General features: G+C 39.5%; 3 protein-coding genes and 1 long non-coding RNA gene across 8 annotated transcripts; 3 read left to right on the top strand and 1 right to left on the bottom strand.

Moving 5' to 3' along the window:
* The first annotated feature begins 8,408 nt into the window (after positions 1–8,408).
* Positions 8,409–9,653, top strand: LOC120106072 (SRSF protein kinase 2-like). Its single transcript, XM_039118929.1, has 2 exons — positions 8,409–8,842; positions 8,924–9,653. The coding sequence occupies exons 1-2, from the start codon at positions 8,810–8,812 to the stop codon at positions 9,290–9,292; spliced, it is 402 nt and encodes a 133-aa protein (XP_038974857.1). The 5' UTR covers positions 8,409–8,809; the 3' UTR covers positions 9,293–9,653.
* Positions 9,654–17,738: 8,085 nt separating this feature from the next.
* Positions 17,739–26,146, bottom strand: LOC103718449 (probable NAD(P)H dehydrogenase (quinone) FQR1-like 2). Of its 2 annotated transcripts, none has more exons than XM_008807279.4 (3): positions 26,006–26,146; positions 24,985–25,853; positions 17,739–18,235 (listed from the first exon to the last, which is right to left on the bottom strand). In XM_008807279.4, exons 2-3 carry the CDS (start codon positions 25,515–25,517, stop codon positions 18,007–18,009), a joined length of 762 nt encoding a protein of 253 aa, XP_008805501.2. In that variant the 5' UTR covers positions 25,518–25,853; positions 26,006–26,146; the 3' UTR covers positions 17,739–18,006. The 2 variants fall into 2 exon arrangements, with proteins under 2 accessions (XP_008805501.2, XP_038974856.1); XM_039118928.1 differs by having other exon boundaries at positions 25,972–26,115.
* Positions 26,147–38,702: 12,556 nt separating this feature from the next.
* Positions 38,703–47,321, top strand: LOC103718447 (protein EMSY-LIKE 3-like). 4 transcript variants are annotated; one of them, XM_008807277.3, is made up of 9 exons: positions 38,703–38,809; positions 38,931–39,074; positions 42,650–42,852; positions 43,067–43,176; positions 43,298–43,478; positions 45,658–45,894; positions 46,282–46,350; positions 46,473–46,527; positions 46,613–47,321. In XM_008807277.3, the coding sequence occupies exons 2-6, from the start codon at positions 39,047–39,049 to the stop codon at positions 45,778–45,780; spliced, it is 645 nt and encodes a 214-aa protein (XP_008805499.1). In that variant the 5' UTR covers positions 38,703–38,809; positions 38,931–39,046; the 3' UTR covers positions 45,781–45,894; positions 46,282–46,350; positions 46,473–46,527; positions 46,613–47,321. The 4 variants fall into 4 exon arrangements, with proteins under 4 accessions (XP_008805499.1, XP_026664820.1, XP_026664821.1 ...); XM_026809019.2 differs by lacking the exon at positions 38,703–38,809 and having other exon boundaries at positions 38,829–39,074; positions 45,753–45,894; XM_026809020.2 differs by lacking the exon at positions 38,703–38,809 and having other exon boundaries at positions 38,829–39,074; positions 45,753–45,894; positions 46,470–46,527.
* Positions 47,322–49,007: 1,686 nt separating this feature from the next.
* Positions 49,008–54,652, top strand: LOC120106071. The gene is made up of 3 exons (XR_005508300.1): positions 49,008–49,233; positions 49,875–49,926; positions 54,460–54,652. It is a non-coding gene; the product is annotated as an uncharacterized LOC120106071 (long non-coding RNA).
* Positions 54,653–55,044: the final 392 nt, after the last annotated feature.

Below are 55,044 nucleotides of genomic sequence, written 5' to 3'. Positions count from 1 at the left end.
TTTTTTTTTTAATGAACCACAGCACGAGGCGCTGTGGTTTTTGAAACCACTGCGCCGCGCTGTGGTTTCCCAAACGGGCCACTTCTTTTTAAAAAAAAGCTGTGGTCTGTCGCCACAGCTTTTTTTGATGGGAAAGAAAGAAGTGGTCGAGGCAAGAAAAAGGTGGCCTCTCGGCCACTTCTTTTTTTTAGTTTTTTTTTTAAAAAAGAAGTGGCCGAGAGGCCACTTCTTTCTTTTCACAACACAAAAGAAGTGGCCTCTCGGCCACTTCTGTTTCAGCCTTTTCAAAATAAATCTTGATGGCCGAGCCCGAGAAAGATTGGCCTGTTTGCACCTCGCCTTCCTCCTCACTCGTTCGGTTATAAGAACCGAACGAGAGGCTCTGTCCAGAGTAACTCAAATCGAGAGCATTCAGAGAGATTGACTTGTCCAGAGTAACTCAAATTCAGTGAGCCTCTGAAGAGTAATCAGAGACGGAAATATTTGAGAGAGTAGCCACAAATTGAGGAGGAGGTCCTACCCAAAAAATCTAGCAAGACTATTTAAGGTGCGATTTTTTTGTCCTATGTTATTTCATTAATTTTGTTAATAAGTAACTTAAAAAAATAGTTTATAAATTACTTAAAAAATAAGATAATGCGAAAATTTACTTTATTTGCTTAATTTTTTGATAAGTTGTACATTTATGATAGAAATGGAGCCATCAAGATAAACGAACCCTACAAAGCGTGATATTGGCTGGTCTTATGGGCGAAAACTTGGAAGAGAGGGGCAACGACACCATTTCAATGCAACTTTTGCGACAAGATTTTTAAGGGAGGAGGGGTAACCAGGTTGAAGCAACACTTAGCCAGAAATTCCGGTGAGGTTGCTACGTGCCCGAATTTTCTAGCGAGATTCGTGTGCTGATGAGGCAGAATCTTGCTAAGGTCAAAGAAGCAAAGGAGATGGCTTCCAAGAAGAGGCGAGGTCGATCGCCGAGCGGCAGAGCATCTTCCTATCACTCTAGGGAGCCAGAGGAGGTTGAGGATCTAGATGAGGAGGAGGCAGATATTCAGGCGGCCATGCATGCAAGCCTGGATGATAGTGGCAGCAGGAGGAGGTGGCCAGCATAGGGCTTGATTTGGGCCCTCTGCATACGAGTCGGGCGGCGGTTCTGGAGCACTAGACAAGATCCAGAGTTCTTGAGGACAACTTCAGTCAGGGAGGGCGTCGGCAAAGAACGTGGCCGGTTGCATCTATGCTGGGTAGTTTTGGTAGCCGAAAGAAGTCATCTAGAGAAATTCCATAAGGAGCGACAATTCATGATGTAGATCCGCATGCTCTCCTCAGCAGAGATTCAAGGCAGCAGAGGGTAGACACAATGTGGATGAAGGATAAGAAAAAAACTATATGGCGAGCTATTGGATTCCTGGTTTCACTTCAGCTACATCCCAGCGAATGTGGCAGACAATACATACTACAGGTCTGCCATTGCCGCCATACAAGCTGCCGGTCCCGGTGTAGTTCCTTCAGGCCCGAAGGACATATACGGTGAGCTTCTTGACAACAATAAGGAGGAGCTGGAGAATTGGATTGACTCCTACAAGAGCAAGTGATCCATATATGGACTAACCATCATGTGCGATGGTTGGACCGGTCCGATCAGGTGGAGCATCATCAACTTTCTGACATACTGTGATGCGAAGACCTTCTTCCACAAGTCGGTTGATGCTTCGGCTTATGTGCACAACACCACGTACATGCTGAAACTTATGGAGGATGTGATTGATCTGGTAGGAGAGGAGAATGTCGTGCTGGTCGTCACTGATAATGGGCCGCAATATAAGGTTGCCGGGCAGGTCTTGATGGAGCGGCGACCACATATTTTCTGGACCATGTGCTGCGCATTGTATCGATCTCATGTTGATGGACATTGGAAAGATCCGTAGGTGCAACAAACGATGGAGACAGCCCAATGCATTACCAGGTATTTTATAGCCATAACTGGATCCTTTCACTGATGAGAAAGTATGCAGGAGGAGAGATTCTGAGACCAGAAGTCGCACGGTTTGCTACCAACTTCATCGCACTTGATAGCATACTTGAGAAGAGAGGAGTCCTACATCAGATGTTTGCCAGTCGAATGGTATGATAGTAGATATTCTTATGCCGGCACTGAAGGGAGCAAGATAAAGACTTGGTGACGAGACAGCCATTCTGGCAGCGGGCTACAATAGTCAAGGCTATCAAACCATTATATGAAGTGCTGCGGGCCGTAGATAGCGAGATCTATCCCCAGATGGGTTTTTATATCACATGATGGTCAAGACAAAGGATCAGATTATGGAGGCAGATCCAGCACATGGCCGGTCGTACATCAACATCATTGAGCAATGGTGGGGAGCGCAAATGGGTAAGAAATTGCATCTAGCGGGTAAGCTAAGATATAATTATAGTGACAATTATAGTGATGGATATAATTATATAATTATGCTAAGATAGTCTCGTATATGTGCAGCATACTACCTAAACCCCCGGTTTCAGTACAACATAGATGGAATTGGTATGGATGAAACACTTCTGGATGCTTTGCGTAATGTGATTTACAAGATGGAGCATGATCAGAAAAAGCGGCCTATGTCTTGAAGAGGTAATTATGATTTAGTAATTACCAGCATCTGTAAGTATATCGGCATCTTTCAATTATTAACATGCTTTCTTATGCTTATTTTTCACAGAGCAAATTATTTAGAGAGGGCAGCTACAAGTTTGGCCAACGAGCGGCTGTCGTCAACAAACATAATATGAATCCAGGTATGTGACACATCAGGAAAACATTCACCTGGTGTTACTTAGTTACTATTATGAACTATCATATATGTAATTTTCATAAACATTTTTGCAGCTGAATGGTGGGTGCATTTTGGCGGATCCGCGAGAAATCTAAGCGGATAGCTATCCGGATCCTCTCCAAACAGTCTCCTCTAGTGGCTGTGAGCGCAATTGTCCACCTTCGCCCTTATCCATAGCAAACAAAGAAACCGTTTGACGCAAAAACGCCTCAACGACCTTGTTTATGTGCATTACAATTTGCGGTTGAGGCTAAAGTGCATCCAGGAGGAAGCGGAGCTCAAGTATACATATCCGATTTACAGACCTTCACCGCTGATGACGATGATCCACTACTCGGCTGGCTTGTAGGCCAGCAGCAGGAGCCCGAGCTTGACGAGCCAGGATCGCCTCCACGATCAGCTAGCTTCATAGCCACCGAAGCTACGGTCGATCCAGAGCAATGGGCTGAGCGCAATATTCCACGCACTCCTAGAGTTGATCAGCCGCAGGACAGGGAGCCAGTCACCACATGATTGGTACGAGACACCCTCGAGAGACTGATCGAGAGATGCTTGGCAGACAAGGGCGACATAGCCAGACAAGAGGGCCAGGAAAGGCAAACAAAGGGTCCCAATGGAGAGTTCGAGGAAGAGACTTGGACTAGCAGCGATGAAGGTTCTGGTGGTGATGGATCTTCTAGCCATGGAGGGAGCGGAGGACAATATGGTACTCATGAGACATAGCCGGAGGGTGGTCTTTATTTCACCGGTGAGTCCAATTTACGGATGCTACACAGGATACGGACACGGTCGACCACCTGATAGATTTCGTGAGGATATCATTGGATATAGAAGACGGGCTCGAGGTGTTCAGGAAGACAGGATACGACTGTAAATCCGACAGCATACGGATACGGATTCTATTATCCACAGCTTTCAGCTTGACGAATATGATATGGTGCATTGGATTTTACTTCCGCATATTTGGATGGGCCCTACACAATCAGAGGACACCTCTCAAGCCAGAGCGTGAGCGAGAGATCTGACAGTTCTTATAACCTGGCGCGCGTTCCTTCTGATTGGGTTGATTTGCCTCCTCCTGATTATACTTATGATCCGGATATCTACGAGAGCATCGCACTCGTCCGATTTTAGATATCCAAGAGTGCTTTAAATGTATGTAAATGATTCTATTTTAATTTGAAGATATTTTTGTATTATTTTATCATTTGGAACGGAGAAAACATAACATGCATCATCTATGTTTCAAATTTCAACCCTAAATTTAAACATAAAAACATCAAAAATCATGAAAAAAGCAATAAAAAAACATCAATCTTCACTTAATTTAAGATCCAACAGAGCAACATTTTTTTTAAAAAAAATTCAAATTTCTGGCTCGCGGTACTGGCCCGGCCGGCCACCGGTACGCCGACCGGCACCGATACGGCGGACCTTGCTTAATACAATATCAAGATAGTTCGATTTATATCTATTAGAATTAGACCTATTCTATTGAAACCAAGGTTTCAGATAGCGTTGAAACGGGCCAATATGAATGTACCTGTACCTCTGGCTGGTTTCCAGCACCAGTACAAAGTGTGTTGGTAAGATGTAATCATACTATGCCATTACCTGGTACCATGCCATTCTGGCAAAAAAATGAGGTCTAGTACTGGTATTTGAAACCTTGGTTAAGACCAAATAAGTTTAAAACAAATGATTTCACATGTTGTGTTACCTTAAGCTGCATAAGTGAAAGAGTGCTTCTTTCTAAAGCACTTCAATTAAAGCTTCATAAAAGAGTACACGCAAACGGTAATGCAAAATAACATCATCATTTGCAAATTATTAAATTTAATATCATATAACAACAATTGCAGTATTAAAAATTAACAAGCATGATAAAAAGGTGAGAAGAGCACAAATAGATGAGGTTATGTATGCAGGATCTGAGATAAACAACACTAAATTTATACATATTCGTCAAACAGGAAATGTTAGCAGCATGGAAAGTTCAACATAAAAATCCACATGCCATATTATTCACAAAGTGCTATCCATCCTCTTTACCACCATTTTAGTTAACTTGATGGAGTTAGAAAGTTACAACTTACAAGTATATGGACTGGGGAAGAATCTATTTACAATTTCTATTAATGCTTCTATTCTAGCACTCTTGAAGAAGGTTACAAATACATCGGCAGCATTCAATTTCTATGAATGATTCTACTGTACTCTTTAATTGCTCATATTAAAGCATATGAAGTGAAGGCTATTTGTTAGTAAGATGTACTTTGATAGATATAGGTTTTACTTAAGATAAAATGGTGAAAAAAGAAAAAAACTGAAAGAAACTTCAACATATGAACTTATTAGTGACTTCATATCACGCTTAGAGTGAAGTATTCAAGCTAGTGTAAAATATGTTATCACTGTCAATTGTCAAGGGCCTGGTATGAATGGAACTTGCAGCTTGGACAATCATGGTGCGATCCATTTGTCGCTTTACTTGATGTCCATGCTTTAAGTGACTTCTTAGTGACTAGTAGAAGTCTCCTTTTTTCTTATTATAGGATCCTTTGTAAGTCTTGGAAACCAAACAACGTGTGTTTTAAGATTTCTATCACTTTTATTCCGCTCGAAGATTCTCTGTTCCCAATCCAGAAGGGATATGCCTTAACAGTTTTCATTTTTTGCTTCTCTGAAATAACTGACAATGAGTTCTGCTGCCTTTAGGGCATGACTAGAACGACAAATATATGTAAACCATAAAACAAAACAACTGGGTAGGAATTTTTCCAAGTTTCCATAGCATTGAAGGTTTAGAATGCATATCATCTTTGGAAATAAGCATGCACGTCACAAGTTACTCAAGAGTGCGTACAGGTTTCTGTTCTATTATTAGGCAGACATAATGATCAGAATGATTTTCAAGCTATTTAAAGCTTTTGTTGTGTTGAATATATATGCCACATGCAAATCTAGGATTTACGTTGAAACTGTTTAGATTGAATAAGTGTTTGTTCTCTCCGAGTCCGACTCACATAGGATTAACAAGGGTCAGAATTTGAACCGGCAGAATGCATCTGTTTGTAGATTTATTGTTCAAAAGAAATGATTTAAAATCCTATTTATTGGCATTTATGATATAAAATACAATAAATGAGAAAAAATCCTAACATTTCCATGTTGTCCTAAAATCTACCTCTGCACATGTATTTCAATAATGACGTTGCATATGCAGTCCCAATCCCAAGAAATCATAAGAGGATCTGAGCAGGTTTTTGTAGTGGAGAGTTCTAGGGTTGAGATTGTTGGAGGGAGGAGATGGAGTCAGAAAGAGGTATGAGAACTGGTTTTTTATAAAGGAAAAAAAGGATGACCTGCCACTTTTTTTTCATTTACCCTTTCAAAAGGAGTCATTCAATCTGTACCAAAAAAAAGGAGGTCATTTAAAGAAGACATGAAAGATGAAAACAAATTTATTTAGCTGGCTACTTCATGCTAGTTTCTTTCGTTGCAGCTCGGTGGTAAGGATGAAAGAAATATCTGAGGATATTTCTATTACTCATATAGTCTATTACTCTTTTGTGTTTGTGTTTAATTTTTTATTTTTTATTTTGGAGGTATGATATTTTATGAGTATTGAGTGTCTGGTGATATCTGAAAGCATAGATCCCTTTTTCTCTTATTAATCATATAGTTTATTTTTCGTGAAATGCTGGTAAAAGGGCATCCAGATGGTACAAGGCTCCCGCCAGTTTGGAGTCTGGGGAGGGTTAGATGTATGCAGCCTTTCCCTATGGACGGAAAGACTGTATTGTGGTTTGATGTTTCAAACCCATGGCACGCATGTTATAATGAAGCAACTTTACTATTGCACCAAGCTCTGCTCTCCATGAAATGCTAGTATAAATCAAAATTAATACTTAACTCTTACCAACATATGTTTACATATAGATCTGTAAAGTTATTTTCTATAATTACCGGTTTTCATATATTTAGCCGACAAAAACAGCCCCTTAGAGTTTCTAAGGTATTCAAGTGTAAGTGAGCGTCATACATGACATATTTATATGGTGAAAAAAATACACTTGATTATGTATTGGTGCAAAATGCTCTTAATAGCCAATTTTTAAAGCAGAGCCTGTGTTGCATATTGCAACATGGCATCAAGGCCTTAGTCAATCATGTGGACGTTGAGTGAAATTTCAGAAGATTTATTTTCCTAGTAAGAAAATTATGTAAGGCTGGGGGTTTTGATTATGCCATTACATGAATTAAATGCAAGAAAAACTCTTATTGTTTGTTACATCAATCTCTTGCTGAAGCCTGGGTAGGGTTGACCATATTAAATTGGTTGGTCATATTCGTGTCTGGGTCGGGAAACCCAAAATTTTCGTAATATATCCATTTTTAGCTAGGTAGCCTGTAAAGATACAAAGGAGGGAAAAAATCACTGTAGAAGCGACCGAGCTCTAGGATGATTGTTACAATCTCTATTGTTCCCTATCTTGCCTATGCTTCTGCCATTGTTTTTACAGCTGAGCTGAATTCTTGCTTTATGTTAATGCCACATTTGTCAGGCCATCTGCTTGACTTTTTATGTAAGAATCAATTGCCACATTTATCTCATTCTTATGTCATCTTTCTCTTTGGTGTCTGAGGGTCACTGCTCTCATGTCGCCGCTACTTTTCTGTCAGAGTTCAAACCACATGTTGTCACCCAGTTGCTCATTAGGGACTGCATCTAAGAAAAATGCTCCCCAAAGATGCCCTAGCTGGATTAATTAGTTCTCTTGAGTGATTTTAAAACCATGTTAAACATTTTTTTTTTGAACTAACAGGGGTTATTGATTGTTCACTTAGACACTTGCTATGGCCAGTAATTTATATTGTTCACTTGATGCGTAGGTAAAAAACATTCATTTTTGATTTTTTTCTTCTTTTTGACCAGTCTAGAGTGTCTGCATATTTTCCACATACCAACAGATAAACTAGTGGCTGCTAATGTTGTGTTATCAATTTTTTGACATTCCATACAATTTATCATTATCAATCCTAGATGTTACAGTGAAGTGAAAATGGTGAAAGGCGAAAGTTAATAGTGATAGTTGCACATTTCCTGCAATAGCTGGTGTTCATTGTTTTGTGATGCTGAAATATTTTATTAGAATTCTCGAGATGAATATTTCCTTTTTTCTTTTATCGATCAAGATTTGCTTTCTCCAAAAATAAGAAGAAACATAATGCTAGGTGTGCTTGAATATCTGATGTTGCATTGTGCTGTTTATATTTCCCATAGATATTATCATGTCCGGAACGCCAAACCTGATATTTTTTCCAGGTTTCATTAACTTTGACGCGTGTCTCCAAACTTCAAACCTGATATCATCAAGAAACATACTTTTTGGGTACTTATAATGATTCAGGCTTGCAAACTAAATTTGCAGCCCATCCAGATCAGAATAAAATCCATGCCTCACATTCCTAGTTAAATGCGGAGCATACAAAGCCCTCAAGAGAGGAGCAGATAAGCTGGTTCTCTGAGCATACGTAACAAGCAAATTTTGCAAATTGTTCTATCTTCTATTGCCAGCATAAAAATTTCTATGCTGGTTTCGTGGCATTATAGAAATTTCTGTGCAGACAAGCATTCTACTGTCCTGCATCAATGTTGCCTGCAAACACTATCCCTAGTGCATACAATTCTTTGTTGGATGACTGCATGCTCTTATGCATGTCTAATAGAGATAGCTTTCTCCTAAATTAAGAGGTATGAATTTGCTGCTTGGTACACTGCGCAAACCATCTTCTACTAATGCATGGATATGGTATCTCGATTCTTCCAGGCTTTCTGGAGCAGCTATGATTAGGATGATCTAGATTGACTGTGATGATGTTGTAATAGGGGAGAATCTATACTGGTAATACTTGAGCTATAATTGTTTATCCATTATTCTACTTATGATGTGCAGGACCACTTAGCACTGATGATGGAGCTACTGGGTATGATGCCACGCAAGGTAAAGCCATCTTTACTCCCCACTTAAGTTCATCTATAGAAAGCTTTTTTGTTTACAACTTCACTCAATGCTTGTTGCCAGATCGCCTTGGGCGGCCGGTACTCCCGTGCATTCTTTAACAGGTATGGGGACTTGAGGCACATCCGCCGCTTGAAGTTTTGGCCACTCCACAAAGTGCTCATTGAGAAGTACAACTTCAACGAACGAGATGCAAAAGACATTGCCGACTTCCTTGTCCCTGTATTAGACTTCGTTCCAGAAAAGCGTCCCACAGCTTCTCAGTTGCTTCAGCACCCATGGATTGATGCAGGACCTTTACTACGTGAGCCATGCGTGCCACCCACTGATCAAAGACAGCCATCTGTTTCCGAGAAGCAGAGGAAGGAGAGAGATGAAAAGGAGGAAATGGCAGTGGGATTGGGGAATATGGCTATTGATGGAGCTGCATAGCCAACCAAAGATCCTCAAAGTAGTAGTAGACCAAGCAAGGTAAATCTTACAGCATCTAGGTAGTTAGTCGTTATGATATACGAGCATTCCACCTTCAAAATGAGCTAGTTTTTTTGCCACAGTGCATGTATTCTGGCTGGGAGAATGATAAACCCTCCCAGCTTGAAATGCCTCAAGGATGGGTGTAAAATGGGAAGGCTTAGGTGTTCAATTAGGGTGGGAACAGTGATTGAGGTATATTTATGTGGCGGGATTATAGAGATCGATCCCTGTATGATGAGCTCCCATTTATTCAAATTTCTTCTTGGAATGAACTTGTGCAACACTAATCATCTTTATTTATCTGGAAATTTTCGAATAATAGCTGGTTTATAAAGTCTAATTTGATCATCTGAATAGTTATGTGGTCACCAAGGTGAATGCATACACAGGGAGGCCAATAGTGCTACCGATTATGTGGCTTCTTATGCGGCCCAATATTCCGGAGACATCAACATGATTCTGTATCATCTTCTTTGCATTTTTTGCTTCTTTCTGACTTTATAGGCTATAACTCACACCGGTTATATGTGAGTGGTCGCTGTACCAAAAAAAAAAAAGTTATGTCATTTTATACTCTTGCACATGATTGATGGCTCAGTTTCTTGTATGTTGCCACTAACTTTGAAGTGCACCCCTATTATATTGGGGCACTCCCCATTTGGCAAGGTGTTTGGAGCATCAGAAATTGTCCAAAAAAAAAGTACTTTGAATGATACAGTGATGTTTGGTAAATAATTGGAAACTATTTTAACTTTGCTAAAAAGCTGAAAAAGATTTACTTACGGAAGAATCTCTCCTGAGCTATTTTATAGCAAATGCCAGAAAGTTGATGTGGCTTTAATGAAATTTTTATAGTGACCAAAACTTCCATAAAGAAGTGCCATAAAAATATTATACTATGAAATAATATAGTAATATGTAGTAATAGTAGTAATAATAATAATAATAATAATAATAATAATAATAATAATAATAATAATTGCAATAGTTTATATCAAAATATTTTATTATAATTATTAACTGACATTAGCTATGATATTATGTTATATTATATTATGTTATTACATTATATCATTATAATAACATGTTAATATATTACTATATTATATCGTATCATATTATATTATAATAATATTATACTATGTAATAATATATAATATTATATTTTATTATATTTTATAATACTATTTAGTACCCTTTATTATTATTTTATTATATTAAAAGTATTTTCTCAGTTAGGTTACGTAGTTAGCATTTCTTTTTATTTTTATTTTTTGAAAGCTCCATTTTTTTTTTGCTACAAGTAAAAGCTTTACTTTCAAAAACCCTAAAAGTTGTACTACCAACAACAAACAGAGAAGGGTTTTTAGAAATTTCTTATTTGAGTTCTGATTAAAATATATGCAATGAGTATCTGTCGTTCATGATCTACACTTTGAATGTGTTCCCAGAATTAGATAACAGGAATGAAGTTACAGGTACGAATCATGATGGCAGATCTTGTGGAATCCTTGCTGGGATTGGCCATGCTGGAAAGTTCAGCCCGTTTCTTTTTTTTGGGAGGGTGAGAAATTTTTTTTTTTGGCCAACTAGAAGAAGTTATTAAATGGCATAAGAGCCACCCCAGTTACCCCACTTCCAGCTACTACAACCTCTTTACACTCACCAACAAGAAGGCAAATCAAATGATTGAAGCACAGTCCAAAAGATTAGACATTGCTGTGACAAATGCTGGTGAATGGATCTCACTTCCAAGAAACTTCCTTCCAAGCAATCCGTTTCCATTACTGATCCTAGTTTTGCGGAGACGAATATATACAACGATGGTGAGTTGATTGAGTTGATAAAGGATACACCTTTAATCAGGTTTGATCTTCCAAGCCTGGGACTGGATATTGGAAACTCCATCAGAAGCATCATTTTGTAAGCTTTATCAAAGAAATGAGCTTACGTCGACCGAGTTGGCCAAAGGTGGCATCAATGAGTTAATGCAATTAAAAGCAAATAGTTCTTTGATAATTAAACTGATCGATTCTTGCCAAGACAGAGTTGAGGTCAAGTAGGAATACAATATAAAGTAGCAGGTATGCATTGGCTTCTAAATGATTTGATATCTGAGACCAGGTTTCCAGATACACAAATAAGGTTCAGGTCCAAATGATTTAAGACCAAGAGAGTTCAGATAACAGTTGAGAAGTTTTCAATGAAACCAATTCAAGCTATATAAAACAGTAGAAGAATAACCAAAAGAAAAGGCAATGAAAAGCTATCAAGTTTGAACCAAAAATATCAATAACTAAAACCCAGTGCCACTGCAACATCCACATTAGATGTAGTTCTTTAGATTTTTCTCAAGAACAGCACACATGCGACTTCCCTGAAACAAATGAATCAATGGATACAACGTTAGAATCTTGCCCGACGACGTAAGACATGATAAGACATGGCAGTGCAAGGATGCTAGAGGAAGATGCAGGTGATTTCGAGGAACAGGTTTGTGAGCTTTATTTAGAGGGAGGTACATAAAATGGATCATCCTTGTCCATCTCCATTGCGAGGCCATGGAAGTCACAACTAACTCTGTGCTGGTTCCGAGTTTGGAAGTACATATTGAAGGCATTATGAAGCTTTCGCATTTGAATTGAAGCTACTGCAAGATCTGTTAGAAGTTGCCGTGCGATCGGAATGATCGTAAGCATACTTCGCGCTCGCTGCGAAGGATGCACCGCTGTAGTTTGTAGAGCTTGACAATCTGAGCTATTAGATTATTAACATCATCTTAGAATTGCCCCGGTTATGTGAGAACCCATGCGGGCATGTATTTAATCCCATATCAGTTATTTACTGGGTAGATCTTTGGTATTTATACAGAATCAAAGAACTCAAATAATACCTTCCAATTATCCTTTTTGGGTGAGATACTGGGTTGTGACAAATAGTATTAGAGCGGACTGACCCGAAACCTATGTAGACTAGAAGACACTATAGTACGGATTCATTAGGTTGACCACAAGTCGTGGTGCTTGTGATTAGATTTGAACTCTTAGTCTGTGTGCGGACCTGCGTTTAGTCCCATATCGGTTATTTTCTGGATAGATCTTGGCTACTTGTACAGGATCAAGAAATTCAAATAATACCTTCCGGCTAGCCATTTTGGGTGAGGTCTATTTTTAAGATCTTAAGATCATTTATGTCAATAGAAGCTTAAACTCGCTAACTATTTTACTTGCTAGCCCCAATGAATCTACCTCTCATCTTCTTGTGAAATATACTTTTGCTAAAAGTTTATGGTTCCCTTTGAAATTACATCTTAAACATTTCAGGCTGGTCGAAGGACATTCGGGATCTTCGGTCTGACTTGGCGGCGGAAGAAAATCAAGTGAGAATCGCGAAAAGATTGGGACCAGCTCATTGTGTCGATACATTGGCAGATTTGGTTGGAACGAAACGCAGGGATTTTTCTTCAGAAGATTGGCTCGATCCGTTCGTCACTTCATATGGCTCTGAATTTCTTTGTGCTTTGGGGGGATCTCTGCAGCGGGAAAGCTAGAGAGTCAATTCTCAGAAGCCATAAACGCTCTCGTTTTATTCTAGTCTATCATAATTTGTCATGCTATGTGGCAAATTCATAATTTCTAAGCAATAAATCTGGGGGAAGTGCTCTGCTTCCCCCATTTTCAATCAAAAAATTAAAAAGATGAGTGCGAGAAACTGGATATTTAGTCCTTTTAATTGCTGAAGTTGAAGCAATGAAAGCACCTATTACCGAAAATCGAGAGGAAAATTAATGAAATACGCATGGGAAAAGAACAAGATAATCCAAGTTAATCATAACCAGAGTTGGCATTATCATACACTTAATTATTTTTATTTTTTAAGTTTTAAAAAATAAATATATTTTGTACGGTCAAATTATTTTTTAAAAATAAATATGATGGTGATGGTATAGGCGGCGGCAGTTGCACTGGAGGCAATGGAAGCGATGGTGGTATAGTGAGGAGACGATACTAGTGGTAATGGTGTGATAGAGGGAATGATGGTAATGGTGATAATAACAACAAAGATAGTGGTGACAAATGGACCGATGATGTGGCAAAAGTAATAATGATTATTCAGAGCGAAGGTAACAATGATCGTGATAGCAATGGTAAGGGTGGTGATGGAGGAGCCATCAATGTGGTAGAGGTGACAATAATGGGATGAAAGCTATGATGGTAGCTGTGGAGGCGGTGTTTGAAATGATAGTAATAAACATGAATTTTTTTGTTTTTGAAAATACCAAATGTAGGTATTTCTTCCTTTCATTTTTCTAAAAATAATAAAAGTTTCATTAAAAAGAATAAAAAATAAAAACAATAATATCAAATATTTTCTTATCTCAATTTTTATAACTATATTTTTAAATATAGAAAATAAGAAATAAAAACGGTGCTAAAAAAACCCTGAATCAGAAATTTGCAAGCATAGCTAAAAACTCTTCATGGATTGAATACCAGAAGGATGAGGTGACAGAGCTGATCCAGAACACCCAAGAACTTCTTCCTACAGAAAGGTTTATCAGGATAAACATACGCCAGCAAAAGAAACCACTTATTTTTCCTACAAAACCAAATTATTCGCCATTCAAGTACAGGACGAGACAAAGATTTGAGTTGCTTACTTGATGTTTACTTTGTCGGAAGTATTAGCAGTCACATCTTTCATCATGAATTTAAGAGTATTGTTCTGGATCAACAGCTGCACTTTTAGGTTCTCTGAGGCCTTCAACTCTTAGTGTTGAGGAATAATAATCCTACACAGGATAGGTTAAAAATGCTTTTGGTATTTATATGTTCTTAGGCCCATCCATCTAAATATCCATATTTTTAGATAGATAGCCTGCAGTTGCTTCTTGCCTGTTGAAACTCCGGTGTGTCATCCTTTGTTTTGGATTTCATGCTCTATATCCGTTAAGAATTCTTATGGTGCTTATTTACTTTTGGCCCATCCATTTAAATGCTTGGATTTTTAGATAGAATTTTAATACATGGAATGAGAGATTCCTCTTGGAGTTTTAATTTTAAAAAAATAATTTTTTTATTTCCAAATTTTTAGTTATTTTAAATGTTTAAAAATATTTTTTTGTGAGACGTCTTTTATAGAAGAGTTGGTACTCTTTCAAAAAAAACGTTGGTTTCCAAAAAAATACGGTATTTTTGAAATATTATGTATCTTTCAAACCATCACGTCTCTTTGGTCTTCGGATAGAATCTATAAATAGATTCCTTCGGGATTAATCAAAATCTAATCAAATCCATCTCTTACTCCCGGGAGTTTCTTCCAGAAAAAAGTTGGTAATTAAAGACCAAACTCTTTCTAACAAAATGAAATCAAGAACATATAAAGATCTCACCTTCAGAACACATCACCTTCCAAATGATATGAAAATAACTGAAGATAGAAACTTAGAAAATTATAGTTTGGATAGGCTTAAAACGGAGTGAAACCAAAAGGTCTCCTCCCCAATAGAGAGAAGCATGGAAACTCGAAAGAGACTTTAAAGACTTGTTTGGATCGTGGGAAGAATTTTTTCTCACCGAAATAATTTTTTGAAAAGTTAATTTCTGAAAATATAATATTTGATAAAAAGTTTTAGCATGATTGGTTAACCATAGAAAAGTGGTACATTCCAAAATGGCTTATGTTTAGTTAAGCATCTACTTTTCTAGAAAAGTTGTATGGAATAGCTATTATATTCTTAATAAAGAAAAAGATCTTATCCATAGATTTTGATGGTTTAAGGATAACTTTAGAAAAAAATTCTAATTTATAACAGGTGGGATGGTAGCTTTTCCATATTTCTCATAAGTTTTTATTTCTCACAAAATATGAGAATCTTATTCTCATAGGAATGCTTCTTCTTTTTTTTTTTTTGAAAACTCCAACCAAATAAGAAGTCTTTTTTAATTTTCTTGTTGACTACTTTTTTTTTTCTTTTTTTTCTTTCTTTCTTTTTTCGTGAATCAAACACGTCCTAAAAGGGACTCAAAAAAATATTTATAATTTGCCCATAAATTTAGAAAAAGGTTCCATTACTTACCTTGCAAATGCAATCCAACTAATAGATCCATTAATCTTGAAAATTTTTTCTCAGAGCCTAATATTTCAAAATTATACTTTTCTTTAGAATTTCATCATAACATTATAAAAATAAAAATTCTAAATTTCAATAACCTCATAGGGTTGACCAAGCGAGAATGCCCGACACCCCGGTCGGTCCGATCAAAGTGAAATTCATCGAATCATGCTTGAACTAGGACACAATAGTTCAATAAAGATCGGAGCAATCAAATCTATCAGTATTTGGCAAGGGCCGGGGCGGGGTTGACACGCCGCCCGACGGCCCTAGATTAGGACCTTACCAAGGTCAATTCAAAATTACTATGAAGAGTCCCTACTGGATCCAACTACCCTAGAGAGAGAGTATAGAGAGAGTTCGATAGAGAGAGAGAAAGAAAGTTCAGTAGAGAGAGAAAATTCAACAAGAGAGAGAATCTTAGTTTAAGTTCAATCGGGGGTTGGGTTTGGTTGTCAATGGCACAGTTAACTTAGATCAATTAGCATATCTGGCCCTAAATCAAGAGAGAGAAAGCATGGAGAAGAGAGAAAAGAGAGAGAAAGGAAGCTTCTCTCTCTAACCAAGGAAGAGAAAGAAAGAGCCCCCCCCCCTCAAAAAAAAACCCATGAAACCAAGATATCCCGATGATGGGAGCCCTGCCATGGATGCAAACTATTGTGAGGAACCGGCAGAGACCTCGGTGATAAGATCTGGCGGCGTTGCTAGTTGAAAAGAACGAACAAAATCAAAAAATCCGGCTACTAGCAATCGAAGAGGGATTTGAAGAAATCTGGCTACGAGCTTCGATCAGAGGCTTAGATTTTCTGGTGGGATCGAAGAGAACCTCAGAGGAGCTCTAAATAGAGGTGGAGGAAGGCTGGAATATATATAGTCACTTTTTTGTTGTTTAATAAAACTCGACTAGAGGGGTATTTTACAAAAATCCTCTTGGAGTCATGTTGTTATTTCAAAGTTCAATAAATGTACTTATATTAGAACTAAATAGACATATTTGATGAATGAGGATCTAGATCTCAAATAGTTACCAAAGTTTAGATGATTATGGTTATTTATAAAAAAATTATTATTTAAAAATATTAGAGAATATCATTGCAAAAGAGTATCCTTATCGGAGTAAAGCTACAGGGCTCCCATTATGTACATACCAACGTTCTCTTGCCACAACCACATGGCATTAAGGGATTCAAGCAATTTATGAGATTTTTTGTAAGAGGTTCCATGATTATTAAATTGCTAAATCATCATTTTTGAATCTGATGAAATTTTCATGTCTGCAGGAACCTTGATAGCATTTTCGTTTTCATCATTTTACAAGATAAACATCTAATTTGGGCACCACCCAGCTGGATTTAATTGCAAGAACAACTCTAAAAATAGGTATGTGTGCGTATATATGTAAATTTTTTTAATAAATCATATTAATTAAGTACAGTAGAATAAATCCACCTTGAACCTAGGGCACAGTGACTTTCAGCCAGAATAATGATCCACTGGACACCGACTGAACTAGTTTGGACCAGACAACCACTTGCTACTTGCTAGCCTGATTCACAGAAAATATAGAAGAAATAGAACCAATCTAATGTTTGGTGGAACTTAATTTTTTGCCCTTGCAAGGGGCACAATTTGTACCACTGTCCTTGATTATGATGCATATATGTAATCAATATTCATGAACACTGGCATCTCTTCTGTTCAAAAACATCAAAAAGAAGCGTTAAAATCTATTTGGTTGCTTGCAGAAGGTTCAGGAACACTAAATTTTCTGGAGTAAAAAGATTTTTTCAACTTTTTGGATGACGGTAAACTACAAAAAATAAGAAACGAATTTTCTCAAATTTAGCTAAATAAAAAAACTAGAAGTAAGAGATTCTATTTTTGAGCTTTTTTTTTCCTTTTTTATATCCTTTTCCTTTTCTATAAGTCTTTGCACAATCAAGCTAACCTAAATTGAATTGATTGGTGATTGAAAATTCATAAAACCTACACCAAAAAGTTGGGACAAAATTGAATGGCTGTCACCATGGTTTATTTGCAATAGCAACCATTGTGTAGTGCCAATTAATGCACAGGTATCGAACTGGTTTTAGTTCAAGCAGAATCAAGTGGCAATAGATACATCAGAAAGAGCAGAGAATGTCACAACAGCAGCTGATTCAGTACCAGCATTGAGGCTTCTACACAATATCCCTTTTCTTGATCATTGCCACTTAGAAAAACTGCTTGCAGTGAAACACTGTTAACCAAATTTATATACTAGATTAATATAGAAATATACAATATAACTGAGAACGCAAAGGAATAACATATCACAATCTTTTTATTCTCGTGATATGATGCCATTGTTGTGAATCATGTAGTGTCTTGCAGTACTTTGGCAAATGATAAACACAAATAACCAGCATAAGGCGCAAAACTAGGACATGTACCAGGCACAGTAAAAAGGGGAGGAAGAATCATAAAACAACATTTTCAAAATACGGGGGAGAGAATAGAATAATCACGAAGATTTAAACTGTGCAAGATATCTGGTTGCTTTGGTTGATTGGATAACTTAAAGATGCACCAGCCTCTTGACTATTGAAGCCATATATTTTCCCTGGTGCTCAGCAAGAGCAAGCTCCATTTCAGTAGGTTCCCTTGAGCCATCACCGGCGAAAACACCAGCACCATATGGAGAACCCCCTCTGATGTCATCCATCTTGAACATACCTGCTCCAAAAGTGTAACCAATGGGAACATATAGCATCCCATGGTGGGCTAACTGGGTAATTGCAGTCCATCTGTAAAATGGAAGCAAATTAATTATATTTAAGCTGCTGACAATATCAATTTCTTTTAATTTTCAAAAAAAAAAAAAACTAATAGAGCATGTAATGGAGCACCTTCAGATGTTCCAGGTACTAAAGTTTAACCCAATTTTGAGAAAGGTTTTAATTTTTGTTTTTAAGCTCTTACGAAAGCCGATGAAACCAAAATGAGTGTTAAAAGTGTTCCTGGAGGATAAGCAACATTTTGGGGGAACATGCAATATATTTAGCACTAAAATGTCAGAAAGTTGTTAACCCCTTCCACCATTAAGCAACTTAGCATTAATAATTAATCAATCATGAAGTACTGTTACCTAGCAATTATCTCATCCACTTTATCTTGAAAGTTAGAAATTAACACATCTGCTCCCAATAACCAAGCAACATTCACAACAGCTACCAATACAATGGCCTTAGAAAGCTATAAGACATACTTTTATGGTTAACGTTCCACAATATTATCTCTTGGATTTTCTGAAAACCAACAAGCAGTTCGCAGTTAAAGGACTTCACTAGACTAATCATTATTTTTTTAAAAAAATAGATACTGAGAAAAAGAAGCTTGCTGCAACCACTTCACTAAGTGTACCGGCACAAATGCGTCAAATCTCAATAGACTCAACTTACCTCTTAAAAAGTTGAAAACAGAAAATTCAAATGTATTCTTATAGTTTGATGAATTTTTTTTTTATGAACAAATCGTAAATTATTGTCATCGTGGAGTCAACAGTTCTTTGACTAATATCTTCCAATAATATGCAATAACCACATGATTCCACTAAACAGAACCTCTTTCTTTTTTCTCAGAAAAAGGACACACTGAGAAAGAAAATCCTATGGAAACCACTCACTGAATGTTTCGCAGAGATGAGTCAGACTCAATAGACTCAATTTACGTCTTAGAAAAGTAAGAAGAAAAAAAATTAAGGGCCTGTTTGGATGATTGCGCTGAAAATCCTAAGGGATTCATGGGTTGGGCAAGTACAACCAACAACCAGCAAAATCATAATATTTTAAGGGTCTGTTATAACTTTGCTGGTTGTACTGGCCTAACCAACGAATCCCATAAGATTTTCAGCCCAATCATCCAAACAGGCCTTAAAAAATATTTTTATAGTAGGATGGATGCTTCTTTATAAGCAAATGCTAAGTTATTACCATCAACAATTCTCTGCCTGATATGATGTCACCAAGCTAGTTAGTCGTATGATTTCACCATTAATCAAGACATTTCAACCCCAAGTCCATAAAAAGTGATTTCATAGAAATCTTTATGCCAAGAACTGAGCGATCCTACAAAAAAATAAGCAATGGAGGAATCATGTGCTGTTGCCAAGAAATCAGATAAGATCCCTTAGTTGCCTCTCAGACATCTATAAGTGAGTCAAGATAGTGTCTCCCTGACCTTGATCATCCCAACTTGCGTAAGTCCACTTTACAAAAGTTAGGCACCTAAGACAGGTTGTATGGTCAAGGCCATCAAGAGCTAAATACGATCCCAGATGCCAGGGTTTAAGGTGGATACTTTTTATGCACTGGGAATCTGGCATGGAGCTCAGATAGCCACAAGCTAGTTACTACCAACCACATGCCAAGAACAAACTGAAGGCCTTCAAGTCATCTAAAAAAGATATTTTGTTCGGCATCGAAGTCATCATTAAGCACAAAGATTTTAAATAATTATCTTACAGATCCAAAATAAATAATAAATAAATTACCATTTTGAACTAATATATATATACATACATACATACATACATATATATATATATATATATATAGAGAGAGAGAGAGAGAGAGAGAGAGAGAGAGAGAGAGAGAGAGAGAGAGAGAGAGAGAGAGATGTAATAATTAGTATAAGTGTTTGCATCTCTACAAGTTTCTTGTTTGACAATATTGGAGTCAGGGCTACCAATCTATCAATGCCTGTGTAACACCTCGTCATCTTTGAACATGAAGCCTCCCCCAAACAGAGTGCAGAATCTGGGCTACAGCCCACTTTGCAACTTTCGTACGATTGTGAGCATCAAATGTAACACTAATAGGCATGTGCTAGCAATAGTAAGTGCTTTTCCAATCTTATCTCAGTTCTGCATTTGTTCATGTAGGTCAAGTAATCTTGGCATCACTGTTATCAGAAGCAATGTTTCAAATTCCAGACTGTCCATCAAACTGGAAAAGGGACCAGGTTAAGTGTCACCGATTCAATTTCATTCATTCAAAAAAAAAGTATCACCAATTCAGCGACCACATCAACCCAAAATAAACTGTGATATCATCACGATATAATAAATGTATTAGTTATTGATTAAATATTAATATAAATAGAATAAAATCACAAATTCATATGAAAATAGAGAATCTTTTTTTAAGTACGTCTCTAACAATTTCAACACTTTTTACGTTCAAAAAGAATTACAAATATATGGAAAATATTTGAAACTTTCTAGTTCAATTCTAGCACATGCCTACTAATTTTAAACACTTTTTATGTTCACATAACATGACAATAATGCATAATCATGGTATATTCTCATACAATTAAAAATTTTCAAAATGAAAAAATCATAAATATATAAAACATCATAGATGCTCTGACTCATGTTTACCCATTTTCTCATTCAATGGACAGCCCAGTTTTTTTTTAAAACTCCATCTATCCATCTCCAATCTTACATCTTTAAAAATTTAACCCAAATCTCTCCTCCACCCTCATCCCAAAGAAGAAGATGAATAGAATCTCTTCTTCTTTTTCCAAAACGATTTTATCTCATCTTTGCCAAATAAATGTTATTCCCACTTATAAGATCCCTGGTACCCCAAATGCAAAAACTTTTCCAGACACCCCAATTTAACCACCAAAACACCCTCATCACTTTCCTCTTCAAGCCCTATTCTCCTGTTTCCAGGTTGCATTATGCTCACCAGCCATAACAATCTCATGGGAAATAGAAGGAAAAAATGTGGAGGAATGAGAAGAGAACTCCCAAGGCTCTCTAATGCCTACTCACCATTCCACCATCCCACCTGACCACCACCAACAGTTTTGGCCGGGAAAGAGAGGCGCAAGCAGGCCTCAAGATTTGAGATTAAGGGAGAATGACTAATCATGAGGTCTTGATGTGTCATGGATAAGAAGGTGGCTGGTCTAGATAAATCTTGCAGACCCCTATCTTCATGGGAAAATGTGGGTTTATAATACATAAAAAACCAACTAGTTCATTGAGAAATGGTTCATTTGGATCGCCGGTCAAACCACCTGTTCAAGAGATTCTCACAAAATAAAATAGTTTTTCCATCTAGATGGGTTTGGGGTTAAACAAGATAGGTTCAACCGATTAAACTACCTGGCCCGGTCTGGTTTTAAAAACATTAATTAGAAGTACCAGTATCCGTGTCTATGCTTTTAGCTATAACAGTTTCAAAAAAATTAAACAAGGGTAAGATTTAGTACTAGTATCAGTAAGTTCATTATCAAGACTAAAATCCATAAGTAACAGAAGATTTTCCAAATCCTTTCACACAACTACCATCGATATTATTTTAGGCCTTTCCTTCCCTCCTGACCCTTCAACACATATTTTAATCTCTCACAATGGCATAATTGTCTTTCTTAGATATGTCCAAAGCATCTCAACCAAATCTTTATTTGTTAAATGATACTAAACGCTCAACTCTATTTCTAACCACTTAGGGAATATTCAAGCTCAAGAGCAATCCAAATTTTGCCGCATTGTTTCAGTAGAAATCTTCTGTGTATGACAGACCAAAATCTGTTTGATTACACATTAAGTCTTTCCTCTTAATTTCATTTCATTGTGAGAAAAGATCAAATAAATCATTGTGAGTTACTAATGCCCTTTTCTAGTAAATGAAAAATTAGTGCTCTCTTACTATGACTAGCAAGAACAAGGAGGGCCTGAACTGAACTCTGCCATACTTTACAAAAAAGCAAGCTGGCATGTATCTAAATCATAGTAAAATTGAAGCTGTTCAGAATTCAGCATAAGTCTTGGCGCATGAGGCTCCCACCACTAAAGGGTCTGGGGAGGGTCCGTAAGCAGAGAGGCCGTTTTCGTGTTTCCCACCGATGACATTCAAGTCACAATAGAGCACCCTTACGATTGCACCAAGGACAGAATTTAGCAAAAGTAAAGACTATACATAAAAGGGAATATTACTCCAGTAAAAAAGAAATGGTATTGTTAAACAATATCCATACTAGATATCTGATGTTCTCGAACATGGCTTATTCATGCATTATCCAAATTTCATGATAGCTCTAATACTGGGTTTCATGTTTATCGATCTATATATCACTACATCAGGAGAGCCACATGAAACTTCTGAGATGCAAATAATATATCGTTTTAATCTTCTGAAGAAAATAATGCAACAAAGTATGACATCCTGATTCCTCTATGCATCGATCAGAATTCATTAAACATTAATTTCTGAAATACTTGTAAATAAGAGCATGCAGCACCATGCACATATATACATATGATGATCTGTGACACATCAGCTGTAAACACTCAGCCAGAAAACAGAGATTAAGTAAGAAAATACAAAAACTTAAGAACAAATCAACCAATATTAATGCTAAAAGAAAAAGTGGGGATCTTTTAGATGGCTACAGTTCAACTATCGAAAAATAAAATTTAGAAATACGTTCATTGCCTGGAAATTCCCTAATTCATGAGAAAATTTTCTATGTTCTTGATCTTTTTCCCCCTCCACCCCACTCCTTTACCAATGGGAATTGGGACTCAAAACCTAACTTGGCTGGGACTGAGCATACATAAATCCCATTTTTCTTTTCATTAGATGACAAGTATAACTGATATTCGGACTGGTGGGTGGTTTAGGAGACCCTATGCAGCAGAGTGTGCTCTTATTGGTGCTATAACAAAAATGTAGAAGTGATTTCCTTGAACACTATCACATATAGAAGGAGAATCAGGGTTACAAATTTCGAGTTAGCACAAATCAAGGAGTACATCCAGATAACAACTGAGAGCTAATATTTCAGCAGTGCTGAGATGAGATGAGAATGATAGGTGTCGTAACTGAGTTCTGTATTTATATCTGATTCCATGGTTATGACTAAAGCTTGATGAAGCATCAGACCAAGATGGCTAAGGATAGTAAAAAGTGCTGGATAGATTCAATATGATTTTTGGGTGTTAGAAAGCTCAAAATAAGACCAAAGCTAAGCTGCTTAAGTGCTAATCCATGTATTTAATGACCTTGATCATTTGCTCTCTTCCAACTTATTGTTTATCCATAAATGCCTGACCCACAAGTGACTAGAACTAGAGGCGTTTACTCCAGAATTTCTTGGTTGCTTTTTTTGCTTAGTTGGTGTTTCTTTTTTCACATCTTCTTTTTCCTCTTGCTTATCTATTTGCTGCCCTCTTTCTATATTATCCCATTGAGTTGAGGATGAAAGTACCTCTAGCTACAGGGGCAAAAAAGTGTCATCACTCTTCGCCACAGAAAAATTTGATAAAAGCCTATGAAACTATGCAAACTTTCTACAAAAAATCGATATATATTTCATGATTTATCTTCCAAGAATATAGACACAAGAGGATTACCATCAATATTAAGCAGGTCGAACCCTCTATGGATCTCTTCTCTCATTCTGTATGTTCCTTCATTCATTTTTCTCCCCTTCATTCTCTTCCTGTTCTTCCCGATCATTCATTATCTTTTCTTCATAGTTGTTAAGTCTAACAATTTGAAGGTCAGAGGTCGAGTTTTGTAGACTCTAAGGAATCTAAGTTTTAATCTACAAACTGGTTGAGCAGATATTGAGTCAAAACATGATCAGGATATACATAAAAACAGGCAAAATCCCAGGCAAGTTCCTAAATGCAGTCAAACTGCATAATAAGATGACCTAGACATGCCTATTCAAAACAGTTCACTAAGCACTTCATATATAGTAAAGCAGTGAGTATAAAGGAATGACTGAACAAAGATGCTTATGATTCTTTCAACTTCAAGTAAATTCTATCCACAACAAACAATCAACATAGCATGCCTAGGGGCATGCACCTTTAAGATTTTATCTGAAAACTCATTAATAATATTACTTGCATCAGTAGCACTGGTTTATGGCTCCACCAAGGACATAAAATAGCAGGAACACAAAGTAAATTAGCCATGTGCCCAACTGGAAAGGAACATTTTAAAGTCATGTCAAAAACTCTCGTATAGTACAAAATTAATCACCAGATGGAACAATAGCAACTCCATAATTAAAATGAAAAATAAGTATGAGAGAATGATGATGCTTAAAGGACAATAATTCTAAATACAACTATATAAAGGTACTTTGTATCACCTTAGCTGTAAAGCTTTGTGCTAATTCAACATTAAGTCTCCAGACAAACAATTAAAATTGACACTTGCTTGTGAAGGATCAAACCATTTCTTAGGCATCACATGAACTTCTTAATATATGCATCAAGCAAAACATGCATTAGCAATAAAAAGAGCAGTATAAAATTGCAGTCATATAGTAAGAACTATAAGAAAATTTAGCTGATCCCTTCATTGTTTCCTGTTATCGAGCACTAACAAATGCCAAGATATTCAATGAAATAACACAAATTAGTACAGATCTACCCCATAAAAAAATCTGATTGGAACAAATAAAAAAGATCCAAATTTTATATACTACGCGAATATATAAATAATAGATGGGTTCTTACGCAGTGGTTTCCTGCCCTCCTCCCTGGGTCCCAGTGCTCACAAAGAATCCGGCGGGCTTGCCAACGAGCTTCTGCTCCCTCCACAGGTTCCCAGTGGCATCAAAGAAGGCCTTCATCTGCGCCGCCATGCACCCAAACCTCGTCGGGAATCCAAACAGTATGCCGTCCGCCTCCACCAGTTCCGCCGCCGATATGACTGGGATCTCCAGGTCCTTGGGCGGCGCCTTCATCTGCTCCAAGACCTCCGGCGGGAGCGTCTCCGGGACGCGGTACAAAACACCCTCGACACCGTCGATGCCGTCCACCCCTTTCTTCATCTGCTTCGCCAGGCCCTCCACGTGGCCATACATGGAATAGAACACGATGAAGAGCTTCAGCTTTAGCTCCGCCGGCGGCGGCGCTGCCGCGGCATCGGAGTCCTCGTGGCTCTTGTCCTCGGGGGGGACAGGGGCGTTCCTCGCGCCGACCGCCTTCTCCGACGCGACCGCAGGCTGCCGCTTCTTGCTCGGCACGCAACCTCCTCCTTTCCCCATCTCTCTCTCAAGTCTTTCTTTCCCTCCTCTCTACTCTCTCATCAAAGATCGCTCCAAATATCCGAATTTTACTCCCTTCCAAAACCCTAGCTTTCTGGTTTCTTCCCACAAATTCGACTCCTCGCTAATTCCGCCCCAATTCACAAGAAAACTTAGCTTCTTCCCTTATTTAAACAATATTTTATAGATGTCTGGAATCAGTCGATAACAGCTGGAACAAGAAGAAGAAGCAATCCAATCTCTAGCGAAATCCCTTCAATTCTTTCCAAAAAGAAAACCTGTTCGATGTCGCCAGCTTCCACAGGACGAATCAAATCGAATCGAGTCGATCCCGATCTGGACGAAAATAAAAGTAAAAAAAAAAAAGGAATGGGTGATTATGCGTTCTATAATGGAAATCAAATCTTTCCGAATTTGAGCGATACGAATCGAAGAGTAGAGATCAAGGCTTTTCCTCAGCAGGTTTGGATTTCGATCTCCATTCTTACCCTAAAATTATTTCACCAGGGATGCTTTCGAGATCCGAATCGCGTCCAAATTCCGCTTTGTTCTTTGGAGTACTGATTTAATAAGCGCGTCGGAGACTGGGTCGGACTTCCAGAAGGTTTAACTGTCACCCACACGGTGACTGAATCAGCTGTTTCTTTATCTGCAGCCAAGTTGGATAAATTACCTATCACGTGGCGACGCGTGGCCTGTGGAGGAGCCAGAAAAGGCTGCTATAATGTCAATAGGGGTAGGTAGGGATGGCAATTATTAACTTATTAGATCGCTGAACTTATTTCAATTAGTTACAGATAAGATTAGATTATCTATTTAATAAAATAATTAAATTTAATTTAGAATTTTTAATTTATTTTTTAAATCAGGTTGAGATAGATAGATTTTTGATTTGCCATATATTTGATCCGATCTAGATACCAACGTAATTGACACCCCTAGAACTTTAGCTCTTTAGGTTGGCATGGTATCTTCCATCTTTGTGGTTATTAGATTCGGATTTATAAAAAAAATAAAAGTAGTTAGGAATGCAGTTGAGCTGATCTAAGTTAAATATCCAAAGATTTGAGCTCGACTCGATTTAAAATATTCAGGCTCACAACTCGACTCGAGATCGTTCGAATTATAATATTTAGATTCAAACTTGACTCGATAAAAAAGAAGAAATATTCGAGATCGACTCAACTCAACTCAAACATCAACTGAGCCAAACTCGAGCTTGAATTTGAGCTCAAATTTGAGTCTTGGTCATATTTAAATAATATGATTAAAAGCTAGAAGTTAGGTCGGATTAAAAAAATATATACATGTTATATTTTAAAATATTAAATCAATACTATATATTATAAATAAAAAATAATATTTTTGTAAAAATACAAACTCGACTAGGCTGGTAAGACTGCACGCCAAGTATTTTGCTACTTAAGCTCGACTTAAAAAATCCATTCGAACTGCTCGAGCTCGATAGGTCGAGCTTGGACTCGAGTCAAGCTCATGAGAATATTGATGTGGGGTCGGAGCCCCGACACCAGCCCACACACCGGCCGAGCAGGGAAAGCATCTGCGTCCCTCGCGAGGTATTGTCCGCTCTGGGATTGCCGCTTTCGGGTCTGCGGGAGGTCGCCCAGGGCCGGAGCCCAATGACAGTCCCGAGCCCTGACGGCGCGGGGGTCCGCGGAGGTTGCCCCCTACCGGCAGAGCGATATGGTATTGTCCGCTTTGGGAACCGTGGGCACTTTGGCTCGCACGGTGGCGGACCCACCTGCAGGCGCGTGGCTGCTGGACAGGTGTCCCTCACGGTTTTGTCCCCCGTAGGGGCGCCTCGTGAGGAAAGGTTTTAGGCCTCCTCATTATAAGGCACAGACCTTTCCGCTGATTAGCCGATGTGGGACTAAACTGGGAACCCCATCCCACAACACAGCCCCCCCAGTGGGAAGGTCTGTGCGTGGCCGGGTCCCTTCCTCTAGCGCCATCTGATGTGGGGTCGGAGCCCCGACACCAGCCCACACACCGGCCGAGCAGGGAAAGCATCTGCGTCCCTCGCGAGGTATTGTCCGCTCTGGGATTGTCGCTTTCGGATCTGCGGGAGGTCGCCCAGGGCCGGAGCCCAATGACAGTCCCGAGCCCTGACGGCGCGGGGGTCCGCGGAGGTTGCCCCCTACCCTCACGGTTTTGTCCTATAAAAGGTGCCTCGTCTGAACGAGAGAGTGCTGGAGCAGCTCAGCTCGGCAGAGCGATATGGTATTGTCCGCTTTGGGAACCGTGGGCGCTTTGGCTCGCACGGTGGCGGACCCACCTGCAGGCGCGTGGCTGCTGGACAGGTGTCCCTCACGGTTTTGTCCCCCGTAGGGGCGCCTCGTGAGGAAAGGTTTTAGGCCTCCTCATTATAAGGCACAGACCTTTCCGCTGATTAGCCGATGTGGGACTAAACTGGGAACCCCATCCCACAACAAATATTATTGTTATTTTGCTTGTGAGCTGCTCGACCATTTGCATCTCTATAGATGGGAAACATTACCCTAAAAATTTAAAAATTCTTAATTAACCAAGAAAACTTATTGTTTTAAAAAATATTTTCTTTAATCAATATAGTCTGGCCGTTAGGAACAATCATTATGTGATAATTTAATAACCTTGGTAATTCATGAAATGTCCCAGGCTTTTATTCTTTGAGTGAAGAAAGTAAAAGTTATGAAATTTAATAACTACCGTACCTCCTTTTTACCACCACCTGCACGTATGGCAGCCGGGCAATGTCATGAGACTCTGGTACTTCACCTGGCAATCCATTCATTTCCTCAAGCCCTTTCTAGGCTCCTGCCGGTTTGCTAGGGTTCGTCAGCAGCTTTGGCATGTTAGATTGATAATAGTGTTGCATGTTAGATTGAGGACCATTCCAAAGGTGATTCGATCAATGACTATCAGCCTTCCAATTTAACTTCGAACATGCGTGACGAGCAAGGCCGTGAACTTTTTGCTGCCGAAGGCCTTGATTGGATTCACCTATCCAAATATAAATAGAAATTTGAGTATCCGACTAATATCTGTATTTATATCCATAAAAAATAAATAAATATGGATATAGATAGACAACTATCCAATCTGTATTCGAATATTCGATTCTATTTATAACTCTATTTAATTTTATATAGTACTCATGAACTTTTAAGAAAAAAAATGAATATATTAGCATACTATTAATTTGATTTATCACTCATTTAGTAATATATTTGATTCCATGGTCATAAAATTTAAGTATCTGACTTATATATCCATCTTTATATCCATATTTTCGGTATCCAATTTGTATCCATTTCCATTTAAAACAAATATAGATATAAATTTTTATATCCAATTAACATCCGTATTTGTATCTGTATTCGTCAAACAAAATAAATATAGATATAGTTATACTAGTATCCGATCCGATTTTAGCCAAAGGTCTAAGTATGCAATTTTTTTCTATTTTTATTTAAAAACATTATTAAGCTGATCTTGATCATTTGATTCAATTTGCTAGTAATGTCACAGGCCAGATGAATGGCTGGACCAAGCTGAATATATATTTTCAAAGGGTTAATTGAAATTTAAATTTAAATTTTTCGACTGATAGTGCTTCTCATCCAAAGTTGTAAGGGGTTGCTGTAATTTTGTCTTTAAAAAAAAGTTCTAAGCTGGTTTATTAGCTTGAATAATAATAATAATGATAATTGTTTCTCTAGTAATAATGATAATATCTTCTCAAAAAAGAATAACAGTAGTTATACTAATAACAATATCATTGCTGATTACTAGAATATTTAATTATTATAGTATAATTCTACTTATAATAATGATATCATTGTATTATGTAATATGAGTAATATTAAGGGTGGCAAAATATGACCCGACTCGCCAACTCGATCCGTGTTCGACCCGCCATAAATAGGTTCGGGTCATAAACAGGTTGACCCGTTTAACCTATTTATTAATTGGGTCGGATACAAGTTTAAGATATCTGATCCGTTTAACCTGTATAACCCGTTTAATAACCTGTTTAATATATGGGTTGGGTTGGAAAAGGGCCACAGCCCACAATCCACAAGGACTGTCACTCGTTTAAAATAATCTCCCTACGGGTCATTAGGGCACCGGTGTCCTCTTTTTTTTTTTTGGAACGACGCTTCGGCTCTCCCTCTAGTCCACCTCCTCCCCCATCCTCGAGCCCGCCGCCTCCGACCCCTCCGATGGCGCCGACGACCCCTCCTGCCTCCCCGACCGCCTCTTTCGCCCCCGCAAGCCGACCCCCTCCCTTCCTTCCCGCCAATTCATCGCCGAGCCGGTCACCGCCCGGTCTTGCTCCTTCGTCGGCACCCATGAGGTCGCCGCCGGCCGCTACCACTGTTCCATGGCAGCGCCGCATCCTCCTCTACAAGCTTCTCTATGGCCGGATTTGAAGACTGAGGGGTATGAAACCCTAACTCTAGATCTCCTCCAAGGATCTGGATTATCCCTTGGTTTGTGATCTTTACGAAGCTATTGCTTCTAGGTTCCGGGGGCGCGATCTCCACGGGGGCTTCGGGTTCGGAGTTGGATCCGCGATCTAGATGTCGCCGTTGTCGAATCGATCGGAGCCCGCCGGCGGCGAAGAAGGAGCCGTGGTGGCCGAAGGTCTACTGAAGCTGTCGCTCAATGAGATGGAGAGGCAGCATTGGTTGTAGCTTCAACATGATCTTTTTCTCTGATCGGTGAAGCAGAGGACCCATCTCGCCTCTCCCATCTCCTCCAATGACAGGCGGTACATGAGGTAGACTGCAAGTCTGCAACTGAATGAAGAGAGAGAGAGAGACAGAAATGTAGGGGAGGCCATAAATAAGGAAAATAAATTGGCTTTTATTTTGACGGACTCATCTTTCTGCGGGTCAATTTTTCAAGCTGCCGAGGGAGGACAATTGTTAAATGGGTCGGGTCAGGTTGGGCAGTTTATTAAACAGGTTAAACGGGTTGGGTCGGATTACCTATTTAATAAATAGGTCGGGTTCAGGTTATAATTTTTGACCTGTTTAATAAACAGGTCAGGTTCGGGTTTATAATTTTCTGACCCGACCTACATCTGACCTGACCTATTTATGTCTGACCCGACCCGTTTGCCACCCCTAAGTAATATTCATGGTACGATAATTTTATCATGATAATAATATTTATTTCAAATTTTTAGAATAATTTTATTTTACAAATATTATTTACTATATAATATTACAATATCATATTGAACTATTTCTTATTCATATCATCAACTTAACTATTGTAACTCAACATATGGTCATTTTGGCAATCTTTAACTTGAGAAAAATATTTTGTTGAAATTATATGCTAAATAAATTATATTAAACCATAATATTATATGTCAAATGAATCATATTAAATACTATATCAGATTCTATCTAGTTTAGTTTAATCTTGCCTTCATTCTGGTTTAGAGTTTTTATGGGCATTTGTAAGAACAAACCTCTATTAGGTACCACATAATAGAGCTAGCCTTCCTTCAAATCCCCCGAACCTTCTAAACTTTGGTAAAGATGAGATTATGGATATAATCAACTTGATAAATCGGCACCTTTATTAGCTCATTTCTTGCAATTTTATTCTTACCATTCAGAAAAAAAAAGAAAAGGGGGGGGGGGGGGATTCAATTATGCGGCAAAAAATGCCAATTAGCTAGGGATTAGATATTCAATAAATTTAATCAAAACTTCCACAATGAAAATATTTGTTGAGCTTAGCTCAAGTTGCTTCACATAAAATATTCAAGCTTAAAGCCAACCTAACCTAAGAAAAAGAGAGAAGAAGATCATACAATGCAGTGGGGACCGACATATGGTCTACCCAAAAGAAGCTACTTGCGTAGTGTGCCGCATAGGAGGCTATCCAATTAACCGTGTTGTTTGCCTCCTTATAGACGTGTGTTGTTCTTTGGGTAGCATCCTCCGTTAAAAGCCTGCAAATATTGTAGAGAAGTGGATTGGAGCGAAGTAGACTAGAGCTGGCCCCCCATCGCTGGCCCCGAATCCAGTCGATGACTGTTGCCGAATCACCCTTAAGGAGAATGCGGTCTGCTCCCACCATATGCCTCGCACAGATGAGCCCCTCCCATGCAGCCCGAAGTTCAGCACATATCACAAATATGTCGGAGATCCGCCGACCCCCAGCTGCTATAAGTCTGGCTGTGTGGTCTTGGATGACGAATCCAGTGCCTTCAGTGCTCCACCCTCGCCGATACTCTCGTCAAAGTTCACCTTGAGAAGACCAAGGGGTGGGGGCTCCCATGAGACCAGTACGGTCCTAGGCGTTGCACGAGCAAAAAGGGGGCCCCGAATTTTTCCGGCCATCCCAAGGGACGATAATGTGGTAGAGTGGATGACCTTCGTCGCATGGAGAAGTGCCCTCTTCGCCATCTGACTCGGAAGCGCTATGCTATCCTCAAAGACTCGGACGCTTCTATCCAACTAGCAGTGATAAGCTAGATAGGCCACCCTGATGCCTGGTGCTCCTCGACCAGGGCTCCGCGAGGAGGTGGCCAAGAAATGCAGAAAGTCCTCAGTCGACACCCATCTCTACCGAGGGCCATGTGGGCTCGAGATGCATTCCTAGATCCACGTGGCTCTCAGGCATCCGATGAGGACATGAAAGATAGATTCCTCCATCTCGTGGCACTCCATGCAGCTTGAAGAGATGCTCATCCCATGCCGAGCTAGCACACCTCTTCAATTTATTCATACTGATTTATATAAAATGAATTGTTATTCTAGCATATATTTATTATACACATTGATGATTATGGTAGAAAATTATGGATGTATTTTTTGAAAAAAGAAACCAAAGCTTTTATTGTTTTCTACTAATTTAAAACTTTTGTTGAAAACTAGAGTGGCTTTTATGAGATAGTATTAGGATCTTATGATGGCAGAGAGCATTTTTCTCACAAATTTGATAAATTTTGCTAATAGATTGGCATTCTGTATTAAAGCATCTTCAGTTATACTCCACAACAAAATAGTGTGGCAGAAGAAGAATTTACCTAGAAACTTGTGAGTCGAAACCGTTTCTTGTGCAGTTTAATTATGTTTCGAATAGGTCCCTTATAAGAAGTGTACCCTAAGAGGCACTAGAAGATGCAGGGACTGGGAGAAAGCTCTCCCTTAGACACCTTCAAGTTTGTGGATCTGTTACATCAAGCTAGAAAAAAGCTAGATGACAAATTCATGCAACACATACTTTTGGATTATCATCGGAATTTGAAAACATATAAATTTTATAACTAATTAATATAAGTAGAGAATGAAACTAGATGAAACAAAAGCATGGGATTGGAAGTAACGGGACAAAAACACAGGTCTCCATCACCTTCCTCTTCTAAATAATCTCCCTCTCCAGTGTCATCACCTTCCTCTTCTTAATAATCTCCATCTTCCTCCTCTAAGAAACGCTGGAAGGGCTCCTGCAATGCCCTTAAGATTTGATGATAAAGAAATCACTGATGATTCTAACTTTCTTGGGGATGGTCATTACGGGGCTGAAGTCGGCAGCCCCAGCCGACTTCAGCCCCGATCCTGATATGGGAGGAACCGGAGAGGATCGCCATCCTCTCCGGCTCCTCTGGGGGACCAAAAGGGGCAAGGACGCCGCGGGTATTCCGCGATGCCCCCCCAGCCAATCTGCGGCCAATTCACGGCCGCAGATCTCGCCCGGCCGCAGCGATTTTCGCGGCGGAGGGCCGTTATGGTGGGGACGATAAAAACCCCACCCTTTCTTCCCTAGGGCACCACCGAACCCCCCTCCTCTCCTCCTCCTCCCTCTTCTTCCTCTGCTCTTGCCTCCCAAGTGGCTGGCGGGCCGCCGGATCCACCACCATCACCACCCGTGCCCTCCCCTGTTTTGGGATCCACTTCCCTTTCGGAAAGTGTCGCCGTCGCCATCGCCGCCGCTTGACATCGGACCGAGCCTCCCCCGGCCGAGATCCGCCACCTCCGTCGACCGTCGGTAAGCATCCCTCCTCCTTGCTTTCATGGATTTTATTCTCCCTGTTTCAGCCCCAAGCAACCGAGTCGGTTGCTTCTCCTTTCCGTCGGCCACAGCAACAGTCGCCGGCCGCCATGGCGGCCGGCTGGCCGTCGACCGAGAGGTGCCCTCCGGCCACCTAGGCCGGCCACCCAGCCAGCCCTTTCCCCTCTCCCCTCTTCCTTCTCTTGCTATCCAACTCCCCTGTCCATGGGGAGTTTGGGGAAGATGAAGGCCCATCGTGGGCCGAACTGGGCCAACTTGGGCCTGGTTCACTAGGGGCCCAACTTGGGCCCAGATGGGCCATAATCTTTTGTGGGCCCAATTTGGGCCCAGTTCAGCCTAGTTTGGGCCCTATTTGGGTCGTACCCTTTTGTGGGCCCAATCCAAATCCGAAACCCAGTCCAAACCCGAAACCCGTTTCGAACCCGAACTCGAACCCGAAACCCAATAGTATTATTTTTGATTTTTGCTTAGCTCTGAAATTAACAAAAAAATTAATTAAATGTTAACAGGTGAACCTGATCCGCCTACCTGAAGTAGGAATTAAGCGAGAAGAGGTAAGTAACTTAATACTTCAAGTGTGATTTTCAAATAAATAGATTAAATTCTGAAATATGTTTTGTATTTAGTAAAATGGGTCTGGCATGTTAAATTTAATTTGAAAATTATGCTCTGAAATCCGTAAACTATGACTAAAAAATTTATGAAATCTGTTTTTATATATATATATATTCTCAGCATGGCTATGATCTGTTCTGTTCTGTTCTGGCCCCGCCAATGGGGATTATACATTGGACCTGTCGATTTGTAATCCGTGAGGAACCGGTTTCGACACCGCGCCACCGGTGATTAGAATAGTGGTTTCTGGACACCGTTTCCACCGGTGACTAACAATAGTGGTTTCTGGCACTCTGTGCAACCCATGCCACTGGGTTACGTGGCCGTAGCCTATCATGTTGAGATTATGATATCAGAGTTTTATAAAAACAAAAATGATATTATTTGTGATTTGTTTCAAACATTGTCCTCTATTTTGATCTGATATGCTCTGACCCCACTCTGGGGTATTTTGTTGCTTACTGGGCTAGTGTAGCTCATTATTCTGTTTTCTCTATTTTTCAGATCCAGAGGCTTGATCGCACGGGATTGGGGAGTGCGTTAGAATTTCCGATAATTCTTCAGTTATTAGCATTTTAGTTAGTTTAGTTTGGACATTTGAATTATGTTGGCATATGTTATTTTGGAATTTTGTAAGACCGCTTTTGAACAATTTAAATAATTATGTTATCTTTGAAAAGCTGTATTCTGCTTTGATATGATCTGCTGCCTTGCGCGCCCGTGCGGCCCGCCGTGCGGGCGTGCGGCGTCTGCCGCGCCTCGGGCTCGGGGCGTGACAGATTTGGTGGTATCAGAGCCAGGTTTAAGATCACTAGGGATTGTAACTGAAACAATTATATTGAGCCTAAGTTTTAGGATTTGTAGGATCCGTCAGAAAGGTTGAGAGATGGGTAGGAACCAGATAAGGGGATAATGTCCATTTATTTTATTAACTATTTCGTATTATTCTGTTTGGATGATTTATAACATCTATATATTTTTACTGAATCAGAATTCCGCCTCGTCGTGTCCGAAACCTGAATCGGATGGTCAGGGGCTCTCGGGGAAGAGCCCCTACCAACCAAGCTGGCGAGGCATCGCATAGCTCAGGACCCCAGGGTCAATCAACTCCAGAAACTGCCGCCAGAAATTAAACTCGGGTGCTCGAACTGATCGAGGAGGTCGTCGGGTTAGTACGCCAACAGAGGCAACAACCTCAGCAACCAGTCCAGGAGGATGTTGCTCCTCCTGAGCAAAGAAGGAGTATTGCAGAATTCAAGGGAATGGCACCTTCGGCTTTTAAAGGCACTACTAGTCCTCAAGAGGCCGAAACTTGGATAGATGAAATGGAGAAAGCCTTCAGGGCAATGGAGTGCACCGATGAAGAAAAGGTCAGATTTGCCACCTATATGCTTCAGGACCGAGCTCATCATTGGTGGATGTCTGTGGAGCGCACATTGGCACCCGAGCAGGAGGCACTTACCTGGCAAAGATTCTGCACCGCATTCTACTTCAAGTATTTTCCCTCCAGTCGCCTGAGGGAGCTAGAGAGGGAATTTCTCAATCTGAATCAAGGAACTATGACTGTGGATGAGTATGAGGCAGAGTTTGACAGGCTATCTCGGTTTGCTCCCACCCTCGTCATGGATGCAGAGTCCCGGATGAGAAGATTTGAAGAAGGATTGAAGCCTCACTTACGTCGGAGTTTGGCCGCAATACACTCGACGAATTATGATGATCTGGTAGACAGGGCTAAGAATCTGGAAATTGTCTGGAAAGAAACATATGATGCCAAAGATAGGAAACAAAAGAAGAGAAGCAGAGATTATGATGCTCGCAGTGGACAGAATTCTAGCAAGACTGCAAAATCTCATAATCAATCTTGGCAATCAGGGAAGCAAGGATCTTATGGAAAAACTATTCAGCAAGAGAAGCATAAGTGTGATGCATGTGGTGGTACGAGTGGTTGATAGAAAAGAGCAAGTGTTGAGGAGGCGCACGATTCCTTATGTTAAGATCCAGTGGAGCAATCATTCAGAACGAGAGGCCACGTGGGAGCTGGAGGACGAGATGAAGGAAAAATATCCGGACCTTTTTGCAAGCTAAGGTATGTTAAATTTGGAAGACCTAGAGTTTTTTTTTTAAAAAATTTCGAGGACGAAATTTTCTTAAGGGGGAGAGAATGTGAGATACGGGGCTGAAGTCGGCAGCCCCAGCCGACTTCAGCCCCGATCCTGATATGGGAGGAACCGGAGAGGATCGCCATCCTCTCCGACTCCTCCGGGGGACCAAAAGGGGCAAGGACGCCGCGGGTATTCCGCGGCGCCCCCCCTAGCCAATCCGCGGCCAATTCACGGCCGCAGATCTCGCCCGGCCGCCGCGATTTTCGCGGCGGAGGGCCGTTATGGTGGGGACGATAAAAACCCCACCCTTTCTTCCCTAGGGCACCACCGAACCCCCCTCCTCTCCTCCTCCTCCCTCTTCTTCCTCTGCTCTTGCCTCCCAAGTGGCTGGTGGGCCGCCGGATCCACCACCATCACCACCCGTGCCCTCCCCCGTTTTGGGATCCACTTCCCTTTCGAAAAGTGTCGCCGTCGCCATCGCCGCCGCTTGACATCGGACCGAGCCTCCCCCGACCGAGATCCGCCACCTCCGTCGACCGTCGGTAAGCATCCCTCCTCCTTGCTTTCATGGATTTTGTTCTCCCTGTTTCAGCCCCAAGCAACCGAGTCGGTTGCTTCTCCTTCCCGTCGGCCACAGCAACAGTCGCCGGCCGCCATGGCGGCCGGCTGGCCGTCGACCGAGAGGTGCCCTCCGGCCACCTAGGCCGGCCACCCAGCCAGCCCTTTCCCCTCTCTCTTCTTCCTTCTCTTGCTATCCAACTCCCCTGTCCATGGGGAGTTTGGGGAAGATGAAGGCCCATCGTGGGCCGAACTGGGCCAACTTGGGCCTGGTTCACTAGGGGCCCAACTTGGGCCCAGTTCAATAGTGTTGGGCCCAGATGGGCCATAATCTTTTGTGGGCCCAATTTGGGCCCAGTTCAGCCTAGTTCGGGCCCTATTTGGGTCGTACCCTTTTGTGGGCCCAATCCAAATCCGAAACCCAGTCCAAACCCGAAACCCGTTTCGAACCCGAACTCGAACCCGAAACCCAATAGTATTATTTTTGATTTTTGCTTAGCTCTGAAATTAACAAAGAAATTAATTAAATGTTAACAGGTGAACCTGATCCGCCTACCTGAAGTAGGAATTAAGCGAGAAGAGGTAAGTAACTTAATACTTCAAGTGTGATTTTCAAATAAATAGATTAAATTCTGAAATATGTTTTGTATTTAGTAAAATGGGTCTGGCATGTTAAATTTAATTTGAAAATTATGCTCTGAAATCCATCCGTAAACTATGACTGAAAAATTTATGAAATCTGTTTTTATATATATATATATTCTCAGCATGGCTATGATCTGTTCTGTTCTGTTCTGGCCCCGCCAATGGGGATTATACGTTGGACCTGTCGACTTGTAATCTGTGAGGAACCGGTTTCGACACCGCGCCACCGGTAATTAGAATAGTGGTTTCTGGACACCGTTTCCACCGGTGACTAACAATAGTGGTTTCTGGCACTCTGTGCAACCCATGCCACTGGGTTACGTGGCCGTAGCCTATCATGTTGAGATTATGATATCAGAGTTTTATAAAAACAAAAATGATATTATTTGTGATTTGTTTCAAGCATTGTCCTGTATTTTGATCTGATATGCTCTGACCCCACTCTGGGGTATTTTGTTGCTTACTGGGCTAGTGTAGCTCATTATTCTGTTTTCTCCATTTTTCAGATCCAGAGGCTTGATCGCACGGGATTGGGGAGTGCGTTAGAATTTCCGATGATTCTTCAGTTATTAGCATTTTAGTTAGTTTAGTTTGGACATTTGAATTATGTTGGCATATGTTATTTTGGAATTTTGTAAGACCGCTTTTGAACAATTTAAATAATTATGTTATCTTTGAAAAGCTGTATTCTGCTTTGATATGATCTGCTGCTTTGCACGCCCGTGCGGCCCGCCGTGCGGGCGTGCGGCGTCTGCCGCGCCTCGGGCTCGGGGCGTGACAGATTTAGTTCACTACATCATGTGATTAGATCGTGATCTTCTTCCTTCTTGTTTGTTTTTGGTACAACAATGATTTACAGCATACGCACGTGAGTACATCTAGAAGAGCCAGCGAGTAGTATACGACATAAGGACTGCAGTAAAGACGCAGTATCCTCCTAGAAAAAATCATCCGAATAGTGTGCAGTATAGAAAGCAACCCAATCAGTTGCCCCGTTCGCCTTCCAAAGTACATGCGAAGCCCAAAATGAGGCAAGCCCATCCACAATGCGACAAGAATCTTGACATAATAGGTACATATCCGCCCTATTAACTCTGCTTTGGATCCGGTTAATTACTGTGGCCGAGTTTCCCTCGAGAAAGAGATTAGGTCAGCCCCCAAATGCCGCTAGCATATATGAGACCCTTCCATGCCGCACATAGCTCCACCAAGAGTAGTCTCAGTGTCTCACCAAAGATCGTGATCTTATTATTGGGTTTGAAGATGTGGAGAGCGGTCCACACTTTCCTCGGGCTCGAGTCACGCAATCCGCGGTTCTTTTAATGAAACGTATACCTCCTACGTGTTTCGATTCTAATGGGCAACGACTAAGAAACATCAAACTGAGGGAATTAATTTATATCAAAATAATGCTGCGGTGCAGCTTACTGACTTTCCTTTCCATTTCCAGGTTATCCGAGAGCGGTTTAAGGTGTTCTACTTTTCCGGCGACAGACGGCTGGAAACCTCGCCGGGGACGCGATTTCGCCGACGTATTCGCCGGAGCTCTTCGTTCCACTTCGATTGATGGAATATTTGAAGAACGATAGCAGCGGTATGTCTCTCCTCCACGTCTCGAGTTTTCCGTTTCTTTATCCTTTTCCGGTCGATTTCTTCGTTCTTATTGAGTTCAGTTGTCTTATTTTTGACGTTCTGTTGATTATGTTTGTGTTTAGGGTTTTTCCGTTCGAGGTTTTGGGATTCTTTAGGGCATAAATGGGATTGACGTGATGCCCTTTCTTTGGGATTGAAAGGGTCGTGGTTTTGATGATGAAAGAGGGTTCGTGATGGGGTTTTCGTATTGGGCCAGGGTTTTCGAGATTTAGATATGCCTTTGGGTTTCTTGAATCGTTAAGCGAGCTAGAAAGGATTTTGATTTAAGTTGATTTAAGTTCTCTTTTGATATATTTTGAACGGGAGTTCTAGGGTTTTGAAGATCTGGTACTGGTTTTCGTGGTTTAGAATGGCACAAAAGTGTGAATAAATTGAAACCGAAGGTTTGGATGCATTTCAGTGGCCTTTGTAGCTACCTTATATCTATTTTTCTCCATTAAAATTGATCATAAGAGTAGCACTCGTACCATTCCTATGGATAATATATCGTTGTGAAGTTGGACTTGATGCAACTCATGCGCCGAATGCAAGTTTCAGTGGATTAATGGATTTTATCTAGATTAGTTCTTTAAATCTATATCAAATTATTTTAAGATGATAGTTCAACTACATGCTGTATTGCACTATTAGTGTTTTTTTTTATCAGAGTGTATTTGGTTTTTCACTGTTCAAAGATTGTTTGGATTCTTGTTTATTTAGTCCCAGATATTTGTATGAATACCAGTTTACTTGTGTACTTTTGACTTCGAATCTTTTGGTACCTACATGACCATTGTTAATATTATTGCAGTAAACATCCTCTCTTTATCTCATCAAAAAATTTTCATTATAATTATTTTTCTTGTTTCCCAAATTACCACTCATTGCTGCAAATCTCTTTCACGATATTGCTTTCTTCATGATGTATGGTTTGGGATGGACCATCTTTCCATTCATGAGCTCTTCATGAATATGTAGTGAACTTGTGGGGACAACAGCTTTCATAAGTGAAAACAATTTATTGTGGTAGATTTGGAAATGATTGTAGTCTCAAGCTTTGATAGTATGTTTTCCTGAATGTAATTTGTACTAATTATATGCACACATGGCAATCCATGTTGAGGGGAGTAGATATATCTTGCTTTGGCTCGGAACTGGAGTTAGATTAATTTAATTCCTAAAGCTAGGATTGTTTGACTTTGTTATTTATTTATGGATGTGTATTCATATATATGGTATTGATAGTTAAGAATGTTAAGTGACAATGTTTGTGTTGGAAACAGACTGACATACTACATCTGGTCAATCGCACATTTATCATGGATAAAGGTAAATTGGGACAAAGCTAAGTATTGAGATATGATCTTAATGACTGAGTCTTAGGGAGAGATCTGATTTAAGGTTGGGTTTGGAGAGAAAAAATGGAGCAGATGGGTTGAAAATAAGTGATCACAAGTGCAGATCCTTAAGCTCGAGTTTCAAAACATGAGGTGTAGAGTCTACCTTTTCATTAAGTGAAAAATAAAAAGAACCAACCATTTGTTTAACACTCTATCTCATCTTTTATAAAATCAGCTTTGATGATGATAAAGGTGAAGTCTATCACAATCCTCTATGGCTTGGCATTTTAATTCTCGTCCCTCTATTTGTAAAGGAGTCCTTCTTATCTGATTGATGTGGAGAAGGGGCTTTGGATTTATTTTTCTGGGAAACCTGAAATTCTTTTCAAATGTGTGGCTAGCAAGTAGCTTGCAAGAAGGTATTTGTAATTTTAGCAAAAGGTTTAGTAAGGTGATCCTAGATCAATGGTTAGCTAGGATTTCATACCAATCTAGTTTTGGGGGTAGGAAAAGATAAAAAAGAACTAACCAGCACATAATGTGTGAAAGGGTAAAGTAGATTGCTTTTGTGGAGCCTTTAGCAACAAAGTGCCTAAGAAATCATCCCTAGTTTTGATGGTAGCAGTATCTAAGTCATGATACTACTCTATCTGGAGGCAGAGGTTCTAATATCTAAGGTTGTCAAATTGCCTACGTGAAGCCAGATTGTGGACACCCTTTATGGCCTAAGGAAGCACCTAGGTGGCTGCCTAGGGAGGAATGCACTAAAAGTCTTAATTACGAATGCCTTCAATGGCATACATAGATCAGTATATGCATATATCACATATGCACTCTTATTTCACAATATATGACATTATAAAACCTTTTTCCACAATAAATCCAAAGATCAAAATCTACAAGAAGGAGAGCCTAATACAAATGGTGCCATCACAACAATCAGCACGCCGGGCAGCGAACACCAAGCAAGAAGTAGAAGAAGGAAAAACAAGAGAATAGTGGGGAAGTAGCAGCTGACAGATTGTAGGTCCATAGCAAACACCTGTCAGGAAGGAAAAGAAAAGGAGGTGGAGACAAGCATAACAGAGACTAACAAGCAAGATGAAGGACAAAAACATTAAAAATAGGAAGAGCATGGCCAAATGAAGCAGAAACGATAGTAGAGGAAAATGAAAAGAAGGAGAAGGAGAAGAAGAAGAAGGAGAGGGAGCAAGAGGATTTAGGTAACTTCATTTGATGACTTGTCATTGCCCACTGGAAAGGCTCTTCTAGAACATGTTGATTTTAAGTAATCATATTTTGTTCACCGGGAAGTATAAGGAGTAAACTATTCAAGGTTCTCCGGAACAAGTTGGCTAGTGGGAAACATATGGAGTTAGGTAAATATCCTTCAAATTTATGAAAAGTTTGGATAGCAAAGAAAATGCAATATGATGTTCTTAAAGCTAAGATGCTTTTTTTTTTTTTTTTTGAGTTATTGATTGTTATTACTAGTGTACAACCCTACATATGGGATCACCTATAAAGCTTGTGGAGAACTACCTGGTTTGGCCTTTTCCTTCTTGCAGGGAATCTTGCTTTCCATTAGACATGTCAGATAGGTGGCTGACTTAATCATAACTTCTTTGCAGCACTTAAAAAACCTTGTGCAAAACAAGGTTGCTCAAGGATCTTGCTCACTATAGTTTGGTTTTTCAAATTTTAGTTTAATTTATAGGAAATCTTCACCACTGGTATGCTCCAATCTTGTTGCAACATGTTGATGGAAAAAGTATCTTTTTTCTTGTTACTTAACTGATAAAGAAGTTTAATTAAGCTTCCTGGATGCCAGTTATATATTGAGTTGTTTTTATGTTTAAATGCATGGTGATGGTTGCAGTAGTGGTTACGCACATGCCTTCTTAATGCAAGTAATGAAAATTTTCAGTTTGGAGTTTTTTCAAACAATAACTCTTTGGTTACCCATTCATTATCCTCTACGCCTTGGGATTTGTGGATGGCCTTCTATGCTATTATAAAATTCTTGCATCTTTAACATTCATAAGTTCAACCTTTTGTATGCACTTGAAGTTTGGAACTGTTTACAGTTAGATTATATCTTGCGATCCTTTTGATCATCCACCGTATTAAAATTGTTGTTTGTAAATTTGGTTCTTTTGTGTACAACCTTTTCATTTGGTTTCATTTTATATATCAGGAACTGATGATGATCTTCCAAATCACTCGATCATTTGGAATTCTAGAGGTGTTCTTTATTCGGGAGTTATGAGGATCTCTTCTGGGCCAGTATCTCATGGAGCATGTCTAATAAACATGGAATTTCAAATTCACTGCATGGAGACTGAGGCATATGGTGCTATCTTAAGAGTCTTTATCGCTCAATCTGATGTTCTTTCATGGGTACATCCCACGACCTCTATACGCTTCTTTACCATTATACTTTAAAAAGTTCCTAATACATAAGTAGAGATATTTACATGATTATTGCTAAAGTCCATTCTACATATTTCAGTTAAATGTTTGATTATGATTTTTATGTGATTCATTCCAGGACTGTTGACTTTTCCTATTGTTGTTTCTTTTTCTAATTTATTTCCTCCAAATCTCTTTATAGGGTAAGGAAGGACTCATGTCAGAGTTAAGGAAGGAACTCAGGGTTTCTGATGTTGAGCACAGAGAAATTCTTGGGAAAATCAATTCAGATGCTTCAATCAAGTCCATACGGTGGGGTTATTTCGATTATGGTCTCACTCTTACATCTATATGACAGAATTATGGACTTCTGAGTAATGATAGCTTCTCCATGTTGGTTTCTTGAGTGAATTTTTCAATTGAACTGAACCAGGGAATTGCGTAAGACTATTGATGCTCAAGCGACAACAGTGAACCCTCCTAATTTTGATCCAAATTCCATCAGTCATATATCTCGTAAAAAGTTAAAACCTGGGCATATGACTGTTTCATCATCCCAAAAATACTCACCCCATGCTCAACCCTTGCCAACAGCTGTTCCTTCTTCATTGGCAGTAAGTACTAGTGCATTTGTCGGACTTCTGAATTGTTTTTACACTTCATGTTTCTCTGTCTCTATTTTGCCTTTAGTTTTTAATTGGAATGCAACTTTCCGACAGAAAATATAAAATTTTGTATACCTTGTGTAATATGCATAAGCTGTTATCCTCTGCATAAAGCTTTCTTTTTCATTAAGAGCAATTGAATGCTGAGCAGGATTCATGGTAAGATTGGGAATGACAGAATGGTGGACATATGTGCAGTTGAGTAATTGAAAACTGTTAACATGTTATGGTCATGTTTAAAACAGATGAGAATCAAATTCTGATACAAGATTTCATTTGTGGAACATAAACATACCAGGGTATTCCTAAGAAGACTAGGATAAATGTTGTGTGATGGTATCAAAGGCGGAGAAGACCACCAACTCTGTGTCAAATAGACTCTATATTGCTTTTTGGTCATGAGTTGCTGAGTATCTCATGGGTTTATCATTGAATGAATTTGAATTTATTATACCATGTTATTGACTATTTAATAGGAACTCTGTGGTCGCATCTCCATCCTTTTAAGTACCACTCCACATGGCCCCACGCTCCCTTCAATTTCAGCTTTTAGCGTTTTTTGTTTCCTTTTTGTGTTATAAATGACAGACCTTTTAGTTTCAGTCTGGTTTTTTACCGGAATACTTAACTGTGGTCCCAGCCCTTCCACACTTGCATTCCCTTTTGTCCAGTTTTCTTTATTATTTTCCCAAGACACTCCATCCTGCTTCATGTTTCTATTTTATTCCAGCCAGGCATATGCACCACATGCGGTTAATTCTAGTCTTTCTGATTCATTGACATGATCTTGTAGCAGGGGATCCCCTTCCCCAAAAATTCAATCTATCAAAGTTGATGTTAATTCCTCCTCTTTGTGTTTATGCATTTGGTTTTCACATGTGTAGTTATCAAAAATATGTAGCAAATGTGAAGTTGGAGTTTCAAATCCGACTTTAGGAGACACTCTTTTATACATGATAGCTCTGTTTCAATGAGCAAGGAAGTTAGAACTTTTGTAAATCTTAATTTGACTTTCCTGTACTCCAATTACAGAAATTCATCTAATGTCATGATTAAGATCTACTAGAACTTGGTATTTGTGTTTCAAATCATCTTGTGAAATGACCTTTTTTCAGTGCCATTATTTTTTTTTCTATTGGACTTGTTGTTTCTTGTAGCAAGATTTTCAGCTTTTATAGAATACAGTGATGCTTGTTTCTGATAGTAATGTCTTTGAGTTCTTGTGATGCTTCTACAGCTTAAATGTATATCATGCATTTGTGGTGTGAATATGTAGGGTATGGACATAGGGGAAAAAACTAATATAGATGGTGGGGATGCATGCACTAAATATTTAAGGTAGCTTATTAGGGAAAGGTGTTGTACTTTCTGGTGGAAGGTTGGGACAGAGGAGAGGTAAGTAACGAAGAATCTGCAAGGCCGAGTAGCTGAGTCTAAAAGTTGATAAGATTATTGGTTGATTTCTTTACTAAAATATTTAAGCACATGCTTAATGAAGTAGCAATATAAGCCAAGGGATTCACACTCCTAGGTAGCAAGGCCTTACCTTGAGACATAATTTATTTTTAATTTCAATTATAGGGAAGAAATTTTCAGGAAAAAAGGATAAGAATGATGTGTTAAGAAAATTATGAAGTTTAGTGCACTTGGATTTAGTCAGTATACTGAACTATATTAGAGTGTAGATAAAAAATTGTGTTAGCCAAACATGGATATCTTGTTGAAAGTTCTCTCTTTTCATTATCTATCTTCATGTTTGTGTAACCATAATTTTGGCCTTTGAATTTTAAGTGGACTGCAAAACCTCATAACAAAATCAACATGTTTTAGATCCAACTACACTCTCAACATATCTTTTCTGGAATATACCTATTTCTTTATTGAAACTGCTTCATTTAATTAAATTCTTGACTTTATAGAAAGTTCTATTTAAGAGAAGCACTGAGTGAGGTGTTTGAAATTGTCTTTTGTGTCTTGGGACAATTATGCAATTGCAATGAATAAGTTCTCTTTATGATGTTTTGTATTCATATTATTTTTGATCCTAGAAGATGTTTTGAGATAACTAAAGAGTTCTATTTTTTAGATTTAAATGTTGCATATTGAATTCCTAGATCTTTATGAACAGACACATGCTAGAGAAGCCCAGGGGAATGATAAAGCATCTGTATTCTCCCCTCAAGGGGATGTTGGACAAGCTCTAATACCTGTTCATCAAAACAGGCAAGCACCAAGCACTGGGAAAGCTTGAGGATCGCTCATTCTGCAGACATCCAAGAAGGGGTTTCTTCATTCAGGGGCTGAAAATTTGAAACCTGGATCAGACATAATTGAGATTCGTGCAACTGACAAGCTTATACATGAGGTGAGTGAATGATATCCAACAATAAAGGTGAACTTAGCATGGAAAGTTTTCCAACGTGAATATAGTCTTTTGAAGGATTAGGTGTAATTGAGACTCATGCAACTAATAAGCTTATTTATGCGGTGAGTGAATGATATCCAAAAATAAAGGTGAACTTAACATGGAAAGTTTTCCAGTATTAATATAATGTTTTGAAGGATTAGGTGTATTATTGAGGAAGAGGGTTTACAAGTATTAGGATTGTCATTTACTTTCCAGAATGGATTCTGCTCTTTGATTTGGATGACTGCATATATTCATTATATATGAAATTCCTTCCAAGCAATGTAGCATTAACCTTTCTTGTTATCTGAAAGTGCTGGTGTTTTCCCTAACTTTGTTTCATAGGTTGAGAGGGTTTGTGGTGGAGAGAACCCTGATCCAGCTCAGCTAGAAAAGGTGAAAATAATGCTCAGAGTAAGTCATTTCATATTTTACTTGCTTGTCTGCATGTTCAATTCAAACCTTGGGTTTCATCCAGTTTAACCTTAAGAATTAGGCTCTCAGATCCTAATCATACTTATGCAATTCTGTAGCAGGGTCATGAAAGAGCTCTTCTGGAAGCAATCGGAAAACTTGCTGATGTATCAGATGGTAATGAATCAGTAACTAGTATAACCTTGTTATGTTGCTACTTTCTTTGCTGATCAAATTTAAGAGTGATGGTTTTGAATCCCAGATGACTCATCTGATCATGGACCGCATTGGTACCCTAGTGGAGAGGCAAAGAGGAATGGACGTGGAGTTCATACTGCTGTTTATGAGCAGTTCGATGGGACAAGAAGCTATCACAGGGAAGGATATGGTAAGGACCACACAGGAAGAGTGAGAATTCCGTGCATTGATCTGCAAGATGATGAGTATGACCAAGGTTGCTGAAATACCGTAACATGTGGCTTCACCCGTTTACTTGTTTTGTTGGGTTTAAATGATGTCAGATTGACCTGGATGTCTATCACTGCATCTGAACTCGTTTCATTTGTCTGCTCTCGGGGAATAGTCATATAGTGTTAACTGACTTAGCTCTTTTCCTCCCTGCTAACACCATTTGTATATGCTAGAATTGTTGGGCTCTGTCCATATGCTTTTATGTGGCCTTTTGATTCCAAGTTGGTGTGTTCTCCTGATATCTCTCTTGGAGTTTGTTTTTCTTCCATAAAGGGCTGGAGAATGAAGCCTTCGTCCTGTGAAAACAGACTTAGCATAATGTTAGTAGATAATTTGGGCCCCCACTTAATTACATGTAAACATTATTTTAGGGGCACTTAACTGCAGTAAATGTAATATACGTTTGGCATAGTGATGGTTGTTCCAGGTCTTTATTTCAGAAACATTTGTATATTGACAAATAGTTTCATTACACGATTAACACAGTCTGTTGTATTCAATTTGTAATGCCTAATTTCGCCAAGACTAAAAGGGTGGATAGCATCTTGAATTTTGTAGGGTGCATAGAAGAATTGTTCAGGTTACAGGAAGTTTGTTTTTATGTGAACAGGGAACAAAATTTGGCCAAGCTTTTCCTCTGCTATAGGTAAAAGCATCATGGATAACAATTGGAAGAACAGCTGGGTACTCTTTTTCTCTGTTGTGTTGCTGTTTATATTGTAGTCATGGTTCAACAGTTGCAGACTTGCAGTTCAGACTGTAGTCTGCTGTGGCCTATTCCGCAGGGGTCGTCCTCTCGCAGCAGTGGGGTACATGGGCAAGGTAACCCACTCCATCCTTGTGCGATTCCATGCGAGGCACTTCAGGTCATGAGTTTTATCTTATTTGACTGCTAGAAGAGTGGAGCATAAATTTTAAAGCCATTATAACATTGAAGGTTTGTGGGGCTTGTTTCAACAGGATTCTATTGAAAAAGGAAAAGTAAATAAAATGTAAAAAGCAGCATGGAAGCATTATAAATGGAAGCATTATAAATACTAGTGATGGATATGTGCATTGCAAAATATGGATGGTTCGGATTTTTTTTTTTTAGAATTTGCTAGAGTGAAAATGGATTGGATATAAATTGGATATTAGTATATCTATATCTATATCCATTTCAATTTGCTATGGATATGAATATTAAATGGATACAAATTACGGATGGAGATTGGACCTCTATACTTTACAAATCACCAAAGATACTATTTTATAGAAAGCAAATTGATCTGAAGACATACTAATGTTATCACTTATTTAATTTGAAATGTATGTGCTATCTAAGGCTAAATAAAATTGCAAATAAAATTAAATATTCAGTCAGAATTTTGTGTACTCATCATATTCATGTATGTTTTGCTTTGATTGATATGAATAATCTGTGGATATTAAGTTAGGTGCTAATTTTACTATCCATAGACCATAAATAAATCCGGATGGATGTTATCTGATCCATTTTCAACAATAGGATATGCACATATAAAATTAAAATGAAATAGCTCAATTTAAAGGTCTGCAAGTCTAGCAGCATAATGGCGTCCATAATTTTCCTACTATGGGCTCGTTTGGTTCGCGGGAAGTATTTTCCCTCCTAGGAATATGGGAATCATATTCCTAGGAAGAGGATACCTAGGAAAGTACTTTTGGCATGTTTGGTTAACCATGGGAAAGTGACAAATTTCCAAAGTGCTTATGTTTGGTTGACCATCCACTTTCCTAGGAAAGTTATGTATAATTTCTATTATGCCCTTAATAAAAATTAGGTCTTTAATGCCTCTTTAATGCTTATTTAATGCTGAAGGGTCTTTTTGGGAAAAAATAAAAAAGGAGTGATTCCCACCTCATGGGAAAGTAACTTTCCTATGTTTCTCATGGGAAAGACTTTCCCATGAAATGTGGGAATCATATTCCCATGGGAATACAACTTTTCCATCTCTCTCCTTTGAAAACTTCAACCAAACAAGAGGCATTTCATTACTTTTCCGTTGACCACACTTTCCCCCCTCCTTTTCCTGCGAACCAAACGAGCCCTATATGGAAACATTCATGTAGTGTGGATGTGAGATCCCGAAACTGGGCCCGGTCCATTGACTGGCCCAGCCCAAATTTTGGCCTCACATGCGTCGCACGTGAGGGCGTGTGGGGGGGGGGGGGGGGGGGGGGAGCCATCCCGAAGAAGCTGGCTCCCCCATTCTTTTTTAGGGCTTCTCCTCTCATTGAAGGGATTGGAAGAGGAGCCGCTGCCAGCCGAGAGAGAGGGAGAGAGAGAGAGAGAGCCGCTGAAGCCCCGCTCCTCTTCGGTTCGGGTGGTCTTTCGCTACTTTCTTTACCGCCGGAGAAGAAAAAAGCCGCCGGATCTTCGCCGAGGCTGAGGTAAGGTTCCTAATTTCATTTCTCTGTTAAACCATTTAAGAAAGAAAGAAAGAAAGAAAGAAAGAAAGAAAGAAAGAAGAAGAGAGGGAAGAGGGGACTTACTCGTGTGCAGCCGCGAGCACCGCCGATGTTGCGGGTCCCCGCTGTGGGCTCTTCCTCTCTTGAGCTCTCTTTCTCCTCCATGGGAAGAAGGAGAGAGCCGGCGGACGTCTCCCGAGCTCGCCGACCTCCCTTCGTGGGAGAAGAAAGAAGAAGAGAGAAAGGAGGGGGGGGTAGGAGAAGAAGTCGGGAGAAGAGGAGGAGGAGAAAGAAAGAGAAAGAAGAAAGAAAGGGGGGAAGGAAGAAAAGAAGTCAGAGGAAGCTTCGGGAGAAGAAGGAGAAAAGAAAAAGAAAAGGGAAGGGAAGGAAAGAAAAGAAAAGAAAAAGAAAAGAAAAAGAAAATAAAAGAAAAGAAAAGCAAGAAAAAGAAAAAAAAATAAATAAATAAAGGGAGAGGGTGGTTTACGGGTATGAACCCGAACCCGAACTCGAATCCGGGGCGCTAGACACTTCTGCAGGGTCGGCCCTGAAAGAATGTTAAAATTTAAGTTTTATATATATTGTGATTAATTTTAAAAGAAAATATGATTTTTGGATATTAGGTTCTGCAAGGAATTTGTGAGATTAATTGGATTGTTGTGGATCGCGTTCAATGTAAGTAATGAACTGCCTTCGCTAGACTCTTCATTTATATAATATTATTTTTGTATCGAATAAATTGTTAATGAATTTATATATGATTTATGAATTTTACGAGATGATGCTTTGAATGAAAAATGGATATGTGAATTGGAATAATATTTTTCGGACTATTGTTATATTACTGTTCTTGCATTGTATATGCATATTTAGATCGGATTATAATATATCTATTATGTTACAAAAGAATTTTGATGTGCATCAGATTTAGAACTCTCAGCCTGGCTATGTTCTGGACCCTGCCAATAGGGGGTTATGCATTGGCAATTCTGGCCCCACCACAGGGTATAAGTGTGGTATTCTGGCCCACTCCGCAGGGTATGAGTGCGGTATTCTGGCCCACTCCGCAGGGTGTAAGTGCGGTTCTGTTTCTAGCCTAGCCACATGATATAAGTGTGGTCGTAACTAAAGGCTGATGAGATGAATGTGATTTATTTCGAATCAGATTTATGATTATGTATGTGGATATTTGAAAGATACGGATTTCAATGAATTTGTGCTTGAAAAGAAATTGATTTATTATGTTGATTCATCGTAATTTGTATTTATATTTTATGTTATTATATGAATTGACTAGTTAAGGTGTTTATTACTTACTGGGCTGTCTAGCTCATTATACGATTTCTTACTGTTTTTACAGATCCGAAGAATTAGCTCGATCCGAAGTTTTACAATATGGGAGAGCGAATACAAGAATTATGACACAAGTTATCTTAGATTAGGTTTTATTTAAATTAATGTTCTATCTTTATTGTTCCGCTGCGCATTGAGAACTGTGAAACTTTATAATTTGTGTCAGTCAATGGAATAAGATTGCATTTATTTCAGTTGAATTATGTTAGTTATATATTTGAGATATTTGTTTAGATGCCTTGCATGCTCGTAGGAAGAGTTCCCTACGGGTGTGCGGCGGTTGGCGCGACCCCCGGCTCGCGATCTCGGGCCGGGGGCATGACAACTTTTATGGTATCAGAGCGTAATTGGATAAATTATGAGATAAGAAAATCTGACATGACATGAGTGTAGGTGGGTAGACACTAGGGACATTGGAACGTTAGTTTATGATGATTGTAACAACCATTCTATGTACTTGTAATGAACTGGTAAGCTTATTATTGGCATGCTGCTATATGATAGACATAGCTTAGGATGCCTCCACGTCGAACGAGAAAGACTACTCGCAGAGCTACTAATAAGGCACTCAACCCGCAAAATAACAACACACCCCAACAAGTTGGTAACACCCCTCAGCAGGAGAGAATCGTCAATCCTGCTAGTGATACTCAGACAGGACAACAAGAACCGGGCCTAGGCCAGGTTATGCAGACCATAGTGGGCCTTATGCAGATGCAACAACAGGTACAACAGCAGTTGCTCCAACAACAAGCGCAGTTGCCCCAGACACAGCCACAGCAAGGACGAGGGAAACAGTGTGAACAACGTAGCAATATTGCTGAATTTAAGAGGTTGGCTCCTCCAGCTTTCAAGGGGACTACAGAACCGTTGGAAGCAGACAACTGGCTTACAGAGATGGAAAAAACATTTGCTGTCTTGAGATGCCAGGATGATGAAAAGATTTTGTTTGCATCATACAAGATGCAATGTGAGGCATTCAACTGGTGGCGGATGTTGGAACATAAATATGAACAGGATAGGGAGCCACTCACTTGGGAAAAATTTCGAGGAGCCTTTTATGATAAGTATTTTCCTCGGAGTGTAAGGACGCAAAAAGAGCAGGAGTTTATTCATCTAAAGCAAAGAAATATGACTGTTGCAGAATATGAAGCTAAATTTACCGAGCTAGCTAAATTTGTTCCAAAGTTAGTCGAGGATGAGCTAGATCGAGCGCATAAATTTGAGATGGGACTAAAGACTGAAATTAGAAAACAAGTGGTACCTTATGAATTGACTACCTATGCAGCTGTGGTAAATAAGGCTTTGATAATTGAAAGGGAAGTTAATGATGAACGGTTGGAAAGGGAAAGAAATCAAAAGAAGAGGAACATGTCAAATGAATTCCAGGGGCAAAGCAATGAAAACGCCGAAAGTTCAAATAAGAAATCTACGAGTGACAATCCTAAGCAGATGAATAACAATAAATGTTCCAGATGTGGTAAGGCTCATGTAGACAAGGATTGCCATTGGAACACCGGCGCCTGTTTTAGATGTGGTAAGATAGGTCATAAAATTGCAGACTGCCCACAAAGAAACGAGACTAGACCTACTCAGGCAATGGAAGGAAGCCAGGGGCCAAAGACTCAAGGAAGAGTAATTGCACTTACACAGCAAGATGCACAGGCTTCTGATGTGTTGACGGCAGGTATTAATCTAGTCCCAATATTTATTTATATTTATTGTTTAGCCATGCCCACTGATCTTTGTTAGACAACTCATTATGCTGCTAGAAAGGATTAAATAGTTACATAATTTTTTTTTTTGATTAATTGTCAAAAGAAGAATATAAACTTTTAAATTTCGAAAGTGTTCACACGGATGAAGACATAAAAATGAATGTACCAATAAGCAAGTAATTCTACAAAAAAAAAAAAAAAATCTAGACTTGACACGAGTATGTTGAGGTTTAAATTAGTGTGTGCAGAGAAAGTGTGGTGAATGGAATTATTTGATATTGATCAAAAAGACGACTTTGATTTGAAAAGTGTTATGACTTGATTTGGAAGAAGTATTCTCTACTCTTGAACTGCATGTACGAAAATTTCGTGGACGAAATTTCTTTTAAGGGGTGGAGGATGTGAGATCCCGAAACTGGGCCCAGTCCATTGACCGGCCTAGCCCAAATTTTGGCCTCACGTGCGTCGCACGTGAGGGCATGTGAGAGGGGGGGGGGGAGCCATCCCGAAGAAGCCGGCTCCCCCATTCTTTTTTAGGGCTTCTCCTCTCATTGAAGGGATTGGAAGAGGAGCCGCTGCCGGCCGAGAGAGAGGGAGAGAGAGAGAGAGAGAGAGAGCCACTGAAGCCCCGTTCCTCTTCGGTTCGGGTGGTCTTCCGCTACTTCCTTTGCCACCGGAGAAGAAGAAAGCCGCCGGATCTTCGCCGAGGTTGAGGTAAGGTTCCTAATTTCATTTTTCTGTTAAACCATTTAAAAAGAAAGAAAGAAAGAAAGAAAGAAGAAGAGAGGGAAGAGGGGACTTACCCGTGTGTGGCCGCGAGCACCGCCGATGCTGCGGGTCCCCGCTGCGGGCTCTTCCTCTCTTGAGCTCTCTTTCTCCTCCATGGGAAGAAGGAGAGAGCCGGCGGACGTCTCCCGAGCTCGCCGACCTCCCTTCGTGGGAGAAGAAAGAAGAAGAGAGAAGGGGGGGGGGGGGGGGGGGGGGGGAGGAGAAGAAGTCGGGAGAAGAGGAGGAGGAGAAAGAAAGAGAAAGAAAAAAGAAAGGGGGGAAGGAAGAAAAGAAGTCAGAGGAAGCTTCGGGAGAAGAAGGAGAAAAGAAAAAGAAAAGGGAAGGGAAGGAAAGAAAAGAAAAGAAAAAGAAAAGAAAAAGAAAATAAAAGAAAAGAAAAGCAAGAAAAGAAAAAGAAAATAAAAGAAAAGAAAAGCAAGAAAAAGAAAAAGAAAAAAAAATAAATAAAGGGAGAGGGTGGTTTACGGGTATGAACCCGAACCCGAACTCGAACCCGAACCCGGGGCGCTAGACACTTCTGCAGGGTCGGCCCTGGAAGAATGTTAAAATTTAAGTTTTATATATATTGTGATTAATTTTAAAAGAAAATATGATTTTGGATATTAGGTTCTGCAAGGAATTTGTGAGATTAATTGGATTGTTGTGGATCGCGTTCAATGTAAGTAATGAACTGCCTTCGCTAGACTCTTCATTTATATAATATTATTTTTGCATCGAATAAATTGTTAATGAATTTATATGTAATTTATGAATTTTACGAGATGATGCTTTGAATGAAAAATGGATATGTGAATTGGAATAATATTTTTCGGACCATTGTTATATTACTGTTCTTGCATTGTATATGCATATTTAGATCGGATTATGATATATCTATTATGTTACAAAAGAATTTTGATGTGCATCAGATTTAGAACTCTCAGCCTGGCTATGTTCTGGACCCTGCCAATAGGGGGTTATGCATTGGCAATTCTGGCCCCACCACAGGGTATAAGTGTGGTATTCTGGCCCACTCCGCAGGGTATAAGTGCGGTATTCTGGCCCACTTCGCAGGGTATAAGTGCGGTTCTGTTTCTGGCCTAGCCACAGGGTATAAGTGTGGTCGTAGCTAAAGGCTGATGAGATGAATGTGATTTGTTTCGAATCAGATTTATGATTATGTATGTGGATATTTGAAAGATACGGATTTCAATGAATTTGTGCTTGAAAAAGGAATTGATTATGTTATTATGTTGATTCATCGTAATTTGTATTTATATTTTATGTTATTATATGAATTGACTAGTTAAGGTGTTTATTACTTACTGGGCTGTCTAGCTCATTATACGATTTCTTACTGTTTTTACAGATCCGAAGAGTTAGCTCGATCCGGGGTTTTACAATATGGGAGAGCGAATACAAGAATTATGACACAAGTTATCTTAGATTAGGTTTTATTTAAATTAATGTTCTATCTTTATTGTTTCGCTGCGCATTGAGAACTGTGAAACTTTATAATTTGTGTCGGTCAATGGAATAAGATTGCATTTATTTCAGCTGAATTATTTTAGTTATATATTTGAGATATTTGGTTTAGATGCCTTGCATGCTCGTAAGGAGAGTTCCCTACGGGTGTGCGGCGGTTGGCGCGACCCCCGGCTCGCGATCTCGGGCCGGGGGTGTGACAGGACACATTCTGGATAGCTCCAACATAACTTCGCGAGCCGGGGGCGTGACAGGACACATTCTGGATAGCTCCAACATAACTTTCCCCTGACATTAAGGTCCTTGTCATTCACATATTTTTTTATCAAAGTTTTCTGCAGAGAGCATACAAACACCAAGAGACGCATGCATTCAGGGATGTGATCAGGCCACTCAAGCTGGTGAGTTAGCATGTTTCTTCCAATCCATCAAAGCCCAACTACACTCCTAATGGTTGAGCCCACGAAGG

Source organism: Phoenix dactylifera, unplaced genomic scaffold (genome assembly GCF_009389715.1).
Source record: "Phoenix dactylifera cultivar Barhee BC4 unplaced genomic scaffold, palm_55x_up_171113_PBpolish2nd_filt_p 000447F, whole genome shotgun sequence".
NCBI lineage: Eukaryota > Viridiplantae > Streptophyta > Magnoliopsida > Arecales > Arecaceae > Phoenix > Phoenix dactylifera.
The sequence above is the reverse complement of the archived record's forward strand: the minus strand, read 5'-3'. Positions and strand labels throughout refer to the sequence as shown.

What these genes read in the sequence shown, in the direction of transcription:
- LOC120106072 (XM_039118929.1), top strand. Translation starts at nt 8,810, where the DNA reads ATGATGGAGCTACTGGGTATGATGCCACGCAAG. An exon ending in TGGGTATGATGCCACGCAAG is followed by an intron (nt 8,843 to 8,923) that starts GTAAAGCCATCT and finishes GCTTGTTGCCAG; the next exon opens with ATCGCCTTGGGCGGCCGGTA.
- LOC103718449 (XM_008807279.4), bottom strand. Translation starts at nt 25,517, where the DNA reads ATGGGGAAAGGAGGAGGTTGCGTGCCGAGCAAGAAGCGGCAGCCTGCG. An exon ending in GGAGGGCAGGAAACCACTGC is followed by an intron (nt 18,236 to 24,984) that starts GTAAGAACCCAT and finishes TCCATTTTACAG; the next exon opens with ATGGACTGCAATTACCCAGT.
- LOC103718447 (XM_008807277.3), top strand. Translation starts at nt 39,047, where the DNA reads ATGGAATATTTGAAGAACGATAGCAGCG. An exon ending in TTTGAAGAACGATAGCAGCG is followed by an intron (nt 39,075 to 42,649) that starts GTATGTCTCTCC and finishes TTTATATATCAG; the next exon opens with GAACTGATGATGATCTTCCA. An exon ending in GCTTCAATCAAGTCCATACG is followed by an intron (nt 43,177 to 43,297) that starts GTGGGGTTATTT and finishes GAACTGAACCAG; the next exon opens with GGAATTGCGTAAGACTATTG.